Here is a 60,948-nt window from a genome sequence, read left to right on the forward strand (position 1 = left end):
ACCCAAACCTAAGTTTCTTTCCTGCAAACTCCTCTCAAATCTATTGTTTCTATGTCTAAAAATCAGAAAAGCTTCCTGCTTTGGTCACTTCTCAGGTCCTATTTCTATGAGACCTCTGAACACAGAAATCAAATTGGTTTTTTTTTTCTTCCTGTTAATCTGTCTTGCATCAATTTTATTATTAGTCTAGCCACAAGAACTCAAGATGGGTGTGTGTTTGGGGGAAGGTTCTCCTTCCCCGATAGTCAAAGGTTGCCTCAGGGTTATTAACTGTCTGGTCCAAACAGGTGTGTGCAACCTGTGATGGCCGACTGCACAGACCCCCCACCAGGAGTCTCACTTGACAGATGCAAGAACAGAAAATGAGAGATATGAGAAAGAGGTGAGGTGCCAATAGGTTACATATGTGTGCAACTGGCTGCTGTAGAAATGGCCAGAGCATAAAGGTAGGCAGGGAGGCAGTGAGATGGCTTATAAACACTGCTGGAGAAGAGGTTCCATCACTTGTCCTCCGGAGAGCACCGAACATTGTCATTATCTTAGGATCTTCACCACAGCCCCATGAACCCCCAGACACCATCTGATGCACTGACAGGGGGCAACGGAGACACCAAGGGCAGTGGGGTTTCATGTGAGGTCACTCAGTGACCCACAGACAGAATTAAAATCAGAACTCATATTTCCTGATTGTCTCTCAAGAATCTTCAGTCTACTGGGCTTCCTAGAAGCCATCTTCCCAGCAACGGGGTCACCTGACAGACAGGGGAATTGAGTGCTGGACCCAGGCTGTTGGGAATATTGGGAAAAGTCTTTTTTTTTTTTTTTTGGCAGAACAATGTTAGAATGTGAGTTCCTTGTCTGTCTTGTTTATCATTTGAGTGCCTGGTGAAATATCTGCATATAGAAGTTACTCAATACATACATGTTGGTAAACAAATGAATCAGTTTGATGACTGATTGGAGAAAATTGGCACCGTTCTTGGCTCCTCTTGTCTGCCGATCTTCTCTTTGATGTTCATCTTCTCAGGCACCAACAGGCTCATTTACTGTGTGTAACTTGGGTCTGCTGGGTTTTATCTGTTCTGCTCCCCCACCTTTCTTTCTCCTCCTATTTGCCAAGACTGTATCCATGCTTCCCAGGGTTGAGGCATCTCTTACTCATTTGTTTCAGAACATTACACAGCTCTCTGTTTTATCCAGAACTTAAATGACCATACTGTTTCAGGTGAAATGGCTGGGGTCTGGTGTCCTTGGAAGATCAGGGATTCTAAGCCAAGTCTTCCTCCATTATGCTTCATCCTTAGCTGTCCTTGTGACAAAGCCATCTTAGGGTGGATCAGAACACCTTGGAAGAACCCTACCTCTCTCTGGACAGAGCCTGCAGAATAACCAATTTTGATCCATCCCAGCCCTGTCACATTCCTCTTGCCCTCCCCATCCATATGCTTCACACTTGCCTCCCCTATATCTCACACTTTCAGGACCAAGATACTTGGCCAGAGCTGGTTGGGGTTGCTCATGAGCAAACACAGCACAAGTGGAAGGAGCTGGGCTGACCACACAGATCTGGGAGTCCCAGATACCAGGTTGAGGAGCCATCCCCCCTGCCTCCCCCAACTCACTTTGGGCTCTGACTGTAGCAGAGAACCAGCAACGAGCACAGACCATTGTCACGCTCTCAGGATCCTCACCACAACCCCACGAAGAAGGCCGTGTGAGCAGAAGACAGATGCGGGTGAGCTCAGAGGTAGGGATGCATCCAGGACATCAGATGTTTCTGAAACTCTCTAGGTGATTCCAGTGTGAATCAGGATGGAGGACTATTGTTCTAGACACAGCTTTTCTTTGCTTGGATGTCATCTGATCCCTCCTCACTCCTATCAAGAATTCACACTTACCACTCATTCTCTATGTCTGACACCCCTAGGAAATTGAAGCAAGCATAGTAAGCGTTAGGCTGAGGACAGTCGTGAGCTCTGGGCTCCTCACTAGGCAGTGATCCCTGGGACCCAGCCACAAGAGGGGCCAAATTCACTGTCCAGAGAAGTACCAATATGGCAGTTCCAGTATATTTTGCATTGGTCAATCAACCTTTTCTCACTTTCTCTTCCCCTTATCTCCCACTATAATAGCCAATCCCTTCAAAATTCATTCAACAAACAATTATTTAAGTGTTTACTGTGCTGGGTGCTGGGGAAGAGGAGAGAACCCGGATACAAAGCCTCCCTTGAAGATTTACTGAGCTATGGGTAAAAGTGGGGCAGTGCAGTGGGTGCATGCTGCCAATATTCTAACTCCATTAAAACCCAGGGCCTGCAGAACCCTCCAGGGTGTCCATCCTTTCACTCATCCACCTGATCCCAGGTTTCACTGAATGCTTGTATCTTGTCTGTTCTGGCTCAGCCATGCAAACGAAAGAAAAGACCAGCTCAGTCTCTGACACAGCAGAATGGGGAGATTTGAGGCCAAGACAAGCATTCTAGATAAGACAATTGCTGCAAGGCAAAATGTGAACAAACCCAAGAAGAGTTGCAGATGGTTAGAAGACTGTCTTTAGTTTGTGTTTCTGAAATGGAGGAAGGGTGTGTGGAGGAAGGCTTTCTGGAGGAGAAGACCTCTTGAAAAGCATTTGTATAAAGGCAGAGGCTCAATGTCTCCATCTCTTTAACCCAGGTAACTACTGGATTGGAGGTTATCTCTAAGTTTTTCTTTGCAGTTGACATTTTCTACTGGGTCCTTGAGGGCATAGCCAATGAGAGCTCCAGGACGGCACGTTTTGGTTTCAAGAATCACACTGCCAAGGTAGCGCAAGGGGTAGCTGGTAGGATCAGGGCCTAGGAATTGAATGCTGGCGAGTCTCTGATTCTGGCAATGTGGTGACCTCTCTCTGGTGCTAGAAGTGAGGATGGTTGCCAGATTTCAGCCACCGTGTGAACAGCAGGGTGTGTGATGAGTTGTGTAGCCATCAGCGTAATAATCACCACCTTTTCACACAAGTTACCTTGAATGTTACACACTATCTCATTTAACTTAAACACGGTCATCAGTACTTGCTTTTTAAACTCACTTTCCAGATAATGAAACTGAGGCTTAGCTTGCTTGTGCCTTCTTGCTAGAGAGCTTCCATTGTTCCCTTTGGACACGGACTGCTGGGAGAGCTTGCATTTATGTCAGGCTCATGATTCTTTAAGTCCTTTTTTTTTTTTTTTGAGTCATCTTCAGGAGCAAGGTTCAAGCCCTAGAAGGGAGAGCCTAGGTCAGAGAAAGGCCAACTCCACTCCCAAGATTATAACACAAACTTGTGTGTACAAACTTTTCTGACCTTGTTTGGGTTAAATGAGATAGTGTGTGACAAGTATCTGAAGCATCCAAGGTAGCTTACATGAAAAGGTAGTCATTATTACGCCAGTGATCATGCCACGAACTGCCTTCTGTTTGTTCCTCTAAGGAACACATTGCCTCGTTTCTTTGAAGCCCGCTATCTAGTTTTCTTCATTTGAGTTTTGGTAGAAATCAACCAGGCTGTCTCCTCTGTTTGTGCATTTGGGGACTGTTGTCTCTGCCCATGGAGCTCAGCCCAGCCTGGGCTGTTGTTGACTGCAGGGCGTGGCTGGAGTGGGAGCTGGCAGGGTGCCTGGGCTCATAGTATAAGGGAACTTGAGGGCAGTAGGAGGCAGGCAGAAACCTGGGCGACTGTAACTCCAGCCATGGTGCCTGTTTTGCTCTCCCTGAGTCTCTCCCACCTGAGCCTGTGGGCTTTTGGACTGGTCTCAGTCTTAGTCTTCCTTAAGCTCACTCGGCTGCTGCTGCGGAGGCAGATGCTAGCCAGAGCTATGGACAGATTCTCAGGGCCCCCCACCCACTGGCTTTTTGGGCATGCCCTTGAGGTAAGTGACTGGGCAGAGGATAGAGAAAGAAACCAGCCTCCTTTCCCTTTGGGAGTCTGGCCTAACCTGCTGGGGGCCATGGCAAGAGATCCTATGCTTGGGCAGAGAAATGGGGTTCTGTGAGCCGTGATTTCCGTTCATCTTTCCCAATGGGTCTCCCCCTCACTCTCACTTTCCAAGCTTGCCTCAGGTGAGGGTGGGGAATGGGGGTGGAATTTAAAAGCTGGGACTCAGAAGGGCCACAGACTCCTCCCCATCATTCTGAGGCCCAAAGTTCAGACAGAGCTCTGCTAAGGACTCAGGGATAACCTGGGGAAAAAAATTTCCTGGATAGTCTGATCCAACTAGGCAATCTTATTTAGAACTTAACCAGTATCCTCTTGTTCTGTCCACTGTAAAAAATTCACTTTTTAGGGCAGAAAACGGAAGTGAAGGCAGGGACAAGTGCTCTCACCTAAGAGACCTGTTGAACCATTTAAAAATTGGTGCTCCCAGAGGTGGAGTTCTCCCTGCCATGCCTATGAACTGGGTCAGGGGCTAGGCATCTTCCTGGGTTCAGATTCTGACTCATCCTTCCCAGTTATCTCAGGGTAGTGGGGACCCTTAGCACTCATTTTCAGGAAGAGCTCTTAGTTCCTACCTCCATGAGGATCTAGAGTAGAGGTTTCTGAACACATAGAAAAGGACAGCTGCATTGGAATCAACTGGGAGGAGCAGATTCCTCGGCCCCTGAGCCCTGAAGACTCTAACATTTTGGAGCTAGGGGGTCTGAGTTTAAAAACGTCCCCAAAGTGTTTTGATCTGCAGCCAGGCTTGGGAAAGTAGGTATAGCTGCCAAAGGGTAAGGTTTTGAGGGAGGAATTTAGATTTCTACTATGTCCTGAGTAAACTTTTCCCAGGAGTCTAGGGAATTACCTTTCCTTCATGATTGACACTCAGGATAAGCCTTACCTCTGGGTGGGATCAAGAATGTGATTAGTCACTCAGTTGTGTCTGACTCTTTGTGACCCTATGGACTGTAGCCCGCCAGGCTCCTCTGTCCATGGGATTTTGCAGGCAAGAATACTGGAGTGGGTTGACATGCCCTCCTGCAGGGGACCTTTCCAATCCAGGGATCGAACCTGTGTCTCCTGCATGGGCAGGCGGCTTCTTTACTCCTGAACCATTGGGGAAGCCCAGGCAAAAATAAGTCTCTACAAATAACTGTCTTAGGATGGCCTGGGCTTCCCTGGTAGCTCAGATGGTAAAGTGTCTGCCTGCAATGTGGGAGACCCGGGTTTGATTCCTGGGTCGGGAAGATCCCCTGGAGAAGGAAATGGCAATCCACTCCAGCACTCTTGCCCGGAAAATCCCATGGACGGAGGAGCCTGATAGGCTACAGTCCATGGGGTCGCAAAGAGTTGGACATGACTGAGCGACTTCACTTTCACTTTAGGATGGCCTAGCAACATACCTGTATCCTAGACACACCCAGAAAAGGACAGAAAGTTCTGGAAGATGAATCAGACCCAGGCTCTGCTCTCAAAGAGCTTACTCTCTAGGGAGAAAACAGACACCAGAGCCTTCGCTGCCACCAGGCTACTAGGGGCTGGGGTGCCTCACCAGTGTTTTGCATCAGCCCCAGGTTTGGTATCTCAGTGCTTGTCCTGTACGGTTGTCATCTTCTGTTTGCTTGTTCATCATTCCCACTTGACCATGGAGATCTGGTCTGATTCTTCCCTGTCCCTTCAGGGTACAGCACAAGCCTCCCCAGAGTAGGTATCACTGGATGAACAGACAGTGAGCATAGGAGAGTGAGGCAGGGTATCAACAGAGGAGACAATGATGGAGAAGACAAGTGGAGGGACCAGGATTTATCTGGGGGGGCTGTATTAAGTACAGGGACGTTCTCTTCATTGGAAGGTTGAGGTATGAGCCTAATGTGGGAAAGAGGCATTTAGAGAAACCTTCAACAGCTTTCCTCTCATGTCTCCTCCTCTTCTCCTTGCCTCCATCAAAGCTGGATTTGCCATCAGCCTGTGGGCTTTCCTAGGACAGAGACCTTGCTCCGTTACCCCCGTATCAGTGCTGTCTGCCCTCGTTCCCCTGGATGCTCCTGCCCTCACCTTGAGAATGTATTAAGGACCTGGAACACAACTTAGCTTTGGCTTCTTGGCTCTCACACAAGTATCTGAAGGGCCTTGGTGCGAGGAAGGGTGGGCAAAGCCCGGAGGGGTGGTTTCTCTCAGACACAACAAATGTTTCCTGGGGAACCATGGCAGGCCCAGCACCCCTGCATTCCTCCAGGGCTTGGCACCTCTGCTCTCAGCTGAATGGATCTGTGCCTTTTCATCCAGGACATGATCAGTCTGTACAGAGTAATTGCATGTTTGATTCTTGGGCCTTGTGGTGATGGAAATAGGAAAGGAAGGAGGAGGACTGGTGGTAAAAGGAAGAGCCGCAGGGGCTGGAAGAGATGTCCATCAGGATTCACTCCTTCCCTCTTGCCTCCAGTTATAGTCTGTCCTCTACCCATCAGCCCCCTCAATTCTTAGAATGCATCACCTTGAGGTGGGGGCCCAGAGAGGACCCAGCACATAATAGGTGCTCAGCCATATTGTTGACTGAAAGTTGGGGCCCCTGGGAGGGGCCCAAGGCTCTAATCTGTGTTGGAAGGAGAGAAAGGAGAATGCCAGCTCCAAGCCCAGGACAGGTGATCTCCTGGGACTGTGAAAGCCCTCTTCGCTGGTCCTGCTCATTGCTGGGATGGTTCCCTTGACCATGTGTGGGTTAGTGAAGTATGCTGGCCTGGGGATGTGGCTTATTTTCACTCAGTAGACACTGATGGGGGAGCCTGGTGGGCTGCCGTCTGTGGGGTCGCACAGAGTCGGACACGACTGAAATGACTTAGCAGCAGCAGACATTGATCATGGGCCTTCACCATGCTTCCTCTCTGTACTTCCACTTCCTTTTCTCCACATTGAGAAAAGCCTTTTTACCTTGCTGGCTTGGAAGAGGATCAACAGAGATAAAGTAGAGATACACTGCAAACTGCTGGGCAGATAGACATCATGTGTCAGTCATCATAGGCAGACTCTTGCTGCAAAACACAAGGAAGCACTGGCTTTCTTCATCTTCTTCCTTCCTCCTAAATCAACCCAGTCTTCAGGAGCCAGATAAGGTCCCTTTGTTCCCAAGCAGCTAGCATTATCTGACCAATTACTCTGGGTCTGGCCCTATGTTGAGGCCAGAGGAGGAAGAAACAAAACTAGAGCCAGGCCCTAGGGGAACCCAGTCTGCAAGAGAGAGATAACACAGCACACGGTTCCAGATCCTAGGGCCCAGGGAGGGGTCACTGTGCCGAGTCTGAGAATAATCTGGACGTTGCAGCCCATGAAAATGCGAAAGGAAGGGAGGAAGATGATACCTGTGATACCAAAGGGAGAGGCCAGAAAGAGCACTGGGTGTTTAAGAAATTAATTTGTTCAACAGATGTTTGTTTCTCAAGGTCTTATATGTGCCTGCAGAGGTAGTTCTGTGTTTCTGGAGGGGTGAGAGTGAGGGCAAAGAGGAGAAAATAAGACTGAAGTGGGGCTGGAGACAGATCACATGGGACCTCACAGGCCAGGTCAAAAGGCTTTATTGTGAGCACAACAGGGAAGCAGGGAGTGGATTCATGCAAGGGAGTGAAGAGCTCAGATTTGGGTGGTAGAAAGATAAACTTTAGCTTCTGGGTGAAGACTAGATTGGCAGAGACTAAATAGGAGGCAGGGAGAGCAGGGTGGAGGCTGCGGCAGTGTTGATGGTGTGAGCCAGCCGGATGAGGGAAGTGAGAGGCAGAGCAGGCTGTCTTGGTGGTGTGGGCATGGGGAGAGGATGCCTTCACCGTGGCCAGATATGAGATGTGTCAGGGAGACTCCCTTCATGTACCAAGGAGAAGGGGGACATAGGATTGCTCTGGGAGCTTTGTTAGACTGTGGCATCAACACAGCTGACTCAGAGCAGAATTTGGCAAAGTCACCTAAAGAGAGAAAGGACCCCTGAGCCACAAGACTTCTATATAACCTGGAGGAATCAATTTCTGTGTCTATCTACATGTAGAAATGTGGGGATCTGAGACCCAGGAAGTGGGGGCTCAGGGGTTGGCAGCACCCGTCAGTGTCTGGGTATGGGAACCTTAGGTTCTGGATTTGGGGTGTTTCATGGCAGGACCTCCCTCCTCCCCATACCAGCCCCCAACCCCAGAACAGCTACATTTGGTTCTCTGAATTCTGGTTAGCTGATTCCAATGTAAAAGTCTCTTGGTGGATCTGCAAGGGAGAGGGGCAGCTGCCACAGGGCGTCTCCCTCAGTATTAACATAAATCTCAGAGAAAGCATCATTCCTTGTTTCTGGTTGATATCAGCATGGATGCTGTTTCCATCCCTAGGTATGGGAGGAGGGGCAGATTTTGGGGGCAAACATGCTATATTCACATTTGGAAATGCTGAGTTTGAGAGGCCTAGAGGATGTTATGCAGAAATGTCCACGAGATGACTGGTCATGTTTCTGGAGCTCAGGAGAAAGGTAAGCTGGGATGAGAGGTCCATTTAGGAACCAGTCGGTGGATGGCAAAGGAAGCAACGGGAGTAGGTGAGAGCCTTCAGGGAGAAGGTGCAGCTTGGGAGCAGACCAGAGGCTAGATTTTGGGGAGCCTCAGTCTTTGATTAACAAACGATAAGTGAGGTGCTGCTGAGATGGGGCATCAGAAGAGGCAGGAAGACAACCAGGAGAGAGCTCAAGAGAGAGAGGGGAACTGACCATGTCTCATCACTGCTAGAGAGGTGGGGGCCGAGGTAGGAGCAAGTGGAAACAAGGAGGCAGCTCATTTGAGAAATTGGGTTATGAAGGGAGGAGGGCAATGGGGTGTTAGCCGGAGGAGGGAGCAGAGCCAAAGGAGGCTTTGTTTGGTCAAGGGCAAGAGACTTGAACATGTTTTAAATGCCAAGTGGCAAGGAGATGGTAGAGAGGGTGGGGTCTGTGTTAGGCAAGAGAAGGGCGACTGATGGATGAGGTACCCCAGGGGAGGGTTGAAATCTAAAGGGAGTGGCCTTGGACAAACCCTGGATACCTCCTCCACTGGAATAGGAGGGAAGGTTGGGAACAGGCAGTGGTTCTTCAGGTCTCGTAGCTGACTTTAAGGGATCTCTTTTCTGATAGGTTCTGCTTTTCTCTGTGAAGCAGAGCAAGACTGCATTACCAGGAGCAGAGGGGTGGAGGGATAGCTGAGGAAAAAGAATTTTTAGAGGGACAGATTCTGGCCAATTATATGAGGCTTTCTAGAAGGCATTTCTGCCAAGCTCTGCTCAAATGTCACCTGAGAGAGTGCTTCCTTGATCCTTTAATCCCCTGTCTACAATAGCACCCTTGCCCTCTTTTCTGCTTTATTTTTCTTCCAAGAGTTGCCACTACCTGAAATTGTATGCCTGATATATTTGATTCTTGTTGATTTTCTTTCTCCCCACTTGGCAAGTAAGTTTGGGGAGGGCAGGGCTTTGTCCTGTTCACACTATGTCCCCAGGAGCTAGCACCATGGCTGGCATTGAGAGTGGGTGCTCCATGCCCATTTGTTGAATATGTGAGTGTATCCCTGGGAGACCCAACTCTGGGCAGCAAAGTCACTCACACAGGGTGAAGGCCAATGTTTGCACTCCCCTGGACTCCCGGGTGCCTCTTGGCTAACAGCCCTTCTGTCTTCTTAGGTGTTGGATTGCGTCCTGTGTTCTGCTCCAACCTGGTTATTCCTGGTGCTGGAGTTCATCTTTGGTGCTGAAGACAGAGACAGGTGTTGCAGGCAGAATGTATGCAGGCTGTGGGACTGAAAAACCTAGACTTGAGAGTTGTGGGCCATTGGGCAAGGCCCATCATACTTCCCAGCCAATATGTGGTACTAGAAGAGTCGAGGTGACCTGTGTCAACCTCATCCAAAGCCTCCCAAGCTCCTTCTGTTGAGCCAAGGGTTGCTTCCGTGTGTTATGTATTCGCATACATCCACAGATACATGTGTGGTATTGTCTCTGCACTTGTCTCTGAAACGGAAGATGGAGGATAAAGTCACTTACTCGTCTCTAGAGTTGGGGGGAACCATTTCTCTGCTCCTTGGAGCATCATGCATAGATCCCTTCCTCCAAGTTCCCCATGGCTCCCTGCTCATCCTCATAGTTGAATCTCCAAAGAGTTTGTGTAAATTGAGTGTTCTTTTTTTTCTCACTGATTTTCATGTTTTTTTCCGGGGACACTGCCTCATCTCAATTTTTGTTGCTTCTTCTTGGCAGGCACTCCCAACCTCTCTGGCTTTGACTATACAGATTTGCTGTCCTTGACACTACCTGGGGCTCACAAACATCCCGGTGCTCATGAATCTGGTGTGTGTATGGGGCAGGGCAGGGCCCATGGAGTGGGGAAGACTATAGCACCCAAGGGCATCTAGGAATGTCCATACTGGAGGAGAGCAGACCCAGGAGGATCTGGCCCTCAACTCCCAAGGGACAGTAGAAGCCTCTGTAGCCCCAGAGAGCAGACTGCAAACTCATGGGGAAGGCCACAATCTGGAAGGTTTTAGTTCAGTGACTAAAGAGTGTTTTTTAATTTTTATTTTATTTAACTTCTTAATCTTTTTTTTTTTTTTTTTTGCCACACTGTGTGGCATGGGGGATCCTAGCTCCCTGTCTGGCCAGGGATTGAACCCATGCCCTCTGTACTGGGAGCGGGGAGTCTTAAGTGCTGGACTGCCAGGGAAGTAAGAATTAAGATGATCCAAAGATTGTTGGGACTACTACATTTTGAAAAGCAGTAAGTTCTTGGTTGCTTGAGATGTTTGAGCTCTGGGGGCAGAAGTTCCCACATCGTGAAGGAGCTGGGCCAGGCAACTCTGGGTCCTGGGAACCGGAGATCAGCATGACCTGCCTCAAGGGAGCCCCGCAGGCTGAGGAAGAGGAAAGCCCATCCCCTCCCCTCCTTAACAATGTGTTTTTCTGAACTGCTACCCCATTTTGTGAACAGATTTGTTTGTTCCCTGTGGGAGAGCTGTGGCTGCAGCAGACTGGCTAAGTGGGTATCTTGTTTCTTGAACACTCACCCTCTGAGATTTGGCTCAACTGACTGATGACTTGGGCAGGCTCATTAACAAGAGGGGCAGTAGGAAGTGCCTCTGCAGAATCCCAGTCGGCCCAACTCCTATGGAATGGTTCTCTTTGTCCTTGGGATGTACCATTCCCACCTATAAAGAAGGACTGTGGTTTGGCAATGTTAAGATCTCTTTCAGATCTACTCCTCAGAGCAAAGCTTCCTCCAGTTCCGAGGAGGCAAAGAAGAGAGTGGTGCCCATGCTTGCTTTTCCCACCCCCTCCTGTTTATCCTTGGTGAAGTCTACAATGGGTGCAAGTGTGAGGACGAGCGGTGTGTGGCTCTGGAGCCAGGGTCAGTGAATTATCTCCACGACTTGTTCTTTTCCTGTTTCCTTCCTTTTGGAGAAAAACAAGCTGGCCTAGACCTTGGAGTCCTGTAGGCGTCCCAACTTGGGTTATCTGAGGACTGGTCTGAGATGTACAGTTATGTAACCCAGAGAAGCTAGCCAGGCAGCCATGACCCCTCGAGAGAGGATGTCCCAGCCCTTTTGATGGGGCTGCCACTCCACTAGTGGGGCCAGGTACCAAGAGCTATCCTCACTCCTGCCAGGCTCCAGGGGTGATCAAGGGCATGCAGAAGAAATCTGGGCATGGGGAGGCAGGGCTTGCTCAGGCTGTGTAAGTGCTGTGCGTGTGGTACGTGCCAGCATGAGGTCAAATCTCCCATCCTGGGTGGGGATGCTGCTGGCCAGGGGGACACTCACAGCTAATGAGGAGAAAAATAAGGCATAGATGAACCAGATCGGCCAAGGGTTCCTTCCAACCCTGAGATTGTGTCTGGCTTTGTGATTTAAGCCTCTCCTGTCCCCTGTCAATTGAACTTGAGAGGGATGGAGAGAAAGGGCACAGTCCTTTCTGGTGATCAAAAAGTCAGCAAGGAAAACCCAGGAGCACAGATGGAAAAATAAGAGGGACCCAGGAGGAAAGAATTATTTCCAGGTATACCAAACAAGAAGGAAGCAAGAAAGAGGTCGGGGACACCAGAAGGAAGGTTCCCTTTTACTAATTGGCAGAGATTATGTTGCTCACTTGTAACCTTTTGGACATTGTGTTCACAAGGGCAGTGAAATTCTTACAACACCGCTGGGTTGAGCTCAGAATAATGAGTTCAGAGGCAGAGGGGGAAAGGCTCTATGGGGAGATTACACTGGACCCTACAGACGGCCTGGAAGGAGAGGAACCCCAGAAAAACCACAGATGATTGGCTGGAGGCCAAAGCAGCCAAGCCCAGTCCCCCTTTGGGGGAAGCGGCTTGGTCTAGACAAGGATTCCTGGGGCTAAATTTTCAAATGTCCTGTGTTCTTCAAGGTTGTTTCCTGAAAGATACAACATGGATTAATTGAGTGGGTGAGGACTGTGAAAAGAAACTTTACAAGGAGGGAAAGCTGGGCCAGTCCTTGCACAGGCCTTGTCATGAATGGCACGCCCTAGGATTGCGCAGTGTACAGTTTATACAGCTGAACACAGCAACCCTGACAGATTGCAGTGTGGGGAAGAGAATGCGGGGCTCTAAACCGAGTTCTAAAGGAGATCAGCCCTGGGTGTTCTTTGGAAGGAATGATGCTGAAGCTGAAACTCCAGTACTTTGGCCACCTCATGCGAAGAGTTGACTCATTGGAAAAGACTCTGATGCTGGGAGGGATTGGGGGTGGGAGGAAAAGGGGACAACAGAGTATGAGATGGCTGGATGGCGTCACCGACTCGATGGACGTGAGTTTGAGTGAACTCCAGGAGTTGGTGATGGACAGGGAGGCCTGGCGTGCTGCGATTCATGGGGTCACCAAGAGTCGGACATGACTGAGCAACTGAACTGAACTGAACCTGAGTTAGAGCACTACTAACCTACAAGCAAGGTGCAAGTCAGTTCACACCTCTGAGCCCTAGTTTTCTCATTTGTAAGACGGGAATAATTGTTCTATATTAGGTACCTGAAGTGATCTATGAATTCACTCCCGTAGCTCCTGACTTACGGGAGATACACAATAATATCTGTCCCCTCCCATGCCCTATGTTGTGAGAAAGAATGTGGAAATGAGGAGTGACTCTGGACTTTAGCCATATAGCAGGCAGGCTAGGGTCATCTGGGAAAACAAAAACAAATCTGCCGTACTGTTTACCACGCAGGAAGTGCTGATGGTGGCCTTTCTTCTTTGACTCCCCAGATTGAGTGAGACTTGGACTGGCTTTTCAGGAGATGGCCTATCTCTGGCCAATGTTTAGACTAGCCAGATGCTTTGTATGCTTTCTCCTTCCTTTCTAGTCTTCTCTGTCAGCTCCTTTTTCATTCTGTTCATCTGGCACACTGTTTATCAAGTATACTCTGCATCCAGGGCCCCCTGCTGAGCTCCATAGTGATCTGGGCATGCCCCACACATGATCTGTGCTTCTGGGAAACTCACGGTCCACAGGTGGGGTTAGGTCAGGGGTCCTGGGTGTGAATCCTAGGTCTATCGCTAACCAGCCGTGTGACTAAGCTTCTCATAGTTGACTTGTCCTTAACTCTGAAGTAGGAATTATGATGGTGCCTATCTTATAGAATTTTCTGAGAGTTCAATAAAAGAATTTGTGTGTAGTATTAGCTCAGTATCTGAACACATCAAATGTTCAGTGAATGTCAAATGTTAGTTTTATTAAATTTTGGGGGTCTTAGATAAAAGCACAAGGCAGAATATGGGTAAGGCCCTGGTAGGGCTAGAGAGGTCCAGAGGAGGCAGAGATGTCAGCTGCTGGAAGGTTAGAGAGGTCCCTGGAGAGGTCATTCAGGGTGGATGCCAAGGTACAGACCGAACATCAATGGGCTCTCTTGGGTAGAGGATATATGAAAAGCGAGGAATGGTATATAACAAATGTGCAGAGATGATGCCACACCCCAAGAGGTCAACTTAGTTTCAAACACTCAGACTCACAAGGCTACCAGAGGCACAGTTAGCATCCGTCTCCTCCAAGGATATGGGCAGCCAGCCAGCAAGGCAGCATCAGGCATTCTTCACAACCTCCACATAGCCATTAGCCACTATCTGCTCCTCAGGGGCCGGCCAAAGGCAGGGAGTTAAGCTCCTCATCCTGGATGTGGGTCAAGCTTGTTTTTGAATCTCCAAGTCCCGCCGAATCCCTGTGTCCACTAGCAGTCCCAAGGGTCCTGCAAGGTCATGCACATTACAGAGTCACCACACGCAGAGAAGCCCAAAGCATGGTGCTCTCATCAGGTGTTCATGGTTCTTCCCAGTCCAGATGTTATTTACCTCCCAGGGTTCATTTGGCCATAGCTATGTTGCCTAGCAACACAGTTGATATTCTGCAGTTGTCAAGTTTCCAGGGGAATGGGTTGGAGAGTGTAACACAAGGGTCAGTTTACCTTGTAACAGGAGACAAGGTTTGGTGAATGCTTTTCCCACAGTTGAAAGTATCTCAGGGCGTGTTCAGACCACACTCTTTATTGCAATTTAGGAGCATTGAGGAGGAGGATGTGTGCAGGAGATGCAGGGATGAGGCTTGGAAGAAGATATTGGGAATGGGAGGGAAGGTTTGAAGGAGAGGAAACTTCTAGTCAGTCGAGGGCTTCCCTTGCCCAGGATCCACATGACCTCAACTAATGACATGCCTGCCTTGTGTGTTCATTAATGTCACAGTGACTTGCCCGAGTTCACACATCTGAAAAATAGGAGAAATCAATATTCAAACCCAGGTCTGTCAGGCTCCAAAGATTGCTGTGAGTTCTTGGGAAGCAACCTCAGATCTCTGGACGTAGGCTCCTCTTACTTCCCTGGTGGCTCAGATGGTAAAGGGTCTGCCTGCAATGTGGGAGACCTGGGTTCGATCCCTGGGTTGGGAAGATCCCCTGGAGAAGAAAATGGCAACCCACACCAGTATTCTTGCCTGGAAAATCCCATGGACAGAGTAGCCTGGTGGGATATGGTCCATGGGGTCACAAAGAGTTGGACACGACTGAACGACTTCACTTTTCCCTGAACTGGGAAGAATGGTTTTGAGGATGCGATGAGTCAAGATATAAGGTGCTTAGAAGAAGGCCTAGCCCACAGCAGGTGCTTAATGAAGATTAGTTGTTACTATACTGTCTCCCAAACTATGGTGCTAACCCACGGGCAGGCCGCTGGAGAGTTTAAAGTGTTCTTCTAAAAGGCTCCTTCCAAATAGGGGGAAATGGATAAATACATAATGGTATGCCCCTGAAATGGAATACTAGGCAGTTGTTGGAAACACTGTGAAAAAAGTGAAGTTGTTCATTCGTGTCTGACTCTTTGCGACCCCATGGACTATAGCCTATCCCGCTCCTCCATCCATGGGATTTTCCAGGCAAGAGTACTGGAGTGGGGTGCCATTTCCTTCTCCAAAGGATCTTTCCGACCCAGGGATCGAACCTGGGTCTCCTGCATTGTAGACAGACGCTTTACTGTCTGAGCCATCAAATATCTTAAATAAAAAAGGCATGTCTTGGAAAGGTATTTATCATACACCCCACTTACATAAGGCAGCTCTGGTTGAGTAGATGTAGCTAGAAAAACCTCCAAAGTTGGTCTCTGCAGCCTCGTCTCCGGCCGCTGCCCCACCTAGTGGCAGCTCCTGGGAGACACCATACTTTTCCCTACTCTAGACATTGCTTGCTGCTCACTCTGCCTTAGAGTGCTCTTCCCTTACTCTTCACACGGTCAGCTCCAGTGTCATCCTTCAGTTTGACCTTGAATGTCCTCGCCAACAAGAGTCCATCCTGGGTCACTCTATCTCAGAAGGGTCTCCCTGTTAACTCTCTCCCAGCGTTGTGCTTATTTCCTTGTTAGTACTGTCTGCAGTCATTTCACTTTGTTGTTTATTTGTTTATTATCACTCTTCCCCACCTAGAGTGAATGGGAAGGACTGTGTTTATCTCATTCCCCTGAGACATCTAGACAGTGCTCTGCACATAGTACATCCTCAATTAAAAAAAAAAGTGCCCCATGATTTAGGGGTGGAATCGAGGTGATTTTGAGGTGTATCGAACAACAAGCTGGAGTTCTCTTTCTAATGAAAACTTTGATGCTGAAAGAAACCTCTTTTTGGCTGCAGTGGAGATAGGTTGGTGGCAGGTACCAGATGGAAGTAAGCTGGCCAGTTTGGGTTGCCGTGCTCACCCAGGGGCAATAAAGCGTGGCCTGGACTTAGAGCAGTGGCTCTGGGCTGGAGAGAGGACTGAGCCCAGAGATGTGTAGGACTGTGACTGGCTGGGAGGGAAGGGCTGCAGGAGGAGGGAGGAGTGCTCCCTGCACCTTCCCGGGCAACCTCCTCTCTTCCCTGCTGGCCTGGCTGGTGATGGTGGGTTCCTGAGTGGCCTGGCCTTCTGTTGCTATTTCAGATCCAGCAGACTGGGAGTTTGGACAAGGTGGTGTCCTGGACTCACCAGTTCCCTTACGCCCACCAACTCTGGCTTGGACGATTTCTTGGCTTCCTGAACATCTATGATCCTGAATATGCCAAAGCTGTATACAGTCGAGGAGGTGAGGATTCCTGGAAGAAGTTGGAGCTTCCTGAGAGCAGAGGGCTCGGTGCCATGTGGGGAGGGGTCCTGGGCCTGCACCCTAAGTCTGGGCAGGTCCTCACCCTATTCATCACCAAACATCCTCCAGGAATCCCCTAGTCCCCGTTTGACTAAGCTTCTCTTTCTCTTATAGACCCGAAGGCCCCAGATTTGTATGACTTCTTCCTCCAGTGGATTGGTGAGTAGGCTCTTGCCCTCCCTGTCCTTGGTGCTGGGTGACCAGGGGCCTTCCCTGCCTGATCCCTCCTTGCCCAGTGTCTGCTCTTATGGTTACTACATCCATCAGACCACCTGGCCCCAAGTTGCCACCCTAAGCTCAGTAGGAGAGGAGGAGGCAGGAGAACTCCAGGCTGCCTGAGAGGTGGAGCTCAGGCAACTTGTCCTGTCAGGGTGTCCTCTTCCCTGGGTAGGCAGGGCAAAGGCTCTGGGCAATGTTTTAATGTGAGGAACAGCTTCCTGGAGGAGGTGGCACTACAGGTGATCTGAGGAGGTTTTATTGATGGTGCTGGCTGGGGCAAGGGCCTGAGGAAAGGAGTGTGGAAGGACAGGACCCAGGCTGGTGTCACCAGAGGCTGCAGGGCTGGGTGCCTGAAAGGCAGACCTGAGTTTGGATGCCAGGCAGATCAGGAGGATGGGAGTGGGGTTAGGCGGGGTGGTGTGTGCTTGATCCCAGGTTGCTAGGATTGGGGCAGGATTGTGTGAACTGACCAGCCGTCCCTCTCCCATGCCTTCCCCAGGGAAAGGCTTGCTGGTTCTCCAAGGGCCTAAGTGGTTCCAGCATCGCAAGCTGCTCACACCTGGCTTCCACTATGATGTGCTGAAGCCCTACGTGGCCGTGTTTGCCGAGTCCGCACGTGTCATGCTGGTGAGCTCCCTGTGCCAGGCTCCTGGAGGCTGTGCTGCAGGGCCAGACCCCTGCCCCCAGGTTTTCCTAGGAGAGGGCAGTGAGGAGACTTGCTGAGGCCCGAGGCCCTGTTCTGCCTGCAGCAGCAGTGTAAGCCTTGCTCTGCCTGACACCTACTGCTGGCCGTGTGCTGACAGCGTGCTGAGGCTCCAAGCTGCCCAACAGCCCCAGCTTTTGTCTCCACCGGGAGACCAGCACTCCCTCTTCCCACATCAAAGGGCCTCTGCAAGACCCCAGGAAAGCTCCTACTGTAGCAGACTGGAGGGCTGCCTGTATTGAGAATATTAGGAAGACCTTTCATATCTAAAAAGTGTCTCCTCATCCTTGGCCTAGCACAACTGCCTGAAATAATATCGAAAGTAAGTCTAAAATTGATGCTGGGAGTCAGGGGTCAAGAATTAGGCTCAGAGCCTTATAGCTGGATAATCCCTGAGGTTACCTGGGCTAGCCTTTCTTCTTGCAAGAGACTACCCCCTCCCCACCCGCCAGGATCACTGCAGGCCTGATGCACACAGACTGTGCTGGGGAGCTTACCACCTTTGGCCCTCCTCTTCCCTCATACACAGCTGTCCTGGCTCTGTGTGCTGGGTGAGGCTGCCTGTGGGTTCTGCCCTCTGAGCCTGAACCACCCCCTACTCTCCACTCATAACAGCAGGATGGAGGCCAGGCCAGGGACCCGGAGTGCGTGTGGGGAGGACAGTGGTGGCTCCTGCAGGCAGGGTGGGACATCTAGCCTGGTGGGCCCCCTCCCCTCCATCACCTTCCATCTCTGGGCTCTAGGACAAGTGGGAGAAAAAGGCTCGTGAGCAAAAGAGCTTTGACATCTTCAGCGACGTGGGCCACATGGCGCTGGACTCACTCATGAAGTGCACCTTTGGCAAAGGAACCAGCGGCCTGAATGACAGGTCAGGGGGCCCTCGGGGCTGACCACAGTCTCCAGCCAGGTTGGCTCCGAGGGCGTACGAGGTGACAGGACTCCTGGGCCCTGGTCTGAGAGGAGAGGGGCGCCCTGCTCTAGGGAGCCTCAGCTCAGGTGGAGCCGGGCCTTTCCCACGGCTCTCATGGGAGGCTTGATGGTGGGGAGAGGACGGGCAGAGAGCGCAGTGCTTGGAGCTGGATTCCACCCGCGCGGGGGCTCTGCTGCAGGTTGGGGTCTCAGCATCTCTCCCTCCCTCCACTGTGCAGGGACAACAACTACTACCTGGCGGTCAGCGAGCTCACACTGCTAATGCAGCAGCGCATCGATTCCTTCCAGTACCACAATGACTTCATCTACTTTCTCACCCCGCATGGCCGCCGCTTCCTGCGGGCCTGCCAGGTGGCCCATGACCACACAGGTGGGCCTTTCCTGCACCGCCCACCCACAGGAGGCCTAGGTTCTGGTCTAGCTCCTCCTGGCCCCTGGGGGACCCCTCCCATTGCAGGACCTCTCTTCCCCTTTTGGGCAGAGGGTGGGTCCCCAGGCAGTGACACCCAGTGCTCCCGGCCCAGACCAGGTCATCAGGGAACGGAAAGCAGCCCTCCAGGATGAGAAAGAGCGGGAGAAAATACAGAGCAAGAGGCACCTGGACTTCCTGGACATTCTCCTGGGGGCTCGGGTGAGTGCACAGTCACCCACCTTGCCTAAGAATGTGTCCCTGACGGGTCTTCAGACTGTCCTCCTGAGACAGGGCTCCCTGGACAGCAGCGGGGCTGCTAAGCGTCTTTCCCTCTTTCCCCAGCAGATATGACCTGTTTCTTGTCCTGTGGTGCTGCGCTGTGCTCTGTCGCTCAGCTATGTCTGATTCTTTGCAACCCCATGAACTGTAGCCCGCCAGGCTCCTCTGTCCATGGGGGATTCTCCAGCAACAATACTAGAGTGGGTTGCCATGGCCTCCTCCAGGGGATCTTCCCAACCCAGGGCTTGAACCCAGATCTCCAGCATTGCAGGTGGATTCTTTATTGTCTGAGCCACCAGGGAAGCCCAAGAATACTGGAGTGGGTAGCCTATCCTTTCTCCAGGGGATCTTCCTGACCCAGGAATCAAACTGGAGTGTCCTGCATTGCAGGCAGATTCTTTACCAGCTGAGCTACCTGGGAAGCCCTTGTCCAGTGGTATACATCAGCAAAGGCTCAGAGGTGGGAAGGTGACTGGTGTGGTGCTGGGGAGAGATGTAGTGGCAGGGAGGCTGGGTCTACATGAAACAGAAGACCAATTCCAGCCTTGGCAGACTCTGAAGAATCTTAGCAACCTAAAACCTTAGACTTTATACATTACTCATTCATTCATTCGAGGAGGTCATGGCAACCCATTACAGTACCCTTGCCTGGAGAATCTCATGGACAGAGCAGCCTGGGTGGGGCTAGAGTCCACAGGGTCGCACAGAGTCGGACATGACTGAAGTGACTGAGCACCCGCAGCAACAGTCATTTATTCACTCATTCAGTTGGTCCTTTCACTCCACAAACTCAGTGAGCCCTGCTCTGGGTTAGTTCTCAAGCTAGGGATGCAGACACTGAGAAAGCACTAGCCCTGGCCTCTTGACTCTCACAGTCAGGTGGCAGGGACAGGAGGCAGATGTTGACAAGGACCTCTTCCTCCTCCAGAAGGGACTGTGTGTGTCAGGGGAGCCAAACTGATAGTGCTGGGTAAAGTCACAAGTCATTTGGCCAGAGGAATCAAAGAAGGCTTCCTGGAATAGGAGTCCTCCAAGCTGGCCTTGGGGGAACAGATAGGAATCAAGGGGACGCTCCGAACCCCTAGTCTGAAAAGGAATTTCCCTCCCTCTCCCAGACCTTCATTTGACAGCTACTCTTGTGAGGCCTTGTTGGAACCTCCCTCACATGCCTTGGGCTGTCCCATTGTGCTTTCCTGACTCAGGATGAAGAAGGCATCAAGCTATCGGATGAAGACCTCCGGGCCGAGGTGAACACATTCATGTTCGCAGGCCATGACACCACCACCAGCGCCATCTCATGGGTTCTCTACTGCATGTCCCTGTACCCCGAACACCAGCGTCGTTGTCGGGAAGAGATTCAAGAGATTCTTGGGGACCGGGACTCTTTGAAGTGGTGAGTGAGGCTGCTGGTGAGCCCAGTCTGTCCCAGGGAAGAGCTGCGCCTACAGGGCCATCCTGGAAACCAGGAGAGGGCAGTTAGCCCTTGTCATTTTCCCCTCCAGAGCTGTGGCTTTGGGGGGGAAGCTATGCGTGGACACAGCCCCGAGCGCTTTCTCTCACCACAGACCATTTTCAGATGTGTCTTGTAAAGGTGTTCAAGAGGCTGACTTTTATGCTGGCTCCCTTTGGTGGCCTTCTGGGTTCCCAGATAGATCAGGGAGCGTTGGAAAGGATTTGAACACTGAGGATGAACAGAGCTGGGGTAGCAGGAAGAGCTGATTCCCTCCCACCTGCTTCTAGATGGACATGTGCAGCCTCTAGACTCCTCTGATGAAGGAGAAAAGGCTGTTGCCAACTTCATCACTTAGAAACTTACAACTATTTTGTTTCTTCATTCAAGTTTGAGCTCACTATCACGACACTGATTGATGCTGACCTCCCTCTGGAGAATGATCTTTGGCAGTTTTGACTGGCCCGCTTCCTGCATGTGCCCTCTGCCCCGCCTCTCCCGGCCTCTGCCCCTTGGGCTTTCGAGTCCTGTCACCTTTCTCTCTAGACTCCTGTGTTACCTCCAGCCTAGGGATAGGACACAGCAGGGGCCACAGAAAATGCTCAGTTGAGGGAAGAAACTTTAGACTCACTGAGGGAGACTGACTTAGAATCCCAGAATCTGGGATTTGAAGGATGTGGTTTTACTGGTCAGAGGTTGGAAACCTCCTTGGGTGTCCAACCAGGTGCCAGACGCTGTTAGGAGTGTGGAGGATGAGGGTGAGTGGCCAATACTGACCTGGTTCTTGCAGAACCACAAAGCTAGAGAAAACCACAGAGTGGGGTAAGATTGAGCAGCCCCATGTTCAGAACAGAGGCATCAAAAGGAGTGGGTTTCTAAAGAGATGTGTGAGGCTCAGAAAGGCAAAAGGGGAGAACTGGGTGCTCTGGGTTGGGGAACAGTGTGAACACAGCCTGGAGGCAGGGAGTTGAAACATTTATTTAATTTTCATTTTATTCCATCTCAATCTTGAAGCAACCTAAAGGACATATTCAATTAAACGTAGAACACAAATGAAAAATGAGGACCGGGGGAATAAACCCTAGAGTCTGGGGCTCTGTAGTAAGCTGTTGCACAGTCATTATAGCTGGAGCACATTTGAGGTCTGAACTTCCTAGTGGCAAAATGGAAATATCTATCCGTCTATCTATCTATCTATCCATCTATCTATCTATATGTAGTTACTCACCCCCTCCAAGCTCGTTATTGTTTGACATTTATTACTTCTTTTGGCTAATGTGTGTCAGCCCCTACCCCTTGCCATTCCAGCTCCATGGGGAATGAAGCAGAACCCAAAGAACTGTCCCTCGTGGGGTTTCTGGGGGACACTGAAAGAGTGACCTTGCCTTTGACTGCCAGGAGCACATACACCCCTAGGATCCTGTGCTTTCCCTTCCTAACAGTGAAGATGAGGGAGGGATGGAGAAAAGTGGAGCCAGGCCCCTGCGTTTGTGCGTCCACTCCATGTCTGGCCTAGACACTGGAGCGCTTGCATCCCTCTGACTCCCTGATGTGTGGTGGTGGTGAAGTGGGGATTCTGGCTGGGCCTGCCTTCCTGCAGGACTGTGCTGCTCCCCAGTCCACAAAGGCCTGCTTGTGTTGTGGCAGGGATGATCTGGCAGAGATGACCTACCTGACCATGTGCATCAAGGAGAGCTTCCGCCTGTACCCGCCTGTGCCCCAGGTGTACCGCCAGCTCAGCAAGCCTGTCAACTTTGTGGATGGTCGCTCTCTACCTGCAGGTGGGATGGGGTAGATTTTGGGGGTGAAGCCAGAGTCCCTGGGGGTGCTCTCTCTACCCCTGTACCAGAGGGGAAGAGACCAGGCTTTGTGTTCGGCCAGCATCAAAGTCCTAGCTCCACAATGTGTGGGTAAATCCACCAACATCTACACCTCTGCTCTGTCTCCTGTGAACTGGGGGTGAGAAGGGTCCCTGCCGTACAGGGCTGTGGTCAGGATTAAAGAGGCAGTGTTCCTCAGGGCTGTCATGTACCACCAAGCAGATTGTGCCCTCCCTGGACAGCTTCAGGAGGCACCATTCACTTAGACTATGATGCGGTGCAGTGCACAAGCTGTACAATGGTGTGTGGAGGCTTTGTAAGGAGCGTTTGACTCTGGATCTGACACATAGTAAGCGCCCGGTGAATGGTAGTTGTTACTGCTGATGGCATAATATTCTGAATGACTACTTCCCTTGAGAGTCAGTTAATGGGAAGCAGAAAGTGGGTGGTAGTCCTTGCCTGTCCTCGTGGTGGGGTAGGTGCGGTCCCCGTTTCCTTTTCCAGTCTACACATGTCTGTGTCAGGTGCTACAGCTGGTGCTGGGGCTGTGGGGAGTAGGTGTGCTGTTGACCAACACACTTTGATGTGCTGAGGGTGGGTATAAACTTTCTGTCCCTGGCAGTGCTCAGGGAGGGACTGGTGCTCAGTTAGGGGCACCACTTAGGGGATTCTGACCCTGTGAGGAGGTGGGCCTGGCTGTCCCAGGACTGTCTGCTCATCAGTTTTCTGCTCTGCCCACAGGCAGCTTGATTTCTCTGCACATCTATGCCCTCCATAGGAATAGTACAGTGTGGACTGACCCTGAGGTATGCCATCCCTGGGCTTGGAGTTCAGAGGGGGTGGGCTTCTGTGGGGTCATCCTGCCCTGGGACCTGGCAGATATTCAAGCAAGCCCTGTCCCATCAGGTCTTCGACCCCTTGCGCTTTTCTCCTGAGAATGTGGCCGGACGCCACAGCTTTGCCTTCATTCCCTTCTCTGCTGGGCCCAGGTAAGGAGAGCCCGACGTCCCTGTCCAGAGGTGAGGATGGAGGATGTCATGGAACATCCTTTGGGGGATCTCTGGGATGAGGAGGGCCATGCTGGGTGTGCGGTGACCCTGATGTGAGGGAAGTTTGAGGGACCCTCTTCCTGCCATTAGCATACTCTTGTCTTTGGCAGGTGAGTCATTCCAAGAGAGACCCCTAAGTCACAACCCACAGTGTGAACCTACCTAGTTTGGGACCCTCACTATGCCCCCGAGATCTGTTTCTGAAGCCCAGGCCAATCAATCAGTCAACGATTCATCCGTACATAGTGACTGATTTCTGTTGGACACTTAGAGTGCTAGTTTTTATCACTCTGGACATCTCATAGCCTGATGTCATTTTGTGCTGTTCATTGCAGGAACTGCATTGGCCAGCATTTTGCCATGAACGAGGTAAAAGTGGTCATAGCTCTCTGCTTGCTCCGTTTTGAGTTTTCCCCGGATCCCTCAAAGCTACCCATCCAGATGCCCCAGCTGGTCCTGCGCTCCAAGAATGGCATCCACCTCCATCTGAAGCCGGTGGGGCCGGGCTCTGAGAAGTAGCTCTGCTGAGATGAGAGCCCCAGACAGCCCAACCTGTGGCCTCTTCCTGGATGCTGCCCTCTCCAAGCTGGGCTGTAGAGTAGCTGTGTTCCCCTGTCTTCTGTAGGCTTATGGACTAGAAGCAGAATAGGCAATGCCATGTAAACATGTATGTCTATAAATGCTTACTGCACATGTGTTCCAGAGCTCACTCATTCATTTAACAAGCATGCTGAATAACTACTTTCTTCTAGATTCTTTATTGATCTCCCATAATTGTCCATCTTTCTGAAATTTACACAGCATTCACATGGAATCTGTGCCTTGGGACTAGTGGTTATGACCAGACACTCATCCACTCCACACAATATACAGATGGCTTTCGGGGCTTGTGCCCTTCACCAAGATCTGTTTCTTTGTTTAACTTTGTATGTATGTTTCTGGAATATAACAGACATAAGGAAAAACTGCTTAAATCAAAAACACATAAGAATGAATTTTTAGAGAAAACTCCTTGGTAACCACTGTTGAGGTTGAGGAATATGGACTATGGTTTCTTGGGTATAAATTCTGCCCCTTCTGAGATGGGTCTCTGGGGCACTCCTGCCATCATCAGCATCTGTATCACTGTTACCTGGTGCCCTGGGCATGTGAGTTTTGGCTGGGGAAGGTGGCAGAGTGACATTAAAGGGTGGCTTCCTGGAAGAGATGGTGCTTGAATCAGGCTTTAAGGCAGGGTGAGGTATGAGGATGCAAAGAGGGACTTTTGGAGAAGGACTTAGGCTGGGGCCATGTGGGGAATTAGTGCTCTTCCCAAAATAGTCCCTGCCTGATGGCTGGGGGCATATACACCTCTAGGGTTCAAGTCTAAAGCCATTAGTGGGCTTCAATCCAGGAACTGGACAGGTGTGGAAGGAAGGGAACTGGGCTCCAGGGGAGAGGCAAGAGAGGGGGAATTCTAGCCCTGGGACTTGGGGATGTCTTTATGTTGCCTTGGGGACAGACCACCTGGAGACACATCCTTCCTGCTGCTGATGCGTGCCCTCTGAGAAGAAGGTCATAGCCTTGGGAGTTGGGCCATGGGCTTCAAGCTCACTCCTACAAAGCCTTGTCAAGACTCAGATCTCCTTGCTCACCTGAGGCTGGGATGCTGAGGCCTCACCAGAGTGTCTCCCATGCCACCCACTTTCCCCTCTGTCCGGGACAGAACTTTCTCTGCACGAGTGAAGACATGGTTTCAGTAGGCATCGCTGGGGAGCAGAGCTCAGTGTACCATCCATCTCTGACCCATGGGTGGAGCTCAAGTCTAAGAGCTGACTACTCCTCTGATCCCTGGATTGTCAGGAGGCTAGTGAGGCAGGACTGGAAGAAGCTGTTATCCTGCTTAAACACTAAGGGAAGGAACCTGACTCTGCCCTCTTTTGACTAAGACTTCATGGGTAGAATTGCATCTCTCTCTGAGCTCTCATGCCTGTGAGAGCTCTGGAGGCAGAAGGAATGGGGAAGGTCCCTGTGAGAGGGGAGCTGGGGGACCAGTGGGCACCAAAGGTGAATTCCGCTTAATCCTACCAGTTCTCCAAAGAGATCCTGCTGCCTCATAGGATCCAGGGTTTGTGCGCATGTGTGTGAGCAGAGTGTGGAGTGTGTAAGGGGCACATATAGTTGAGGTTGCACAGGGATGTCTGCCTATGTACAACCCCAGTTGATACATGTATATGATATGTACAACCCCAGTTGTATCCATACTCCTGGCAGATGCATGTAGGAGTATGGATGCAACTGGCGTCTTTCCTACTGCCTGGAACAAGCTGGGTCTCTTCTTAGTCATTCTCTTCAGCGCCTGTAAAATCCTGTGATTACAACTCATGTTCATGGCTAGCCACATAGAAGAAAAAGTTCCTGTTGCCCCATACTCTGAGAGTGACTAGACTGACCCTTTCTGTGCCACTTCACTCCAGGGGACTTGTCAAACTTCCTGCGTAGGATACACCCAGCTAACTCTACTGCTCCATTCCTGGTCAAACACAGTGTCTACCTGGCCACTTTTTTTTTTTTTAATCCAACAAGAAGCTTTAACTTTATTAATGTTAGAAACAGTACAAACTTCAAAGTCAGCTGCAGTTACTCTTTTGAAGCACCAAAAAAGGTCCTTTTGTCAGATAGTTATTGTTAATGTCATAATAGCACTTAGAATATTATTACTGTTGCTCTTCAGGGCTCGGACTGCCTTTGTTCTTGACACATTTGCTTGTGACATGACCAATTCTATGTCCTTAACTTCCACACCTGTTTCATCAACCTCTTCCTCTTCACTCTCCTCTTGTACAGTTGGAATCTGTGTGTTTTCCTGAATTTTGGAAACAGCTTCACTTTGAATGCTGAATTTCTCAGCAGCTGCTAATTGTGCTTGCTAAGCCCTTGATCTTGGCTTCCCTCAAAACTATCTAGGTATTTGAAGCTGGGCTCTTGTACACATCTGGTTTCTTGACAACAAAAAGGATATTCTTAGATGTCTGAATAGTCACTCTAGTAACCCCTGCAACCTGGTGAAGACCTAGTTTGGACATAGCCTTCTGTGCCTTCTTTTCACTCCAGCTCTGTTTTGCTTTCCTGACTGGTTCTTCATCGGTTCCAGCTGCTGCCGCCAGCTGGGCTTGTGTGGTTGCTTGCGTAGAATCCTGTTTCTCAAGTTCTGGTTTCTGTTCCAGACCTTGTCCCAGTCTGGGACTGTGGCAACTTCTGCTCTAGGGCAGGGATTTTTCTGCGGCTTCACCAGGTATTTTATATGGGGAGTGCAGAACTAAGATGGCCATAGAAAGAGAGCAAGTGAGAGTGCGACCCACCCCTGTTGCAGAAGAAAGCCTTCCCCTGGTCACTTCTAGAAGCAGAATGAACTAGCCCGGTGACCTAGGAACCTGGAGATGGAGAGAGGATTACTGGTCTGAAGGTCCCAGCCACAGGCACTGGCTGAGGAGAGGCCCCATCAGGAGGCACATGGCAACAGCGCAGCACAGCACAGGGCTGCCAGGAGGTCTCCTCTGGCACCAGGACACTGGTCTAGGAAGGGCAGGGGTGGGAGGGAGGAGGACCTGTGTGCAGAACCAGAAGAGAGCAGGGCTGGGTGCAGAAAGGCTGGAGGAAGAGTGCAAAGGGCCTGGTTCTGGTCAGTGCCCAGGGTCAGGAGGACAGGCCCCAACATGGTCTCCAGGAATGGCAGAGCTGAAGAAGCCGGTCCTCACTCAGAGTGGCCAGGCTGCATGCCAGGGACTCCAAGGTGCTCTCCTGTGTGGAAAGGTGCCACCAGCTGTCCTGGATTCGGGTCTGACATCTGCTCCCAACAGCCAAGCCTTGTGCCCAGCTGGTTCCTCCCAGGCCTTCCAATTTAGCCACCTACTCTTGTCCTCAAAGGAATCTGAGGCCCTGCCTGTGAGGAAGGGGACTGGTGACCTGGCCAGGCTGGGCTCTGCTCAAATCTCTTCTGGGGTGAAGGAGACCTTTGTGCCTAGCCAAGTCTGTAAAGTCTTCCCTGCTCAGCACAGGGTGGGTGCTGGCTGGGCCCCTCTACAGATGCGGTGAAGAAGCTACCACGGAACAACAAGGAGGCTCCTTCCCCAACAGGTACTGGAGTGAGTGTCTTCCTTCTGAGCCTTTGGAGAAGACCCCTTTCTCCTGACTCAGCTGTCATGGGGGCCTCAGATGCCAGGCAGGGTGTGGGCATTGAGGGACCCCAGAGTGTGAGGCTGCAGGGGGGCCAGACTTGCTCTCCCTGCTGGGATCCCAGCCCCACAGAGCAGATGTCATCTCCCCTCCTCTCCACTGTCTTCCCTCCCCTCCTCTCTCTTCTGTTTCATCCAGCTCCTTTCAGAGAAGACACACACAGTCTATATCAGGGAGGGAGAGAGAGGGGAAGCCACATGACTGATACACAGGAAGACCCATCACACATGGGAGAGAGCGGGGGACAGGCCGATGGTAGTCACACAGGACTTGACAGGTCCAGCAATGGCTGCGCAAGTGTCTTCATCCTCATCCCCAGATCAGAAGAAGCCTGTCTTATCTGAGTTGTTCATCTAATCATAAAGGTCCTGATGAAAGAGAAAGCGATGTGAAGACAGAAGCAGAGGGACATTTGAAGATGCTGCTGGATTCATATAGGGAGGAGGGCCCAGGAGTCAAGGAATGCAAGAATTGTAGCTTTAGATGCAGAAAAGGCAAAGAGCTGTATCCTGTCCTAGATCCCTGGAGAGGGGCCCCACCAACATCTCATTTTGTCCAGGGAAACCCCTTTCAGACTTCTCACTCCAGAGCCATCAGAGGATAACTTTGTGTTGTGCTAAGTCCCTAAGGCAGTGGCAAATTATTTTACCATCAAAACGGAAGTGAATACAGGGACAGGCAGGCAGGCAGAAGTGGAGAAACACAGGAGAGAGCAGACAGACTGGAGGGTGTCGGGTGATCAGGATTCCAGTGGACAGTGAGAGATACAGGGGGTCAGAGACAGATGGAGAGACAAGCAGACAGGGAGCCTGGAGAAAGGTGAGAGGAGAAGGGCAGAAAGTCAGCTGGGCAGGAGGCAGAAGATGAGGCAGGCTGGTGGCGGGCAGATCAAAGCAGGAATTTGGCAAAGAGACAAGGACAAGAGAGAGTGACAGCAAGGCAGGGTGGCAGGCCGGGGCCCTCAGAGCTTGTCCTTGTTCCCGCAAGGATTAGAGGACTTCCTGAGCTGCAAGTAGACATCGTTTTTAGACTTCAACAGAAGTCTTTGAATGAACATGGGCCCTGGAGGGATCTGGTGACAGCTCAAAGCGAAGCAAGGTTAGAGCCATGGCCACCTCCATCTCATTCATGGCAAACTGCTTTCCGAAGCAGTTCCTGGGCCAGCGAGATAAATGAAATGAGAAGTGGTCTCAAACCCTGTTCTGAGCTAGGTAGGCATTGGCCATCGACCAGAAACGGCACTCGGGGCTGCCCTCTGCGTGGCCCAGCCCTGATCCCTTTCTTGTTGGTTACGCTGAACTTGCCACCCAAGACTTGGTCCACACTCTCCCTGGGACCTTTGACAAAACCTACGTCTCTAGGGACTCCTAACTCCTACTTCTGGTCTCAGCAGCAGGGAACCCTTTTGGGGAGGATCGGCACACTGAGTCACAGAGTCAAGTCGAGTGGATCAGGAAATGTGAATTAGAGCTGTGTTCACTGGTCCACAGGCAGTTTCTGGTTTCAGGCCAGGCAGGGCAGTGTAGGGGGTAAGGAGCACCACATTTTCAGGTTGTCACCATCTGCGGCAGACAAACAGGGTTCCCAGTCCCCTGAGAGAACAAGAGGGGGCTGTGTAAGGAATCAGAATGGCAACAGGGAGGCTTTCTGGAGAGGACACAGGTTAGTGACCTTGAACCTGCTGGACCACTTGCCTCCCAATTAATGGTCTGGCCTCCTCAGTCAACCTGCCTCTGGAGTCTTCCTATTCTATTCCAGAAATGACCCCCTAACCATCCCTCGGTCTCCTCATCTGTCTTTTTCAGTCTCCTTGCCTCACTACCTTCTGCTGAAGCCATATTGGCTCCAGGCCTCCCGTGCCCTCCATCACAGGGAGGACACATCCCATGCCTCAGCTGCATCACAGCCTTGTCTGGATTGTTCCTCATTCACCTGGGGTCTGTCCAGCTCCTCTTCCTGACTCAACTGCTGTTAAGGTCCCCTTCCCCGACCTCTGCCAGCCATATATGCACAAAGCCCAAGCCAGTGACCACCCACTCCCATCCCCTCTGTTGGCTGTACCTCTTCCTTCCTGGACCCCAAACACCATTAGTGTTAACTCAAGGCCACGTCACCATGCAGTGTCCAGGACAGTGCCGGAAACATGGAACCTTCTACAATCTTCTTAGTGAATGAAAAAGTAAAGAATTCATGAATGTATGATTTCTGTCTTATAAGGCAGAACCTCTGCAATAGGAAAACACTGCTTATCTGTCTTAGATAGCAGTATTGTCTCTTGATTATGAGCTCTTCAAAGCAGGGAAAACGCCTTTCATCTCTTTTGTCCCCCATCTCCTAAGAAAGGACTTGGTACACAGAAACAGGCTTAACAAGTAGCTTTATATTTGAACAAAATGAATTGAAAAAAAAATTAAATATTAATTGTGCCCTAGGAACTGAGTTGTGTAATACCCCTTGTCCTCGAGTGGCAGCTGCCTGATTTGCAGCCAGTGTCTACAAGTAAGAACACAACCTTGGCAGAAACCAAATCCTAAAGCAAATTCTGGGAAACTGCTTTAACCTTGTTCTGTGAAGGTTGATTTGCCAATGGAAAATTTCACCAAATTATAGACTCATAAAAGCTTGTTTTACTAAGTAGTTACAAAGTTATGGAAATGACTGTTTCAGGGGAGTATCTGTAGCTCTTGAAGATTTTCACAGCAGTCATTTTGGAGTGTATCACTCTGCACTATTTAAAGTGTGCTTTTTTATATTTTACATGCCACTAACTTTTCAAATACACGTGTCAAATACAAAATAGTCTCTCTAAAGCTCTTGGTATCCCTCCATTTTATTCTTTTTCTGCTAAGACTAGACTCTAGATCCTGGATTATGACATGGGATTTTCCAGGTGGCTCAGTGGTTGAGTCTGTGCTCCCAATGCAAGGGGCACAGGCTCGAACTCTTGCTGCTGTGACCCTGTGGACTGCAGTACGCCAAGCTTCCCTACCCTTCACCATCTCCTGGAGCTTGCTCAAACTCATGTTCATTGAGTCAGTGATGCCATCCAACCATCTCATCCTCTGTCGTCCCCTTCTCCTTCTGCCTTCAATCTTTCCCAGCATCAGGGTCTTTTCCAATGTGTCAGTTCTTCTCATCAGGTGACCAAAGGATTGTTTCAGCTTCAGCATCAGTCCTTCCACTGAATATTCAGGACTGATCTCCTTTAGGATTGACTGGTTTGATCTCCTTGCAGTCCAAGGGACTCCTGAACAACACAGTTCAAAAGCATCAATTCTTTGATACTCAGCCTTGTTTATGGTCCAACTCTCACATCTATACATGACTACTGGAAAAAGCATAGCTTTGACTAGACAGATCTTTGTTGGTAAAGTAATGTCTCTGCTTTTTAATATGCTGTCTAGGTTGATCATAGCTTTTCTTCCAAGGATCAGGCATCTTTCAATTTTGTTGCTGCAGTTACCATCTGCAGTGATTTTGCTGCTGCTGCTGCCGCTAAGTTGCATCAGTTGTGTCCGACTCTGTGTGACCCCATAGACAACAGCCCACCAGGCTCTGTCCCTGGGATTCTCCAGGCAAGAATGCTGGAGTGGGTTACCATTTCCTTCTCCAGCAGTGATTTTGGAGTTCCCCCAAATAAAGTCTTTCACTGTTTCCATTGTTGCCCCTTCTGGTTGCCATGAAGTGATGGGACCAGATGCCATGATCTTTGTTTTTTGAATACGGAGTTTTAAGCCAGCTTTTTCACTCTCCTCTTTCACTTTCATCAAGAGGCTCTTTAGTTCCTCTTCGCTTTCTGACATATGGGTGGTGTCATCTGTGTATCTGAGTTTATTGATATTTCTCTTGGCAATCTTAATTCCGGGTTGTGCTTTGTCTAGTCTGGCATTTCACATGTAGTACTCTGCATATAAGTTAAATAAGCAGGGTGACAATATACAGCCTTGACATACTCCTTTCCCAGTTTGGAACCAGTCAGTCGCTCTGTGTCCGGTTCTAACTGTTGCTTCTTGACTTTCATACAGGTTTCTCAGGAGGCAGGTAAGGTGATCTGGTATTCCCGTCTCTTGAAGAATTTTCCACAGTTTGTTGTGATCCACACAGTCAAAGGCTTTAGTGTAGTCAATAAAGCAGAAGTAGATGTTTTTCTGGAAATCTCTTGCTTTTTCTATGATCAAATGGATGTTGGCAATTTGATCTCTGGTTCCTCTGCCTTCTCTATATCCAACTTGAACATCTGGACATTCTCAGTTCACATACTATTGAAGCCTTGCTTGGAGAATTTTGAGCATTACTTTGCTAGCGTGTGAAATGAGAGCAATTGTGCGGTAGTTTGAACATTCTTTGGCATGCATTTCTTTGGGATTGGAATGAAAACTGACTTTTCCAGTCCTGTGGCTACTGCTGAGTTTTCCAAATTTGCTAGCATATTGAGTATAGCACTTTAACAGTATCATCTTTTAGGACTTGAAATAGCTCAGCTGGAATTCCATCATCTCCACTAACTTTTGTTCATAGTGGTACTTCCTAAGGCCCACTTGTCTTTGTACTCCAGGATGGCTGGCTCTAGGTGAGCGATCACACCATTATGGTTATCTGGGTCATGAAGATCTCTTTTGTTTAATTCTTCTGTGTATTCTTTCCACCTCTTCTTAATATCTTCTGCTTCTGTTACATCCACACTGTTTCTGTCCTTTATTGTGCCCATCTTTGCGTGAAATGTTCCCTTGGCATCTCTAATTTTCTTGAAGAGATCTCTAGTCTTTCCCATTCTGTTCTTTCCCTCTATTTCTTTGCACTGACCACTTAAAAAGGCTTTCTTATCTCTTCTTGCTATTCTTTGGAACTCTGCATTCAGATGGGTATATCTTCCCTTTTCTCCTTTGCCTTTCACTTCTCTTCTTTTCTCAGCTATTTGTGAGGCCTCCTCAGACAATCAATTTGCCTTTCTGCCTTTCTTTTTCTTGGGGATGGTTTTGATCACCACTTCCTGTACAATGTTACAAACCTCTATCCACAGTTTTTCAGGCACTCAATTAGATCCATCCCTGGTGGGAAACTAAAATCCTGCAGTCAGCTCATTACAGCCTAATTTTTTTTTAATTTTAAAAAATTATGACAACTAGAAAAGGTGTCATATATGTATTTATATTGTCAACTGCAAATTGGCCTGTGCCATTGGCACTTGCCATCTTCCTCTACAGGGGTTAAATCATGTGCTCCCACAGCTGCTGATCTTCAATATCCCCTGAAAATAGTTCAGGGTAGACAGAAGAAATGAGGAATTCTGTACTTGGGGAAAAACTGGTAGAACAGATCATCTGACAGTTGTATGTTTTTGGAAGCTTATTTTATTAGCCCAATTGTTGTGTCTCCTCATATTTAGAAAAGCACTAAAACCCTTCAGGGTGATAACTGCTCCTTGTAACTAGCCGAAACCTTCTGCTATATATATATATACATATATATATATATAGCTTCATGCTTCCCTGGAGCACTTTCTCAGAGCTATCTGAGGTGCTGTCTCCTGTGCTGCAGTCCTCATTTTGATCCAGACAAAACTTAACTTGCAGATTTATGTTGTGCACTTTTTTAAGTTGACAGTTTTATGGACCACAAAGGGACCCAGAGTAGACTTCTCTCCTTTGCCTGAAAGCTATGAGGAACTGGAGCCAAGGGGTCAGCAGAGGCTTCTTGTGCCTGTCTCACTTCTTGGAGAGTCCAAATGAATTTGGTAAGTGCTGGGGTCCAGCCCCAGTGGATCCAGGGTAATTCAAAGGGGAGACAGAATCGGCATCTTAGGAAAAAACTTATTTAATTACAGATATAAAGAGAGATTAGAAAAGAATAGTGTAGTAGGAAAATTAGTGGAGAAAAAGAGGCTGAATAACTTGGTCTATGTGGAATACCAATAAAACTCCAAGACAAGGAATTTGCACCACCTACGTAGGCCACAGGCGTCTTTCCGTTCTCCCAAAGGAGAGGAGGCACTGAGGCCTCCGCGGTCAGATCTTAGAAGCCCAGGCAAAATTAGCAGGCTTGGTGAGTACCCACGCTCCAGATGGGAATTCAGCCAGAAAAACGGAGAACAAGAAAGAAATGACACAGGGGAATCAGTCTTTCCAGAAACTGATCCGTTTTCTTTATTTTCACATTTGCTTATATACTTTTTGTTAAACATAGGGGTGAATACAGAGTCACGCGGGGTCAGCAGACCTGACCCTTGTCAAAATCAGGTGCTTCATATAAAATTATACAAAGGTCTTAGGGGTTTTACATCATCTTCTGGCCATGAGGCCTGCTGACATTTTATGGCCCTTTCTGATAACGGTCAGTCAACCAGAAAACTTATTTTTTCCAGGGGTGATTTTTTCTTAAACCAGGTGCCACCCTCCAAATAAAGTTGCATTCCTATAGGGTGAGGGTGTAGTGGGTTACAATCAAGAAAGGAATTTACTTAGCCTAAGGTTTAATATGATTAATCTTGAAGGTTAATACTTATTTCTCCTATATGCTAGTTATATTCATTATAAGGGCAGGGAATACAGAGATTTAGCAGCAAATATTGGCTCAACAAATGAAAAACCCTTCACCAATATAATTTCTAATCTATACTATACTAATAATTTTGTAACTTCTCAAAAGAATCTGTATATAGAAAGTTTAAAGCATCTCATGCCTCTCACAGTTGGGAGGCTGTAAACAATCACATGTGGCTGGACGAACCTGCTCAGGCAGGCTAGAGAAACTTCAGAGGAGTTCGTAAGTTGAAACACTCTTGTCAAGCCCAGGAATTTTTATTGACTGGAGCTGCAAGTTAACTCCTTCTCTGAAAGAGGTGGTGGGGGGCAGGCCCCCATAAAGTCAGAGGTATAGGTGAGAGCATAAAACAGTAAAGTAGGCAGACTCTGGTTTTGGGGGTAGATGCTCAGGAACAGGGGGTCTCCTGAGGCTTGATCCCGCCTTTGTGTTATGCTGAGCCTCCTTCCTCATGACCTTTGCCACGGGTGGAGTTCCTCATTCTGGCTCCCGGCAGGTAAGATTTTCCTTGTTCTCAGATCTCTCATATAAGTTGATAATCTTGAATTTTATTTGGCAGTACATAGCAGGTATCTGGAGAAGGCAATGGCAACCCACTCCAGTACTCCTGCCTGGAAAATCCCATGGACAGAGGAGCCTGGTAGGTTGCAGTCCATGGGGTCGCTAAGAGTTGGGCATGACTGAGCGACTTCACTTTCACTTTTCACTTTCATGCATTGGAGAAGGAAATGGCAACCCACTCCAGTATTCTTGCCTGGAGAATCCCAGGGACAGAGGAGTTTAGTGGGCTGCCGTCTGTGGGGTCGCACAGAGTCGGACATGACTGAAGCAACTTAGTAGCAGCAGCAGCAGCAGCAGCAGCAGCAGGTATCTTCCCTTCATGGATAACAGCCTTGTTGTGTTGAAGGGGCCTTTATAATCAATGAAGCTATGAGTCATGCCATGTAGGGTCACCCAAGATGGATGAGTTATAGTGGAGAGTTCTGACAAAAGCCATTCCAGTATTTTTGCTGCAAGAACCCCATGAACAGTATGATAACACAAAAAGATATGACACCTGAAGATGAGCCCCCCGGGTAGGAAGATGTCCAATATGCTACTGGAAAAGAGTGGAGGGCAATAGATCCAGAAAGAATCAAGTGGTTGGGCCAAAGCAAAAATGACACTCAGTTGTGGATATATCTGGTGGTGAAAGTTAAGTACAATGCTGTAAAGAACAATATTGCATAGGAACCTGAAATGTTAGGTCCATGAATCAAGGTAAGTTGGATGTAGTCAAGCAGGAGCTGGCATAAGTGAACTTTGACATCTTAGGAATCAGTGAACTATAATTGATGGGAATAGGCGAATTTAAATAAGATGACCATTATATCTATTACTGTGGGAAAGAATCCTTTAGAAGAAATGGAGTAGCCCTCATAATCAACAAACAAGGCCAAAATGCAGTACTTGGGTACAGTCTCAAAAATGAGAATGATCTTGGCTTGTTCCAAGGCAAACCATTCAACACCACCAAGTCTATGTCCCAACCACTACCAAAGAAGCTGAAGTTGACCGATTCTATGAAGACCTACACGACCTTCCAGAATTCACACACACACACACACACACACACACACACACACATGTCCTTTTCATCATAGTGTACTGGAATGCAAAAGTAGGAAGTCAAGAGATACTGGAGTAACAGGCAAGTTTGGCCTTAGGGTACAAAATGAAGCAGGGAAAAAGCTAACAGAGTTTTGTCAAGAGAACCTGCTGGTCATTGAAAACAGCCTTTTCCAACAGCACAAGAGACAACCCTACACATGGACATCACTAAATGGCCATGCCTAAATCAGATTGATTATATTCTTTGCAGTCGAAGATGGAGAGGCTCTATACAGTCAGGAAAAACAAGACCTGGAGCTGACTGTGGCTCAGATCATTAGTTCCTTATTGCCAAATTCAGCTTACATTGAAGAAAGTAGGGAAAACCACTAGGCCATTCAGATATGACCTAAATCAAATCCCTTAAACAGTGGAAGTGACAAATAGATTCAAAGGATTAGACACTCTGATAGAGTGTCTGAAGAACTATGGGTGGAGGTTTGTAATATTGTACAAGAGGCAGTGCCTAATGCCATCCCAAAGAAAAAGAAATGCAAGAAGGCAAAGTGGTTGTCTGAGGAGGCTTTACACATAGCTGATTAAAGAAGAGTTCAGACCTTGATGTCTCAAGTGCCAGTTTCTTGTGGAATTTCATACCCAGTGGCTTGTACCCAAGAAGGGAGATTTTCTCCTGTTTGGATGTGGGTTTCCATCTCACCTGATCCCCCAGGGCCACTTTCATTTAGTCAGGGCATTATTTCCCCACAACCAGTGAGCACAGGCTTTCCGGTATTTCTTTACCCTCTGCAGTAAGAGTAGGGGTTGCAGCTTGATTTCCTCTTGGAACTGTCACCAAGGGAAAGGCAAGTCAATAAAACCCTTATTTCACTGCCAGAACTGGGGGTGAAAGGTAGGATGGGTACTAGATAGTCACTCTGGATGCACCAGCAGAACTAAGAGTTTAGAACTATTTCTTCTGACCTGAAATCCTTGTCCTCAGACCAGATTCTGTCCCACTATCTGGTTGACTTATGGGCCAGCACTACAAATTACCTACAGAAACTTACACCAGGAAAACCCCTGGTGTACAAAACTTTTGGAAGTTATTTCTACAACATTTGCATGAGCAATTTATGATAAAACATATCACTTGGTCAGCAGTTTTGTCATATAATTTTATTTAGATTATAAAATAGGTTATATTTTAAAGGGCTTCCCTGATGATTCAGTAGGTAATGAATCTGCCTGCAATGTAGGAATGTAGGAGACACAGGAGATATGGATTCTATCCCTGGGTTGGGATGATTCCCTGGAGGAAGAAATGGCAAAATTAAACTTATGATTTAAATTCATTTTACCATATTGATTGTTATGTATCTTCAATATTATCCTAGCATGTATGTAAACATTTGTTAATATGAAAGAATGTATATGGCTACATTAAAAAAATTAAGTACTAAATTGTGTCTATACAATATTATTTTACTAATTGAGTATGTACACAGTTGCAGGACAGTTTCTGGATGTACACGTATGAAAATTGTATTGAACTAAGATTTTGATATGTGAACTTTTTGCCTCATTTTAATTTACTCATATCCAGAAACTTATGTGCACTTCCCATCTTGTAGTGGAATCTTTGTACATCCCTGAGTGTTGACTACCAAGCCCTTTCCTTTCTGATTTTACTCTCTCTGTTCTTGCCCTGACAGGCTGGCGATTCCACAGGACCCACTGCTCTGCCCCTAAGATGCTGCTGCCAGTGCTCCTTGCACTGGCTCCACCTGCTCATCTTCCAGGTCTTTGTTCACATTCTTCCCTCTACCTGGTGGCCTGTCCCTCTTTGCCAGAGAGCAACTGCCTCTCCTCAACTTTGGAGACTCAGCTTTATTTGGTCAACTCTGGATTTCTCACCAACATTTGGTCCCAGGCATGTTCCATGTAGCCACATCATCTTTATTTCAATGACTTCTGTGTAACTCAGAGCAACCCTCTGCACTTTGGTATCTCATCTCTGCCTGCATCCTTCTCCCATCAGGACTCAGGAGCTCTGAGGCAATTTGTCTACTGTGGGTCATGTTCCTTCACTCAGTCTGTGCTTACTAAGCATTTACTCTGTGCCAGACTCTGACTTAAGGCACAGAATTAGGATGTGGCTGATCTGTTTGGAGTCTGCAGACTAGAGGAGGAGACTGAGAAATTAAGCAGCCATAACAGGAGGGGGCTTATGAATGTGTGACGGAGGGAAGACAGAGCCTATGGGGAAGCTTTGGGGAAGAGGGCCTAACTCAGACTTGGACATTAGAAAGCTCTTTTTCCTCCACTTGCTCATTGTTTGACTCATCATTTACCAAGAGGCTTTTGGGTTACAAAGTTTATCTAGACCCGGGCTCTCCCAGAAGGAGCTCATAGTATTGAAGACTGAAGACTAAAGACTAAAATAGTCTTTAGAAGACTGAAGACTAAAATACCTAAATCTGGTTATCGCTGACTAAGCAGAAGGACGTGCAAGGGAAAAAAAAAAGAGTTGTCCTCTCCATTTGTGAGTGACCCATCTTGGAGGAGATGGCTTGGGGTTGGGCCTTGGTAGATGGACATGAGGGACAACAGCATTCCAGGGAGAGGGCCCATGAGAGCAGAGTCCCAGAAGCTGGAATGCATAGGCAGATGGGGAGGACCTTGAGTAACATAGGGTGCCAGAGATTAGGAAGGAGAGAGGAGAGAGGTACCGGGCCAGCCTGCATGGGGTTCAGGCTCCTGTCTCTGGCTCCACTCTGCTCTAATCATGCTGCAGAGAAAGATAGGTCTCAGCTCTCTGCAACCCCTGACTGTCTCCTAACACTTGTTTGAGCCACAGACCCTTGGTGACCCCTCTCCACAGGTGGCTCCTGTGTTTGCTCTGAGCTTCCCAACCCCCAGACTAATGCTGTCAGTGCTGGGCGGGGAGCTGCTTGCCCCTCCCAGCCTGTAAGCTGCTCTTTTCCCTCCTTCTGGTCCCTCCACACAATGGACTGACAACCCTCTGTGCAGGCTCTGTGCTGGTGTTCAGGGTGAGGGGGATTATAGGCTCAGTTCCAAGAGCTCATCGTCCAGTGACAAGACACCAGGCCGGCAACTCAAATTTCAGTTCTTCTCACCTGGCCTCAACCTGGGAAGCTTCACTTTTCTGTGCAAAGAACGTGTCAGGGTTCAAATCACTTCAGTATTCTTGCCTCGAGAACCCCATGAACAGTATGAAAAGGCAAAATGATAGGATACTGAAAGAACACTACCGGTCGGTAGGTGCCCAATATGCTACAGGAGATCAGTGGAGAAATAACTCCAGAAAGAATGAAGGGATGGAGCCAAAGCAAAAACGAACCCAGTTGTGGATGTGACTGGTGATAGAAGCAAGGTCTGATGCTGTAAAGAGCAATATTGCATAGGAACCTAGAATGTTAGGTCCATGAATCAAGGCAAATTGGAAGTGGTCAAACAAGAGATGGCAAGACTGAACGTTGACATTCCAGGAATCAGCGAACTAAAATGGACTGGAATGGGTGAATTTAACTCAGATGACCAATATATCTACTACTGTGGGCAGAAATCCCTTAGAAGAAATGGAGTAGCCATCATGGTCAACAAAAGAGTCTGAAATGCAGTACTTGGATGCAATCTCAAAAAAGACAGAATGATCTCTGTTCGTTTCCAAGGCAAACCATTCAATATCACAGTAATCCAAGCCTATGTCCCAACCAGTAACACTTAAGAAACTGAAATTGAACGGTTCTATGAAGACCTACGAGACCTCTTAAAACTAACATCCAAAAAAGATGTCCTTTTCATTATAGGGGACTGGAATGCAAAAGTAGAAAGTCAAGAAACACCTGGAGTAACAGGCAAATTTGGCCTTGGAGTGCAAGATGAAGCAGGGCAAAGGCTAATAGAGTTTTTCCAAGAAAATGCACTGGTCATAACAAACACTCTCTTCCAACAACACAAGAGAAGACTCTACACATGGACATCACCAGATGGTCAACACTGAAATCAGATTGATTATATTCTTTGCAGCCAAAGATGGAAAAGCTCTATACAGTCAACAAAAACAAGACCAGCAGCTGACTGTGGCTCAGATCATGAACTCCTTATTGCCAAATTCAGAGTTAACTTGAAGAAAGCAGGGAAAACTGCTAGACCATTCAGGTATGACCTAAATCAAATCCTTTATCATTATGCAGTGGAAGTGAGAAATAGATTTAAGGGACTAGATCTGAGAGACAGAGTGCCTGATGAACTATGAACGGAGGTTCATGACATTGTACAGGAGACAGGGATCAAGACCATCCCCATGGAAAAGAAATGCAAAAAAAAGCAAAATGGCTATCAGGGGAGGCCTTACAAGTAGCTGTGAAAAGAAGAGAAGTGAAAAGCAAAGGAGAAAAGGAAAGATATAAGCATCTGAATGCAGAGTTCCAAAGAAGAGCAAGGAGAGATAAGAAAGCCTTCTTTAGCGATCAATGCAAAGAAATAGAGGAAAACAACAGAATGGGAAAGACTAGAGATCTCTTCAAGAAAATTAGAGATACCAAGGGAACATTTCATGCAAAGATGGGCTCGATAAAGGACAGAAATGGTCTGGACCTAATAGAAGCAGAAGATATTAAGAAGAGGTGGCAAGAATGCACAGAAGAACTGTACAAAAAAGATCTTCATGACCCAGATAATCACAATGGTGTGATCACTCACACTCACTTGGAGCCAGACATCCTGGAATGTGAAGTCAAGTGGGCCTTAGAAAGCATCACTACGAGCAAAGCTAGTGGAGGTGATGGAATTCCAGTTGAGCTGTTTCAAATTCTGAAAGATGATGCTGTGAAAGTGCTGCACTCAATATGCCAGCAAATTTGGAAAACTCAGCAGTGGCCACAGGACTGGAAAAGGTCAGTTTTCATTCCAATCCCAAAGAAAGGCAATGCCAAAGAATGCTCAAGGTACCGCACGATTGCACTCATCTCACATGCTAGTAAAGTAATGCTCAAAATTCTCCAAGCCAGGCTTCAGCAATACGTGAACTGTGAGCTTCCGGATGTTCAAGCTGGTTTTAGAAAAGGCAGAGGAACCAGAGATCAAATTGCCAACATCTGCTGGATCATGGAAAAAGTAAGAGAGTTCCAGAAAAACATCTGTTTCTGCTTTATTGACTATGCCAAAGCCTTTGAGTGTGTGGATCACAATTAACTGTGGAAAATTCTTCGAGATGGGAATATCAGACTATATGACCTGCCTCTTGAGGAGCCTATATGCAGGTGAGGAAGAAACAGAACTGTACATGGAACAACAGACTGGTTCCAAATAGGAAAAGGAGTACATCAAGGCTGTATATCGTCACCCTGCTTATTTAACTTCTATGCAGAGTACATCATGAGAAACGCTGGGCTGGAGGAAGCACAAGCTGGAATCAAGATTGCTGGGACAGATATGCAGATGTGCATCAGATATGCAGATATGCATCAGATATGCAGATGAAACCACCCTTATGGCAGAAAGTGAAGAGGAGCTAAAGAGCCTCTTGATGAAAGTGAAAGAGGAGAGTGAAAAAGTTGGCTTAAAGCTCAACATTCAGAAAATGAAGATCATGGCATCCAGTCCTATCACTTCATGGGAAATAGATGGGGAAACAGTGGAAACAGAGTCAGGCTTTATTTTGGGGGGCTCCAAAATCACTGCAGATGGTGATTGCAGCCATGAAATTAAAAGACGCTTACTCCTTGGAAGGAAAGTTATGACCAACCTGGATAGCATATTCAAAAGCAGAGACATTACTTTGCCGACTAAGGTCGGTCTAGTCAAGGCTATGGTTTTTCCAGTTGTCATGTATGGATGTGAGAGTTGGACTGTGAAGAAGGCTGAGAGCCGAAGAATTGATGCTTTTGAACTGTGGTGTTGGAGAAGACTCTTGAGAGTCCCTTGGACTGCAAGGAAATCCAACCAGTCCATCCTAAAGAAGATCAGTCCTGAGTGTTCATTGAAAGGACTGATGTTGAAGCTGAAACTCCAATACTTTGGCCATGTCATGAGAAGTGTCGACTCACTGGAAAAGACCTTGATGCTGGGAAAGATTGAGGGCAGGAGGTGAAGGGGATGACAGAGGATGAGATGGCTGGATGGCATCACCGACTCGACGGAGATGAGTTTGAGTGAACTCTGGGATTTCATGATGGACACGGAGGCCTGGCATGCTGTGATTCATGGGGTCACAAAGAGTCAGATACGACTGAGCGATTGAACTGAACTGAACCATGAGACCATATAATCTCCTCAGTCTGAACAAATGACCTGGTTTTTCTCTACAGCTGATTTAAGTCCCCACCCAGCAAGTGAGCCTCTTTTCCTGTGATGTGACACTGTCTTAGATTCCTGTCTGTTGTCTCCACACACAGTGAACCCACAAGGCTGATCCATCAGAATGACATCTGTGCTCCGAGGCGAGCTCAGGGCCAGGCAGGGAGGGTGGGATTGAGGGATGGGGCAGGGAAGCATCTGGAAGCCTGTGAGAACAGCTGAAGGTGCTCAGTCTGGAGATTGGGGAGATTCAGGAAGGAACAGTTGTTGTCCTCAAAGGGCAGGGCTGCCAGGACAGCCTGAGATCTCCTTAAGGAAGAGTGTCTGACAGACCCGAGGACACCAGCACAAGGCCTGGGAGGAGTGAGCTCCCTGGACAGGGTGAAGAGCCATGACCTGAGAGGTTAGCTGGGTTACTTCATGGGGCCATGTGCTGGTCACCCAGCAAGCTTTTGTCCCATGGACTAACTGACCATGATCATGCCCTAGAGCCCCTCCCCTCCTGGCTTCCCAATCCCTGGTCCAGCTCCGCCCTATCTCCTGCTTGTGTCCATAGAGCCAGTGGGAAGCAGGAGATGGGGACTGATGAAGGGCTTTGAGCAGCCACTGTTTGCGCAGGTAGAGCTGTGCCACCTTGAGCAGCAGAACCAGGCCAAGCAGGGAGACCACCTGCAGGAGCCCAGAGACCCCACCCAGGGCTCTGGAGGGGCTCAGTGCAGAGACACACATGGTGCAGTGGCTTCTGGATCGCTGACTGTCCCTGACTGTGGTTGACTTTCCCTGAGCACCCAGTCTGGAGGATCTCCGTGCCCACCTGGGGGAGGGTGAACATGGAGGCAGAGCTCAGACCTGGGACTCCAGAGTTGATTGTGCAGGATACACTTGGGGAAGAGTGGGAGAAAAGCTTTCTTAGCTGACAGTGACAATGGCCAGGCATACCCCCACTTTTCCTTCTCCAATTTTCTCACCAAATATTTAATGAGAAACTGCAATGTGCCATGTTGTCTGGTGCAGAGACACACCTGCAAGTAGAGCTGACTTGAAACTAGTCAGTCACAGTTCAGTTCAGCAGACTTTCAGTAGATGTGGTTTGTTTTATTATCATCCCCACTTCAGAGAGGAAAACTAGCTTCAGAGAGGAAAAGTGATGTTGTCAACAGAAAACAGACTCTGAGAGACCCTGGTGAAATTGAAATCCTTCTCTGTTGAACTTCAGAACTGCCCGCCTCAGCTCTTCTTAATAGTTCCCCAGGGCTTGTCCCGTCCACTATGGAGTGTGTCCTGGATGACTGTGCCAGTGGATGGAGCACTGGCCTTGGATCCAGGAGGCCCAGCCCCAGAGTGGATTTTACTACTTATGCAGCTAGTGACTTGTCCTCTCTGAGCCTCAGCTTCTATTTTGAAATGTGGGATAATAATTTATTTCCTACATACCTCCCAGGAATGGTCTTTCAGTCATTCATTCACTCATCAAATATTTCTTGAGCTCACAGGCTGTATTAAAGGTAGAAACTTACCCTAGTACAATAAAAATAATTCTTGTGATCCAGGAATAGACACTGACCTGCTTCCCCTGACCAAAAAAAAAAAAAAGAATGGGACATTGAAGGGTGAATAAGAGTTCAACAGGTAGGGAGTGCTTTTAGAGTGGTGGGTACTGAAAAGAGATGGAGATCATATGCAAAAGAGGAAGGGGTGAAGTTTCATCTTTAGTGACTTAAATCACTATTTCATAATTCTCTCCCTTAAGATCAAATCCAATGCCTACAATTCCAAGTAAAACACCAAAGATTTCCATGAAATCTACTTGGAAGCCAGCTCTCTCAGGAGCCTTAAGATTCCTCTTGACCTGCTCTTCCACCCTATGTAACTCTGACCCCAACACTCTCCTTGAATGCCTGATCTCCTAATATGTGGTTCACGCACAATCTATGGAGCCACATTTGGGGGGCTTGTCCAAACTAAAGGTCAGGGGTGGGTAACCACTTACACTCAACCCCCTCCCAGCCCATCCATCCCCTCCTTGTCCTGGGTTCCTCTCAGGGCTCTGCAGCTCTTCCTCCCCACACTGAGTGACTAGATTTTCCTTTATTGGTTAGGCATCTTGATTCAGCCCTAAGAACAGAAAGGAGAGGGAGTCCATTGTCATGTGCTCTCAGAGTGACCAACTGAAGCCCTTCTGTACCTCCTGACACCAGGGGACCTGAGAAGCTTCTTGTCTAGGACCCTCCCAGTCAACTCTCCTGCCCTTTGCTCCATCTAGCCCAGCATGTCCATCTGGCCCATTCTTGTAGCAGATGAACTAGCCCTGAGGCCTAGGGCCTGGGGCGAGTGGGGAAAAAGGGGAACTGGTCTGAAGGTTCCAGTTTTAGGCACCGGCTGGGGAGATGTCCCTTCAAGAGGCACATGGCACCATACCAGTGCAGCCCCAGGGCTGCAGGGAAGTCTCCTCTGGCACCAGGGCCCTGGGCTTGAAAGAGCAGGGGTGAGTGGGAGGAAGACCTGTGTGCAGAGCCAGAAGACAGCAGGGTTGGGTGCAGAGAGGCTGGAGGAGTGCAAGGGCCTTGTTCTGGTCAGTGCCTGTGTCAGGAGGACTACATCCCTCCCAGTCTCTGGGAATACCAGGGCTGAAGAAGCTCCTTCATCATGGTGGCTGAGGAGAAAGACCAGAGACTCCACGGTGTTGTCCTATGTGGGAGGTACCACCAGCTGTCCTGGATTTGGATCTGACATCTTCTCCCAGCAGCCAATACTTGTGCCCAGCTGGTTCCTCCCAGGCCCTCCAGTACACACATGCCCCCACCACTTGTGGCCTCTGAGGAGCCTATGGCTCTGCTTGTGAGGTAGAACTATCAGGGGGCTGGTGACATGTCCAGGCTGGGTTCTTTTCAAATCTCTTCTAGGATGAAGGAGACCCATGTGCCTGGCCAGTCTGTAAAGTCTTCCCTGCTAGCACAGGGTGGGCATTGGCTGGGCCTCTCTACAGATGTGGTGAGGAAGCTACCACAGAAGATCAGGGAGGCTCCTTCCCTGACAGGTGCTGGTATGAGTGTCTTCCCTCTGAGCCTTTGGAGATGAGAATTTTCTCCTGACTCAGCTGTCATGGGGGCCTCAGATGCCAGGCAGGGTGCGGGGAATCAGGGACCCCAGAGTGTGAGGCTGCAAGGGAACTGGACATGCTCTCCCTGCTGGGGTTCCAGCCCCACAGAGCAGGTGTTATTTCCCCTTGTCCTCTCCACTGTTTCCCCTTCCCTTCCTTCTCCTTTCCCTCTCCCTTCCCAGCTCCTTTCAAAGACACACACACTCCATATGACATTGTGAACTTTATCCAGGGAGGGCAAGAGAGAGGAAGCCGCATGAGTGACACACGGGAAGACTCATCACACATGGGAGAGATCAGGAGCCCAGGCCAATGGTAGTCACACAGGACTTAGCAGGTCCAGCAACAGCTGCCCAGGTGTCCTTGTCCTTAACCCTAGATCAGGAGAACAAGCCTGTCTTATCTGAGTTGTTCATCTAATCACAAAGTCATCATGAAAGAGAAGGTGATGTGAAGACAGAAGAAAAGGTTCATTTGAAGATGCTGCTGGATTTGAATGTGGAGGACGGCCCAGGAGCCAAGGAATGCAAGGATTGCAGCTCTCAATGCAGAAAAGGCAAAGACTGGGACCCTGTCCTAGATCCCTGGAGAGGGGGCCCGCCAACATCTTGGTTATTCAAGGGCAACCAATTTCAGATTTCTTACTCCAGAGCTGTCAGAGCCTATTCCCTAAGGCAGTGATACATTATTTTATCAGCAAAAGGAAGTGAATACAGGGACAGACAGGCAGGCAGAAGGGGGGAAACACAGGGAGAGAGTAGACAGAATGGAGGAGGGCTGATGATTGGGATTCAGGTGGGCAATGAGAGATATAAGGGGTCAGAGACAGATGGAGAGAGAAGCAGATAGGATCCTACAGACAAGTGAGATGAGGAGGACAGAAAGTTTGCTGGGCAGGAAGCAGGAGATGAGGCAGGCTGGTAGGTGGGCAGATGGAAGCAGGAAGTGGGCAAAGAGGCATGGACAGGAGAGAGATACAGCAAGGCAGGTTGACAGACAGGGGCCCTCAGAGCTTGTGCTGTCCACAAAAGGATCAGAGGATCTTCCTGAGCCACAAGTAGATCCCATTTTTAGACTTCAACACAAGTTTTCAAATGGGCACTGGGACTCTTGAGGGATCTGGTGCCAGTTCAGATCGAAGCAAGGTCAGGGCCACAGCCACCTTCAACTCATTCATGGAAAACTGCTTCCCAATGAAGTTCCTGGGTCAGGATGGGAAAAGGAAGTGAGCAGAGGCTTTTGACACCTGCTGGAGACAGGGGTTCAGGGCTGTCCTCCACATGACCAAACCATGATCCCTTCCCTATAAGTCACACTGAACTTGCCACCCAGGCCTTGGTCCACACTCTCCCCCTGTCTTTTGACAAAGCCCACCTCTCTAAAAACTAGCCCCTAACTCCCACTTATGCTCTCAGCAAGAAATCCTGTTGGGGAGCACCTGAACTCTAAGCACAGAATCAAGTCAAGCAAATCAGGAAATGTGAATGAGAACTTTGTTCACTGGTTCACAGGCAGTTTCTGGTTTTAGGCCAGGCCAGGACACTCTATGGGACAGGGTGGGCTTCACACTCAGGCCCTCACTTTCTATGGCAGACAAATAGGGGTCCCCATTTCCAGATAGGACAAGAGAGGGTTGTGCAAGGAATCAGAATGGCAACAAACAACTTCCTTGTTGGGACATGAATTAGTGACCCTGAGCCTGCTGGACAATTTGCCTCCCAGTTAATTAATGGATTGGTCTCTTGTATCCCCTCAGCCCTTCAGTCAATCTGCTCTAAATCTTCCTATTCTACTCTAGAAGTGACCCCCTAACTAACCATCCTTTGGTCTCCTTGCCTGACCTTTTCAGCCTCCCTGCATCTCCTCTCTCTATTGAAGCCATGGCAGCTCCAGGCCTGTTCTATTCCCCATCACAAGGAGGACATCACCCAGTGCTACAACTGTATCACAGCTCTGTCTGGATTGTTCCTTACTCATCTGGGTCCTGTCCAGCTGAGAGAGCTTCTTGTTACGTAGGTTGATAAGGATACCAGGGCCTTCAAGGAGGAGAAAGGGACAAACCCATTTTTTCCCCTTACATTCCTTCATCTTAGTCACATAAGACATCTTTTTCTTAAGCTCTGAGTTGTTATGGTAACAATCTAAATTGCCTAAGACTAACTTTCTTTAAGCCCAGAGCTGATGGTTACAGAAAACAAAACAAAACAAAACAAAACATATCTTACTCAAGGGTATGTTTTTCCTTAAGCTTGTACTAATGATTGTATAACAACAATGTATCTTGATCCAGGACATGTTTCTCCTTCTTAACAGGAAACTTCTGACTAATCCTATTATCTTAAGATGTATGTTGTGGGAGTGGGTCTGATAAGACCTCTACAACCTTGAGACATTCTTTTGAAAAAGTATATAAATCTTTTACAAGTGATTGATCAGTTTTCCCAGCACCACTTGTTAAAGAGATTGTCTTTTCTCCATTGTATATTCTTGCCTCCTTTGTCAAAGATAAGGTGTCCATAGGTGCGTGGATTTATTTCTGGGCTTTCTATTTTGTTCCATTGATCTATATTTCTGTCTTTGTGCCAGTACCATACTGTCTTGATGACTGTAGCCTTGTAGTAGAGCCTGAAGTCAGGCAGGTTGATTCTTCCTGTTCCGTTCTTCTTTCTCAAGATTGCTTTGGCTATTGGAGGTTTTTTTTTTTTTTTTTGTATTTCCATACAAATTGTGAAATTATTTGTTCTAGTTCTGTGAAAAATACTGTTGGTAGCTTGATAGGGATTGCATTGAATCTATAGATTGCTTTGGGTAGTATACTCATTTTCACTATATTGATTCTTCCAATACATGAACATGGTATATTTCTCCATCTATTTGTGTTCTCTTTGATTTCTTTCATCAGTGTTGTATAGTTTTCTCTCTCTATATATAGGTCTTTTGTTTCTTTAGGTAGATATATTCCTAGGTATTTTATTCTTTTTGTTGCAGTGGTGAATGGAATTGTTTCCTTAATTTCTCTTCCTGTTTTCTCATTGTTAGTGTATAGGAATGCAAGGGATTTCCCTTGTTAAAACTAGCAACACTCTCTGCCTCCTTCTGATGTTTATGTAAGATGTTTTCTCTGCTCCTTTTGACTGTAATAAAACTTTTGCCACACAAAGCTCTGAGTGACTGAAGCCACCTGTCTGGTCCCAAAGTGAAATTCTCTCCCTCAGAGATCATGAATCCAATACAGTTTACTGTAAGCTATCACAGCTCCTCTTCCTCAACTCAGCTTCTCTTGTTGTCCCTTCCCCCACCTCCACAGACCACATGCTCAAGGCTCAATCCAGTGACCACCACCTTCACCACCTCTGCTAGCTGCACCTCTCCCCTCCTCAAGGCACCTCAAGGCACCATTAGTGTTAACTCAAGGACATATCACATCCAGTGCCTAGCACAGTGCCAAGATCTTCTAATCTTCCACAGTCTGCGCAATGAATGAGTGAGTGAAAGAGTGGGTGTGTGAATGGTGTCTGTCTTGAGTAGACATGTTGATTTGTTGATAGAGAGCTCTGAGGGAGGATGGCGTTATCCTCTCTGTGTTTCCATCTCCTAGCATAGGCCTTGGCACATGAAGACATGCTTAATATATGCTTTCATATTTAAACAAGATTTAAAGGAAATCAGTCCTGGGTGTTCATTGGAAGGACTGATGCTGAAGCTGAAACTCCAGTCCTTTGGCCACCTGATGCGAAGAGCTGACTCATTTGAAAAGAACCTGATGTTGGGAAAGATTGAAGGCAGGAGGAGAAGGGGACAACAGAGGATGAGATGGTTGGATGGTATCACAGACTCAATGGAGATGAGTTTGGATAAGCTCTGGGAATTGGTGATGGACAGGGAGGCCTGGCGTGCTGTGGTTCATGGGGTCTCGATGAGTCAGACACAACTGAGGGACTGAACTGAACCGAACTGAAAACAACCTAAATGGAATGACAGTAAGATATATATTAATTCTGACCTAGGAATCAAGCTTCTGAGTCCCTCTTGTCCTCTAGTGGTAGCTGCATGACATGCAGCCATGTCTACAAGGAAGGACTGGACCCTAGTGCAAATTAAATCCTAGAACCAATTCAGGAAGACAATTGGCTTCAAACCTATTCTGTGAAGGTTGATTCACTAACTGAAAATTTCACAGAACTGTAGATTCAGGAAACAACAACAACAGCAACTGGTTCTTACTAAGAAGTTGCAGTTATGAAAGTTACTGTTTCAGGGGATGATCTTACAATTTTCACCGTAGTCATTCTGGATGTGTCATCCACCTTAATCATCATTTAAAGTGTGCTTTATATTTACATGCAAGGAACTTTTCAAAGGCTTACGTTAAATACAAAATAATGGATGTTTCTCTCACAATTGCTTGATTGTCCTCCACTTTATGCTTTTTGCCAACGTTAGACACTATAGAATTTGGGAGTGTGGTATATAACCCACCATACTACTACTAAGTTGCTTCAGTCGTGTCCGACTCTGTGTGACCCCACAGACGGCAGCCCACCAGGCTCCCCCGTCCCTGGGATTCTCCAGGCAAGAACACTGGAGTGGGTTGCCATTTTCTTCTCCAGTTTTCCTTTAAAATAACCCACCATACATATAAAGAATTTGGGCAACTTGAAAAGGTATCACATTTGTATGAATATTTAGTTAAAGATTTGTTAGAGTCCCCCAGAGAAATAGAGAACACACTGACTGTGTAACTTTCTTCAAAGGGCAATTGTAACTGATCACTAATATGACTTGAACCTCCAGGACAGCTGGGAAGAAGGAAGACAGCTGGGAGTCCAAATCCATGGAAACATAATATATACAATGAGAGGCTGATTGGTGATTTAAGCAGAAAAGGTAGTGCTCTGACTAAGAATGTGGGAAGAAAGAGTCATCTGCCTTTTAAGATAACTGATAATTGCAAAGAACTAAGCATCTGAAGATTAACTTTCATGAAAACTTCTGATGCTAAAGTCATACTCCTAAAGTGAGGAAATCCCCAGAATACTTTGAAACAGCCACTGACATGGAAATGTGGCCAGTTATTGCAGAAGTCAGGAGATCAAAGTCATTGCAGTGGGTCCTGAAAGCCTTCTTATACCTGGAGACCCACCTCCGCTTCTCAACACATCAACATACAAGGACAAAACTGCATGTACCACATCTGAATGTAGACAATCACACATACCGGATAGCAACCAGTGACACCTGATTCCCCAAGTACAGAGGCCTCACCTGAATCTTCCTGAGAAGGGCAGGAAGGCATGGCTGTGTCGAGTAGAACCTGGTGCAAACCGGAATGGGTCAAACACCTGCAGAGAGAGCACCAGGGTCAGGACAGATGGGGTCAAACTTCTTGTGTCAATCTATCAGGGGACAAGAATCCCAGAGGAGGAGCAGCAGAAGGGATTGGTGTGGAGAGAGCATCCCATCCCCTCCTCCCACCACCATCTTAACTCCAGGTTTGGCCACACCTTTGGGTTGTATAAAGCCCATAAAAGGATAGGGGAGGATGATTCCTATGGGGAAGGGAGGAGAGAGAGAAGCCTGATGGTTCCCATGGAGCAGTGGGCATGTGCTGGCACAAAGTGTCTTGGATCACTCTCCATTGCTCTGAATGAAATGATGCCCTTGCGAGACTGGTGGGCTGGGCATGACAAATCACATGATCACTGTTTAGGAGTAGGTAACCAGGGCCCAGGACTGAGAAGTTAAAGAATTGGAGGCTTACATATAGGAGCAACTCAGATGACAAGTCACATTTATCAAGTGCCATCATGACCCTTTGGAAATGTGCAGTAGCTCATTTAGTACTCACACAGCCGTCAAGGAAGGCAGTCATATCCCCAGGTGGAGAGGAAGCACCTGAGCCTCGAGAGGTTAACGGATGTGTCTATGATCTCATAGTTAGGAAGGGGCAGGGCTTGGATTCAGGCCCACTGGAAGGGGAGCTGATGGTTGGCCTCCAGCCATGGTAGGTCATCAGATGCTCTCTGCCATTCATAGGAAGGCCTCAAAAAGAAGTCCGTGTGACCCCTGGCGGTGATTTCGCAGAGCTCCCTCCTTAGAGCCCACATGGAAAAAACAATCTCTACCTGTTTCTCTCTGCTTTTGCTTCAAGCCTTTACAACTCAAGGAATTAAGAACTCTAGGACTACTACAAGACCCCATCCAAAGCCCAGCAGTTGCTTATTGAGTGTTTGCTGCTTCAGATTCTGCATCAAGCACTCTTCAAAAGTTGTCCATCAGTTCAGTTCAGTCACTCAGTCATGTCTGACTCTTTGCGATCCCATGAATCGCAGCACGCCAGGCCTCCCTGTCCATCACCATCTCCCAGAGTTCACTCAGACTCAAGTTCATCGAGTCCGTGATGCCATCCAGCCATCTCATCCTCTGTCGTCCCCTTCTCCTCCCGCCCCCAATCCCTCCCAGCATCAGAGTCTTTTCCAATGAGTCAACTCTTCGCATGAGGTGGCCAAAGTACTGGAGTTTCAGCTTTAGCATCATTCTTTCCAAAGAAATCCCAGGGCTGATCTTCAGAATGGACTGGTTGGATATACTTCAAAGCAAATATTAACTATCTTGAGGCAGAAACAATAGTCATGCCATTCCAGAACTGGAAGAGCCCATGTGGGGCTCTGAGGTCCTGTGTGGTCTTGGAGTAGACTTAGGTGAGTGGTGAGGTGAAGTTCATACCTGCAGGTAAGGTGCGTCCCTCATGGAAGGTGATGGGCTTGCTCAGCTCTCTGGCTTGCTGGGCACTGGGGGATAGAGTCTCAGAGCCTCCTTGATGTACATGGTGGTATAGGGCATCTGGTCTAGGTGGTCCTTGAAAAGAAATGCATCTAAGGGTGGGCAGGACAGGACAAGCAGGGATTCTCTCTAGCACAGATGGGGCAGGGTTCTTCTATCTCCTGGACACTGACCAGGTGATGGAAGCACCATCCACCAGGAGGCTCTGGATCTCTTCCTGGCACCTCTGCTGATGCACAGGGTGGGAAGCCAGTGTATAGAGGATCCAGGAGATGCCACTGGCTATGGTGTCGTGACCCTTGAACATGAATGTGTCCACTTCAGCATGGAGGTCCTCATCAGAGAAGCTGCTCCCCTTCTGCATCTGTGGAGGCAGGGCCAGAGTGTAGGGTATGCCCTTCCTATGCACTTCTGCCCAAAGGCTCAGGCCTCTATTGCTCACACTCACTCTGGCAAAGAGGAGGATGTCCAGGAAGTCCAAGTGCCTCCTGCTCCTCACCTTCTCCAGCTCTCCCTCCTTCTGCAGGTGAGCCTTCCTCTCCTTGATCACTGCATCTGTCCCAGAACAGTGGTTCCCAGACATAGCTGAGGACTCTGGTGGCCCATATGCAGCACCCACCATAGACCCATCTGCCTCTCAGGCCCAGTCTGGGTGCCAGGTGGATGTGGGTGAGAGTGGGACTGGGTGAGCATGTCAGGACTGAGAACTCCAGTGTCATCTACTCCAGGTAGCAATCCCTGCAGTAACACAGCACATGGAGGCTCTGTCTGAATGCTGTTGGGAGGGGGTCTCACTTAGTCATCACCAACATGGTGACTCCTGTAACTCCCTATTCAACACCTGACACCCGTGACCTCTGGGTTCCCAGTCCCATGCAGGTGTGTGTCAGATCCTGAAGAGGAAGCAGGAGTGTGGGCTTTGCCTGGGGGTCAAGGCCAAGCCCTTTCACATGTGCCTGATGTAGGTGTGTGGAGCAGCCCACAAGAAGGAGGAGAACCTGTGTGTTGATGGGCGAGCTGGCAGGCCCAGTGGTTCCAGTGGCCTTCAGGTGTCAGCCTGTAGATGAGGTCTTTCTGATGGAATACATTTTTCATTCAAGAAATATCAGAATTGTTGAGATCAATATATATCAAAATATCAGACTGTTGAGATCCCTGACAGCCTGGATGTAGGACTTGGAGTTCCTGAAGGGAGAGGATGCAGAAGAGACTGGAGTTGAGGGAGCCTCTGACCTGGAGAGGGATTAGGGCTCTGGGTCGAGGATTCCTCAGTCAGTAGGGACAGGCAACATCTAGGCATTGTCATTTCTATCTTACCCTCTGAAAACCCTCATTATTTACAAGTGTCCTAAGGAGCCGGGCTTTTCCCTGTGTAGGAATCAGGGACCTGTGACTGAGTCAAGAATAGTCTGGGTGGTATTTGACCATGGTCCACGTTTCTCTGCAGAACATTAATTTTTGTGCTGAGAAACATCCCTGCTGCCCTTACTGGCTCTCAGATAAGTCCTCCCCAGCTGGTGACAACAGGACTCTGCCCTTGAAGTGCCATCACTGACCTGTCAGTCTGGATGCTGCACTGGAAGCTGAAGGTGCACTTCATGATGGTGTCCAGGGTCATCAAGGAGACATGTCTGAAGATCTCTACATGTGAGTCCTGGCTGATGAGCTCCTACTTGTCTTGTGGAGAGGAAGATTGACTCTTCTCTGCTCTTCCAGAAGGCCTGTGCTGACAAGGCCAGGCCCTCTCTGTCTCTACCTATTTGCATGAGATTTCCTCACTCTCTAAGCAGATGTGTTTTAGCAACTGAGGCTAAACATATGTGTGTAATATGATACCAGTTTCCTATGAATATTTTATTATATAAATTGACATGGTCTCTCATAATATTTGAGTTAATTCTGAATTTTAGCAATAATTTATGATGATAAACATCCTGTGGCAGAGCAAAAAGCATAGTTTCTTGGGAACAAAGGGGGAATCAAAATCGACAGTAGGTCAGGTGACGTCCAACACTAGTAAGCAAATATTTAAAGGCAAGGAAAAGCCTAAGAAGCTCTATTAGAGCTCCTAGGAAGGGGCTTGACTTACTTCAGTTCCTTTCATTTGTCCAATATTAGCTGAGCCCAGGTGGTACCTGGTCTGGATCAGGGATGATGTTTGTGAAGACCCACTGACTCGATGGATGTGAGTTTGAGTGAACTCTGGGAGATGGTGATAGACAGGGAGGCCTGGCATGCTGTGATTCATGGGGTCACAAAGAGTAGGACACAACAGCGACTGAACTGAACTGAACTGAACTGAACTCTTTGAGTGTAGACCTGGTTTCATTTGCTCCCTTGAGTGGCTCAGTGCCACATAGAAGCCCTGGACCCAGGTAGAGCCCACTTGAGTAACATTCTGGGATGTCCACTCTTCCACTGAAGCTGCCATTGCTCAAGCCAGTCATGGCCAATTTGTGCTTCTGTCCTTCTTCTAGTCTTCTGTGTCAAAGACTTGAGATGAGACGAATGTGCATCCTGAATAACTTCCTTTCCTTTGTTGAGGAACAAATTGTGGATCCAAGTTGGTGCCTGCATGTTCCTCTGTCCCATTCAGTTTTGGTGAGCACTGTCTCTTATGAAGTTCTAAATTCATCATTCTGGGGACTGTATCTGATGGATGTCTGAGGGACACAAGCGTCTGAGAGTGGACTTTGTCAATTGCATTGAATGGGAGTGGGTACTGGCAACAAGGGTTGAACTCACCAGCATCCTTTGGACAGAGTGGGTCATGAGTCCCATATAGGGCTTCAGGATGTCATAGTGGAAGGCTGGGGTCAGCATCCACCAGTGCTGGAACAACGTCTGCCCCTCCAACAGCAGCAAGCCTGTCCCTGGACCACAGATGGGTGTGTATGGGCATCAGGGAGACTGGGGCCAACTTGGGAGGAATGGAGTATGTCAGGAGAAGGCTCATGAAGAGCAAGAGTTGGAAAGGCAGTACATCTCAGGGAAGTTAATTTCCAGTATGTCTGTCCCTAGGACATGATTATGACAGCAGTGAGATAGAAGTGGATAAACAGTAGTGTGTGTGTGTGGGGGTGGGGTGGGGGGGGCAGGTGAATGAAGGATTTACCTAAAAGTCAGGCTGAGAACATTGGAAAGGACAGAGAAGAGATGAAGTAGAGGCTCAGCTTCAGGAGGGCTCTCAGCACTATTACAAAGGATGAATGTTGTATTGGAAGAAGAGAAATAAGGCTTGATTTAGGGATGGAGGTGGTGACAGGGTGCCTGGCAGAAGTTCTCCATTATGCAAAGTGGAAGCTCTTTTTAACCTAACTAGTAGGTGAAACACTGTTGTATTTAAATGTACTTACCAATCCAGGGAATCAGGAATCTGTAGACATTAAGAGACTTTGGGCCTAAAAAGTAAGGAAGAAAAGTTGACGGGGCCAAAAAAGTCAGGGAGCCCCCAGAGCAGCTGAGGTCCAGGCCACGGTGCTCCCCTTTCTGGTGCTTGTCAGATGGCAGTCTGTCTCAATATACCCGCCACTTGCCTCCCAACACTGACTCTCTCTGTCCAGATAGTCACTGTGAGCCCAGGAAGGCAGACTCAGTGTTCTGGGAAAAGAACATCCACAGGACCAAGAATGGTGAATTGCCATGAAACGTTAGCTCTGTTCAGTGCCTTAGAATAAGACAGAACCTGTGGGTGTACTATAATTTGTGGTGGTTTGGCCATCCCATGACCAAGGAGAGGCAACTGTGAGAGGTGGTCAACCTTGATCAGTGTGGATAGGGAATTGTCTTCCAGATCTGGGATCATTTCAGTTTGGCTGTAATAAGAAGAAAAGTAAGAAATAAAAGAGAAGCCAGCCTCACCCAGATGTTTAAGCATTTAGAAAGAGTAAATAATGTTGTCTTTAGTCTGGCCGGTGTGTTGAGGAATGTTTGAAAGAGTTCAGGCCTTGATGTCTGAAGGGCCAGTCTCTTCTGGAATTTCACACCCAGGGGCATGTATTCAAGGGAAGATTTTCTCCTGCTGAGGGTTTCCCTCTCATCTGACCTCCCCAGGACCACGTTCATATAGTCAGAGTCGTAGATCAGAACTATGGCCATTGTCCCCTACAGCCAGCGAACACGTGCACTCGGGTATGTCTCTACCCTTTTCAGTAGGGCTTGCAGCTCACTGTCATCTTGGAATTGTAAGCAAAGAAAAGACTAATCAATAAAACCCTTCTTTCAGTGCCAGGGCTGGAGTCGTGTCAAGGGTAGGTTGGGGTATCAGGAGGTTACTCTGGATCCATCAGCAGAACTAAGAGTTCAGAACTGTTTCTTTTGACTTGGGCTCTGATCCAGACCTTGCTGGCTGTCCACCTTTGATGCTTAGACCAGATTCTGTCCCATTGTTGGGTAGACTTAGGCCACCACTACAAAGTGCTTACAGACACCTACATCAGGGGTTGACTCCATGGTGCACAAAACTTTTGGAAGTCATTTGGATAAAATTTGCATGAGCAGTTAGTGATAATTCATAACACTTGGTAAACAGTTTTGTCTTATTTTGTTTATTTGAAGAAGAAAAATAGACTATATTTTAAAAATTAAGCTATTATTTAATTTCATTTTGCCATACTGTTATATATCTTCAATACTGTCACAGCATACATGTAAATGTTAATATAAAAGGGTATTTAGAATATATATGGCAAAGTGAAAAAATTAAACTATGTGTGTATAATGTTATTTTACATATTGAGTGTGTGCACAGTTGGGGGACAAATTCTGGATGTATATATGAAAATGGTTTTTGCTGGGAGCCAGTGTGAGGAACTCCGCCTATGGCAAAGGTCATGAGGAAGGAGGCTTGGCATACGCAAAGGCGTGATCAAGCCTCAGGAAACCCCCTGTTCCCGAGCATCTACCCCAAAACCAGAGTCTGTTTTATGCTCTCACCTACACCTCTGACTTTACAGTGGGCCCTCCCCCATAACCGTTTCTCTCGGAGAAGGAGTAAGCGTGCAGCTCCAAGGCAATAAAAATTCCTGGGCGTGACAAGAGTGTTTCAGCTTACGGACTGCTCTGAAGGTTATCTAGCCCACCTGTATAGGTTTGTCCAGCCACATGTGATTGTTTACAGCCTCCCAACCTGAGAGGCATGAGATGTTTTAGACTTACTAAAGGCAAATTCTTTTGGGGAGTTGGAAATTATTAGTATAGTGGGTTGGTTAGGAATTATATTGGTGAAAGGTTTTTTTCATTTGTTGTGCCAATGATTACTGCTAATTCCCTGCCCTGGGTGTGACAAGGGTGTTTCAGGTCAAACCTCTCTGCTGACAGACTAGCTTGTGTGACAGGATTATCCATACTCCTGCCACTACACACATGATTGTTTACTACCTCTCAACCATAAACAGCACAGAGAGTTTTGGAGTATTTTGAGAGTCTTAATTAGCATAGGGCTTTTCTCATTGTTGAGTCAATGATTGCCGCCAGGCCTCCATATCCTTAGGCACCTGGGAATATATTAATCAATGTATTTGGAATATAGAAAAGGAAATATAGTAGTTTTAAGGTTAGCAGTACTAGACTTTTTGAGTTAATGAATTTTCTCTTTTGTAATAGATCACTGTACTTTGTTATAAATCACTGTGTCCTTGCTATGTAAAAATGTAACTTTATCACTATCTTAAGACTAAATAGATCTTAAGGGGAACATTGGTGAAAGGATTTTCATTTGTTGGGTTGATGTTTGCTGTTAAATCTCCATGTTCCCTGCCCTTATAATGAATATAAGTGGCATATAGGAGAAATAAGTATTAACCTTTAAGCATATAGGAGAAATAAGTATTAACCTTTAAGATTAATCATGTTAACCTTGGGTTAAATAAATTCCTTTCTTCATTGTAACTCACTACACCCTCACCCTGTAGGAATACAACTTTATTTGGCGGGTGGTGCCTGGTTTAAGAAAAAACACCCTTGGAAGAAACAAGTTTTTTGGTTATCAGAAAGAAAGGATCATAAAATGTCAGCAGGTCTCATGGCCAGAAGATGATGTAAAATCCCTAAGACCTTTTATGTGAAGCACCTGATTTTGATAAAGGTCAGGACTGCTGACCCCCGCATGACTCTGTATTCATCCCTATGTGTAACAAAAGGTATATAAGCAAACCCAAAAATAAAGAAATTGGATCAGTTTCTGAAAAGACTGATTCCCCCATGTCGTTTCTTTCTTGCTCCCCGTTTTTCTAGCTGAATTCCCATCTGGAGCATGGATGCTATTCCACATAAACCAAGTTATTCACCCTCTTTTTCTCCACTAATTTTCCTACTACACTATTTGTTTCTAATCTCTCTATATATCTGTAATTAAATATGTACTTTTCCAAGGACGCTGATGCCATCCCCACCTTCGAATCACCCTGGATCCACCGGGGCTGGACCCCAGCAGGTTTTGAAATAAGATTGTGAAAATAGTTGGATTTTTTATCTCATATCATTTACTAATATTCAGAAACATTGTGCACTTCCCATTGCCTAGAGAAATCTTTGTAAACTCCTGATTGTGGACCACAAAGCCCTTTCCTTTATGTTTTATTGTCTTTTTTGTTGCCCTTGTAGGGCTGGCGATTCCACAGGACCCATTGCTCTGCCCCCAAGATGCTGCTGCCAGCGCTCCTTGCACTGGCTCCACCTGCTCACTCTCAAGGTCTTTGCCTATGTTCTTCCCTCTACCCATCCTTTTTGCCACAGAGCAACTGCTCCTCCTCAACTTTGGAGACTCAGCTTTGTTTTGTTATCCCTGGATTTCTCATCAACGGTTCGTCCCCAGCATGTTCCATAGTCAAATTGTCTTTATTTCATTGACTTCTGTGTAACTCAGAGCAACCCTTTGCACTTTTGTATCTGATCTCTGCCTGCACCCTTCTCCCATCAGGACTCAGGAGCTCTGAGGCAATTTGTCTACTGTGGGTCATGTTCCTTCACTAAGCTTTTGTTTACTGAGCATTTACTATGTGCCAGGCACAGATTTAAGGCACTGAACTAGGATGCAGCTCTAGGATGAACTAGGATGCTTGTCTGTTTGGAGCCTGGAGGGGAGTGGAGCAGACTGAGAGATCAAGTGGCCATAACAGGAGAGCATCATGAATGTGTGATGGAGGGAAGACGAAGCCTCAGGGGAAGCTTTGGGAAGGGTGCCTAACTCAGACCGGATGTTAGAAAGCTCTTTGTCCTGAACTTGCTCATTAATCAAATCATCATTTACCAAGATGCTTTTGGGCTACAAAGATGAACCAGAGGTGGGCTCTCTCAGAAGGAGCTCATAGCTATGACATTGCAGATAGAAATAGCTCAATCTAGTCAGCTCTGCCTTATGAGAAGGATCTGCAAAGGACAAAGAGTTTTCCTCTTCACTCATGGGTGACCAAGGAAAATACCTGAGAGGAGATGGCTTGGGGTTGGGCTTTGGTCCATAGAAATGACGGGCAAGGTCATTCCAGGGAGAGGGCCCATGGGAGCCAACTCCCAGAGGCTGGAAAGCACAGGCAGGTGGGGGTGGACCCTGAGTAACCTGAGGTGCAGGAAATTAGGAAGGAGAGAGATATACTGGACCAGCCTGCATGGGACTTGGCTGTTTCCAGTTCTTGTCTTTGTCTCCACTCTGCACTAATTGTGCATTCAAGAAAGAGAGGCCTCAGCTCTCTGCAACCTGTGATTGTCTCCTGACACTTGTTTAAGCCACAGACCCTTGGTGACCCCTCTCCATCTGACTTTGCTCAGAGATCCCCCACCTCACAGGCTAGTGCTGCCATTGATGAGTGTGGCAATGCTGCCCCTCCAAGCCTGAAAGCTGTTCATTTTCCTCCTTCTGTCCCTCCACACAATGGTCTGACACCACTCTGTGCAGGCTCTGTGCTGGGTGCTGGGGGTGAGGAGGATTACAGGCTCAGTTCCAAGAGTTCATAGTCCAGAGAGAGGACACCAGGCAGGCAAACTCACCCTGTTGATTGTGCAACTCGAATGTCAGTTCTGTTTAGCTGGCCCCATCCTGGAAACCTCACTCCTGTGTGCCAACAACTGAAATCATGAGTTGCAAAATCCCTTAGTCTGATCAAGGCAAGTAGGTTTGTCTTATGGCTACTCAGCAGGTGAGCCTCTTTTCCTGTGACCTAACACTGTCATAGATTTCTCTCTGTTGTCTCCTGGGCAGTGAACCCACAGGGCTGATCCATCAGATCGATGTCAGTGCTTCCAGACAAGCACAGGACAAGGTATGAATTCACTGACCATGATAATGCTCTACATCCCCACCCCTCCCAGCCCTTCCAGTCCCTAATCTAGTTCCATCCTACCTCCTGCTTGTACCCACAGAGCCAGTTGGGAGGAGGAGATGGGAACTGATGAAGGGTTTTGAGCAGCCACTGTCTGCGCAGGTAGAGCTGTGCCACCTTGAGCAGAAGCAGAACCAGGCCGAGCAGGGAGACCACCTGCAGAAGCCCAGAGACACTGCCCAGGGCTCTGGTCGGGCTCAGCTCAGAGACACTCATGATGCAGTGGTTTCTGGATCCCTGACTGTCCCTGACTGTGGCTGACCTTCCTGGAGCACCTAGCTTGGCCTGGGAGGATCTCCCCACCCACATAGGGGAGGATGAAGGTGAAGGCAGAGCTCAGACCTGGGCCTCCAGAGTCGTTATTGGCTTTTTTTTTTTTAATTTAAACTCTTTTTTGTCACAAAATGTAAGTGTTAAGTAGTTAGAATAGGAAAAAGGAGTCCAAAATAGCAGTGGCTTAAAGACAAAGAAAGGAAAAAGCCCGTGAAAATAGAACAAAGGAAAGTCCAAGGACTGGAGTGAGAACCTCAGGTGAAGTAAACAGCCCTCCTGGCTAGCCTAGTTTACATAGGGCAAGCTCAAGGGGAGGAGAAAAAAACATATAAAAAGAGGAGCCAAAACTGAGCCTCTGGCTTCTCTTC

General features: G+C 48.1%; 1 protein-coding gene and 2 pseudogenes across 1 annotated transcript; 1 reads left to right on the forward strand and 2 right to left on the reverse strand.

Annotated features, from left to right (window-relative positions):
* The first annotated feature begins 3,648 nt into the window (after positions 1–3,648).
* Positions 3,649–24,184, forward strand: CYP4B1 (cytochrome P450 family 4 subfamily B member 1). Its single transcript, XM_069590583.1, has 12 exons — positions 3,649–3,887; positions 16,380–16,521; positions 16,696–16,740; positions 17,300–17,427; positions 18,247–18,371; positions 18,652–18,803; positions 18,958–19,064; positions 20,327–20,517; positions 22,222–22,355; positions 23,136–23,200; positions 23,301–23,383; positions 23,779–24,184. Exons 1-12 carry the CDS (start codon positions 3,708–3,710, stop codon positions 23,960–23,962), a joined length of 1,536 nt encoding a protein of 511 aa, XP_069446684.1. The 5' UTR covers positions 3,649–3,707; the 3' UTR covers positions 23,963–24,184.
* Positions 24,185–26,096: 1,912 nt separating this feature from the next.
* LOC138433223 (nascent polypeptide-associated complex subunit alpha pseudogene) lies at positions 26,097–26,754 on the reverse strand (annotated as a pseudogene).
* A 19,488-nt stretch (positions 26,755–46,242) lies between these two features.
* On the reverse strand, positions 46,243–60,523 carry LOC138440751 (cytochrome P450 4A11-like; annotated as a pseudogene).
* Positions 60,524–60,948: the final 425 nt, after the last annotated feature.

The sequence above is a fragment of the Ovis canadensis genome, chromosome 1, assembly GCF_042477335.2.
Source record: "Ovis canadensis isolate MfBH-ARS-UI-01 breed Bighorn chromosome 1, ARS-UI_OviCan_v2, whole genome shotgun sequence".
NCBI classification, from domain to species: Eukaryota; Metazoa; Chordata; class Mammalia; order Artiodactyla; family Bovidae; genus Ovis; species Ovis canadensis.

Excerpts from the sequence above, each read along its gene's own strand:
- CYP4B1 (XM_069590583.1), top strand. The coding sequence starts at position 3,708 with ATGGTGCCTGTTTTGCTCTCCCTGAGTCTCTCCCACCTGAGCCTGTGG. Across the intron at positions 18,372-18,651 it reads ACCAGCGGCCTGAATGACAG|GGACAACAACTACTACCTGG; the intron begins GTCAGGGGGCCC and ends TCCACTGTGCAG. Across the intron at positions 19,065-20,326 it reads ACATTCTCCTGGGGGCTCGG|GATGAAGAAGGCATCAAGCT; the intron begins GTGAGTGCACAG and ends TTCCTGACTCAG.